Genomic DNA, 72,089 nt, shown 5'->3' with positions numbered 1-72,089 from the left:
CCTTCAGGAGCAGAGGAATGCTATCAGGGTCTTTAGAATCTGCTTATTTAATAAATTGGGTGCACTTCTACCTAGTCTATTGTTAAATGTTTGGCTCTGCTCCTATCTGAGATGATTATAATTCGTCATGAATGCTTTGAAGTTGAGAAGATTTAATAAACCTTAAAGCAATAATGATGATTAGGTATGCTGCTGTGTTACCATCTCTAGCAGGCAATGATTAACGAGATATCTGTCCAAATGGGATATAAGAATTAAACTAATCTAATGCTGAACTTTATGATTTTAAGAAATATTAAACAAACTCAATGGTGAAAACTTTCTATTTACAGTATTGTTCCTCCATAACTATTCTATTACTGTCTGTTCTCTAACAAATTGAAAAAGAAATGTAGCAAAGCAAGAAGAATAATTGTTCTGATTATGTATGTTTACAATTATTATTAACTTTCTTTTAACAATCCTCTGCCATTCTGTTTAACATTTACAGCTTTGTGAATAGTACTGTGAACGCATGGAAAAGGAAGAATTCTGGTGTCAGTATCACCGCATTGCATTTCAGACACTTACTGCCATTCTGGATATTCCAGGGTTGATTTTATGAATGCTCATTACAAAAGAGGAAGCTATCCACTGAGAGTATGAACAGGAAATCCAGAGCAATCTACTTCTCTTAATACAACAGCTTTAAATTGCAATACTGGACAAACCATTTCCAAATCCTCCCAGTTCACAAGCACATAGCCATAAGTTGGCATCACCTGTATAGTATGTTCTGAAATAACAATAAGATGTGAAGAATTTATTCAGTGGTAAGTATGTAGATAAAATGTTCATATTAAGTTAAGGCTATGACAACGACAAAGCTTACAAGCCAAGATAAATAATGATTTGGCCTCAGCAAACAGGGAGCCTGAGTCTATTTAGACTGAAGTCAAGGATGTCAGGAGGATGAAGCTCATTACTGGTAATTATTATGAATTCCTAAAGCAAAGGAAGACATTTATATGAAAGCAAGTGAACAAACTAAAGAGCAAAAATCAAAAAGGGCAAGACATGATTCTAATTGCCCAGTGGCAGTGTGGAATGCTAACAAATGTTCAACAATTAAAAAGTTTGCTGATATGGAAGAAGTCAGATAGAAGTCTTGCACAAATTTTCAAAAAGTAAGAAATCCGTAATCAGGAAACGTTATTGCACCAAATTACTAAAATGTGCCAAGGTTGCAACCAAATATATTCCTGGTGTTACACTCCTGGAGTGACAAGATTGCCTCAAATGATAAGCACATGGACTTGAAATCAATCAAGGATTAAACAGCATTGGTTCATGAACATTAGGAACAGGAATAAGCCATCTAGCACCTATAGCCAGTTCAGCTGCTCAATTCAATTTTCTACCTCAAAACAATTTGACCTTCTTTGCTTCATTTTCCCCAATACCTTTGCCCAACAGAAATCTATCAATCTCACCCTAGAAAATTTCAATTGACTCAGTGTCAACCACATTGTGGATAAGACAGGTGAAAATAGGTAACTGCACCTCCTCCACAGTACCATTCAATATTGGAGCCCCAAAGATGCATCCTCAGCCCCCTACTGTATTCCCTGTACACCCACGACCATGTTGCCAAATTCCAAATGAATACCATCTACACATTTCCTGATGACACCACCATTGTAGGATGAATATCAAACAATGAAAAGTCAAAATACAGAAGGAAGATAGAGGGCTTGGTGACGTGGTCCAATGAGAACATCCTCTCTCTCAAAATCAACAAAACTAAAGACCTTATCATTGACTTCAGAAAGGAAGGAGAACACCCCCCCATCTACATCAATGGAAATGAGGTTAAGGGTGGGAGAACATTAAGTTCCTTGGAGGGACAATAACCAACAAACTGTCCTGGACCTCTCAGGTAGATGCAATGATCAAGGAGGCGCAACAATGTCTCTTCTTCCTCAGGTGGCTCAGTAAATTTGGATGTCCATAAGGGTCCTTACCAACTTCTACAGTTGCATCATTGAAAGCATTCTGTCCGGGTGTATAATGACCTGAAATGGCAATGTCACTGTCCAGGAGTGTAAGAAATGACAGAAGGTGATATGCATGCCCAAACCATCAAGGAAGCCAACCTTCCATCCATGCAGAAAGACTGCCAACATTATCAGAGACCCATCGAACCTCAGTAATGCACTCCTACAACCTCTTCCGTCAGGGAGAAGATACAGAAGACTGAACACACACTCCAGCAGGCTCAGGAACAGCTTCTTCTAGGCCGCTATTAGACTAATGAATGGACTCTCTAGCCTCAATAAGCAATGTAACCTGTATGACTCTAATTTTTTTGAGCTGTACATCTTTGCTTACTATGATCTGTCTGTAGTGCTTGTAACAATGCTTTTCACTGTACTTCGGTACACGTGACAATAAATCAATCAACCAATCAATCAATTTCCAGTACCTTCCCTTCCCTAATTTTAAATTTCTATCTTGTTTGGCTGGATTCCCTTGCTACAGGAAATAGCTCATCGATACTTTTCCTAACAAACCTCTTTGTACTCTTAAATACCTCTATTAGCTCATCCCTCAAAATATTTGGTTCCTCAATGTTTCCAAGAAGGGAAATAGGGATAATCCAGGAAACTACAGCATCACATCAGTGGTTCGGAAGCTATTGGAGAGAACTCCTTGGATAGGATTTACATTAGGAACAAATAAGAGATAGTCGGCATGGCTTTGTGCAAGGCAGGCCATGGCTTACTCACCTGAATTAATTTTTTGATGAGTTTGACGAAGGTGATCAATGAGGGTAGATGTTTACATGGATTTTAGTAAGGCTTTTGACAAGATCCCTCATTGTAGGCTCATTCAGAAGATTAAGATGCATGGGATCCATGGTGACTTGACCACCTGTACTCAGAATTGGCTTGCCCATTGAAGACAGAGGCTAGTGGTAGAAGGGTGCTTTTCAGTCTGGAGGTCGGTAACTAGTGGAGTTCCGCAGGGATCCGTACTGGAACCTCTACTGTTCATGATAGCTATAAATGACATAGATCAAAATGTGGTTGGATGGGTTAGTAAATTTGCAGATGATACAAAGATTGGTGAAGTTTGGATAGTGTAGAAGGTTGTCAAATAATACAGCGGGACATAGATCAGTTACAGATATGGGTGGAAAAATAGCAAATGGAGTTTAATCCAGGTAAGTGTGTGGTTAGGGAATTGACTACAAGAGTCAGGATATCATGTTGCAGCTTTATAGACTTTGGCTCGGCTACACTTAGAGTATTGCATTCAATTCTGGTTGCCACATTACAAGAAGGATGTGGAGGCTTTGGAGAGGGGGCAGAAGAGATTTCCCAGGATGCTGCCTGGGTTAAAGGGTATGAGCTATAAGGAGAGGCTAGAAAAACTTGGGTTGTTTTCTCTGGAATGGCAGAGACTGAGGGGAAACTTGATATAAGTTTATAAAATTATGAGATGCATAGATAAGGTAGACGGTCAGAATCATTTTCCCAGAGATGAAATGTTTAATACGAGGGGCCAAGCATTTAAGGCAGGAGGGGAAAAGTTCAAAGGAGATGGGAGGGGCAAGTCTTTTACACAGAGAGTAGCAGGAGTCTAGATTGTGCTGCCAGGGGTGGTGATGGAGGAAGATACGATAGGGGCATTTAAGAGACTTTTAGATAAGCACATGAATATGCAAGGAATGGAGGGATATGGACCAAGGGCAGGCAGAGGAATTAATTTAATTTGGTGTGATGTTCAGTGCAACATTGTAGGCCGAAGGGCCTGTTCCTGTGTTGTACTGTTCTATATTTTATGTTCTATGTTCTAATGTACTTCTTTATTATTATTCTCTTAACCACACTGTACTAACTCTGATTCCAATGTATCTTTTCTGAACTTCATGCCGAGTACTGAAGACAGGGTGAAATCTGACCAAAGACTCTGTCTAACTGAAATATCTTCTGTTTTTATGATGGAAATGATCAGCAGAATACAGAAGGTTCAGATAGGAAGTGAACAAAAATTGGGAAAAGCAAAGAGAGATTATGAGAAAATATTGGTAGCTAACAACAAGAAATCCAAAGTCTTCTATTGGGCTATTATAGTAAACATGTGATCAAAAGAGGAATAAGATCAATTAGAGACCAAAAGGTGAATTATACATGGAGGCAGAGGACATGGCAGAGATTTAAATGAATACTTTATATCTGCCTTTAGCTTTCGACCACAGTGAGTAAGGAGGGGACCAAATCACCAGAAACATTTGAAATTATGTGTTGGATAAACCGTTGATATTTACAGTTTGATGGTAGAGTCTTGACTTTGAGATAAGTCTCACTGCACTTTGGTCTAGTTCTGCCTATGTCTCTCAGATTCTGTAAGATTCTGCCTTTGACTTCTTCTGGATAGGTTCTCCAAAATTGTACTTTGGAATGCTTTCTTATGCAGTGTATTGGAAGAATTAGCATTGAAGGTGTTTAGTTATCTTTGTAATTAGTTAAATATTAAAGACCAAAAAATAACCTCTGATGTTAAAGAGTTGAGTCACTCCTGAAGGTCGATTAATATGGACTGTTGATGCGACATTAATAAAATACAAGAATTGTGCTTCTAATCTTTACTGTGGATGGCACGGTGGCACAGTGGTTAGCACTGCTGCCTCACCGCGCCAGAGACCCAGGTTCAATTCCCGCCTCAGGTGACTGTGTGGAGTTTGCACATTCTCCCCGTGTCTGTGTGGGTTTCCTCCGGGTGCTCCTGTTTCCTCCCACAGGCCAAAAATGTGCGGGTCAGGTGAATTGGCCATGCTAAATTTCCCATAGTGTTAGGTGCAGAGGTAAATGTAGGGGAATGGGTCTGGGTGGGTTGCGCTTCAGCGGGTCGGTGTGGACTTGTTGGGCTGAAGGGCCTGGTTCCACACTGTAAATAATCTAAATCTAATCTAATCTGTCAAAATGCATAAAATGCTTTTCAGTGATTGGGATATATTCCACCTGACAAAAGCATACAAACTCCATCTATTCAGTTCTTTCAATTTGACATTTCTAGCAGGGCAAAAGTTGAACTACAGAAAATGAATTAGTTCAAGTCAACCACATATTATTAACTGCAATAAATCCAAGGTGAAATTCATTGAGTAAGTGTCCAACAAATTTATTGGAGGTGGTCAAGGAGTTCATGGAGTGGGTGGAGGTATATTGATGCACATTATAGATTATCACTTTCTGAAAGGTTTTATGAGGTCCCTCATTGAGAAACAATTTGAGATTGTTGGATCTAGGGTAAGGCTGTAAATTGTGCACATTTTAGTCATAAGAAACATAGCAGTGAGCAACTGTAATTACTCCACCAGGACTGCAATGGTGAGTGGAGCAGCTTAAAATCCTATTTGTCAATGAGCACAACAAAGTTTTGAAAAGGAGTCTGTAGAATATTGCAAGATATGAATACTTTGCATGTAATCTGTCCTCTCTATTGGGGAGATGTCAATAAAGTTAGTTCACATAGTGAATCCACATAGTGAATTTATCAGTGAAAAAGCACAACAGTAAAATGGCAATGATGTGTTCATTTGAGAAGATAAGGACTGAATAACAATGTGACAGATTTTTGGAACTGTGAAGTTGTTTTTGAGGAGGTATGAAGGACTCGAAAACTTGTTCCATGTGCACCTCATTTTCAGGTAGACAGGCTGTGAGGTGAGTCAGCACTGGACACACCTGAAAACTAAAGGCACTGAATGCATTTGGGGACAATGAGGGAATTCAACTCTTAAAAAAAGGATTGCTGTAATAATGAACAAAGATTACTAATGTTACTGAAAACAAATAAATCAGGAGAAACATAGACTATTGGAGCAGGAGAAGACCATTTACTCTTTGAGTCTGCCCTATTATTCAATATAATCACAACTGATTATTGAACTCTTGTTTAGAGATAGTCAACAGGTCTTTGGGTGTGGGAAATCATGTCTCACTAACTTAGTTGAATTTTTTGAATAAGTAATGAAGAAAAGTGATGAGGACAGAAAGGTGGATGTGGTCTAAATGGACTTCAGTAAGACCATAAGACCATAAGACATAGGAGGGGAAGCAAAGCCATTCGGCCCATCGAGTCCACTCCACCATTTAATCATGACTGATGGGTGTTTCAGTTCCACTTACCCACACTCTCCCTGTAGCCCTTAATTCCTTGCGATCAATAATTTATCAATCTCTGCCTTGAAGACACCCAAGGTCCCCACCCCCCCTGCGCTCCGTGGCAATGAATTCCACAGGCCCACTGCTCTCTGGCTGAAGAAACGTCTCCTCATTTCCGTTTTAAGTTGACCCCCTTCTAATTCTATGCCCACGGGTCCTAGTCTCCCCGCCTGATGAAAACAAATTCTCAGCGTCCACCCTTTCTAAGCCTTGTATTATCTTGTAAGTTTCTATTAGATTTCCCCTCAACCTTCTAAACTCTAATGAATACAATCCCAGGATCCTCAGCTATTCATCGTATGTTAGGCCTACCATTCCAGGGATAGAACATAGAACATAGAAGAATACAGCGCAGTACAGGCCCTTCAGCCCTCGATGTTGCGCCGATCAAAGCCCACCTAACCTACACTAACCCACTATCCTCCATATACCTATCCAATGCCCGCTTAAATACCCATAAAGAGGGAGAGTCCACTACTGCTACTGGCAGGGCATTCCATGAACTTACGACTCGCTGAGTGAAGAACCTACCCCTAACATCAGTCCTATATCTACCCCCCCTTAATTTAAAGCTATGCCCCCTTGTAATAGCTGACTCCATACGTGGAAAAAGGTTCTCACTGTCAACCCTATCTAACCCCCTAATCATCTTGTATACCTCTATCAAATCACCCCTAAACCTTCTTTTCTCCAATGAAAACAACCCCAAGTGCGAATCTCCACTGGACACGCTCCAGTACCAGTACATCCTTCCTGAGGTGTGGGGCCCAAAATTGGGCACAGTATTCTAAATGTGGCCTAACCAGAGCTTTTTAAAGTCTCAGAAGCACATTGCTGCTTTTACATTCCAGCCCTCTTGAGATAAATGCCAACATTACATTTCCTTTCTTAACCATGGACTCAAGCTGCAAGTTAACCTTTAGAGAATCCTGGAGTAGCACTCCCAGATCCCTTTGTACTTTGGCTTTAGGAATTTTCTCACTGCTTAGACAGTAGTCAGTCCCTGTAATCTTTTTAGAACCTGTGTTGTCATTCAGTCCTTGCCATAGTCGCTGGGTATCTGTCTGAGTCTCTAGTTTCGATCGGTATTGGTCCTTGGCTGTCTTAATGGCTCTGTGAAGGTCATACTTGGATTCCTTATATTTGAGTGGGTCTCCTGATTTGAAGGCCTCATGCCTGGTTTTTTGCAGGCTCTGTATGTCCTGGTTCATCCAGAGTTTCTTGTTGGGGAACACTCGGATTGACTCCCTCAGTACGCAGTCCTCCACACACTTGCTGATAAAGTCTGTGACAGTGTTGGTGTACCCGTCCAAGGTACCTGTGGCCTGTTTGGACATGGCCCAATCAGCCGATTCCAGACAGCACCAGAGTTGATCCTCTGCCTCCACCGACCAGCACTGGGCCTGTATCCGCGAGGGGGGGGGGTCTCCTGGTTGAGCTTTTGCCTGTAAGCCGGGAGAAGAAACACGGCATTCTGGTCAGAGTTCCTGAAATGAGGGCGGGGGATGGTGTGGGAGGCATCGTTCACAGTGGGTATAGCATTGGTCTAAAATGTTCAGGCCTCTGGTGGGGCAGGTAATGTTCTGGTGGTACTTGGGCAACACCTTCCTGAGATTGGCTTGATTGAAGTCACCAGTTGCAGTAGATTTGGGAGAGCAGTGACATATGCAAATGGAAGGAGCTACTTAGATAAAAATACAAATGAACTGGACATGTTAATTGAAAGGACTAAATATTAGGAAGTCAATGGCAGCGGGGGTAGGGTACATCAACTCCTGAAGAGTGGATACTGGCTGTTGAAAGCAAGGCAGAGTAAGTTCATTACTTTTCAAAAATGAAATTGACAACAACTGCGGATCAGACAGGGTTACCTTGCCCACAGCTTTAAACAGGTTCCTGGACTGGGATGGAGGGGGTGGGGATATTGAAATATTCCTGGAGCATTGCCACAACCTGTCCCACGCACAGCCTCTGTCTGCTACCAGAAGACTGTGTCTATTCATTGGCCACATTGCCCATCTTTGCAGGGGGCCACCTGTTGAATGCAAAATTCCACCACATGGGAAATGGAGTCTTTTCCACAAGCACCAGCCTTCATGCTCCTCCACAGGCTGCACTATTCATTTCCTTTTAGAAACAGTTGTATTTGACAAGAACATCCACGAGATACTCTGTTCACTGGTGGTAAAATCCTTTGAAAGAGTTGAGTCAGACATAATTAGGTTTCCAACAGCATTCTAAAGTTCATAATTATTTTGCACAAACCTCCCCAAAAGGCAAAGACCGGTAAGACAGACAAATCTGACTAACCTCGTAAACTATGAATATAGTAAAAGGTAAGATCGCCAGTATCTTAGACCGGGGGAAGAGAGCAACTAGTGGTGGTTTAACTTGCGGGTCACCTTGCCTCAGGTGAGTAGGAGAATCCTTCATGGTAGCCTCAGCTGGTGCACCAATCGAACACACGCTATTGGTATCACTTTGCATTACAACCCAATCATCCATCCAACTGAGCTAAACATCTCTCAACTCCATATGGGTCCACTTTGCCCAGTATTTCATTTTTAAGAATTTGTCAAACTTGGAATGTCAAATTTCTTCACTAGGATAAAAAAATCCAAAAGTTTTCAGTTTTTTAAGAAAATATTTTGGCTTCTACTCTAAGTCAATTTGCATGTATCAATACTTACTTTACTCTTTCCAAAGGGATTATAAAGAACTAAGTACAAAGAAAATTACAGCACGGGAACAGGCCCTTCAGCCCTCCAAGCCTGCGCTGATCCAGATCCTCTATCTAAACCTGTCACTTATTTTCTAAGGATCTGTATCCCTCTGTTCCCTGCCCATTCATGTATCTGTCTAGATACATCTCAAATGATGCTATCGTGCCCACCTCTACCACCTCCACTGGTAACGTGTTCCAGGCACCCACCACCCTCTATGTAAAGAACTTTCCACACTGATCTCTCTTAAACTTCTCCCCTCTCATTTTGAACTTGTGACCCCCAGTAATTGGGATCACACTTTGGAAAAAAGCTTCTTGCTATCCCCTCTGTCTGCACCTCTCATGATTTTGTAGACCTCAATCAGGTCCCTCCTCAACCTTTGACTTTCTAATGAAAATAATCCTAATCTATTCAACCTCTCTTCATAGCTAGCTTCCTCTATACCAGGCAACATCCTAGTTAACCTCCTCTGCACCCTCTCCAAAGCATCCACATCCTTTTGGTAATGTGGCAGCCAGAACTGTACACAGTATTCCAAATGTGGAGGAACCAAAATCCTATACAACTGTAACATGACTTGCCCACTCTTGAGCTCAATACCCCATCTGACGAAGGAAAGCATGCCGTCTGCCTTTTTGACCACTCTCTTGATCTGCATGACCACCTTCAGGGTACTAGGAGAAAGTGAGGACTGCAGATGCTGGAGATCAGAGCTGAAAAAATGTGTTGCTGGAAAGGGCTTATGCCCGAAACATAAATTCTCCTGCTCCTTGGATGCTGCCTGACCTGCTGCGCTTTTCCAGCAACACATTTTTCAGCACCTTCAGGGTACAATTGACCTAAACAGCCAGATCTCTCTTTCCCAAGGGCTTTTCCATTTACTGTATAGTTCCCTCTTGAATTGGATCTTCTAAAATGCATCACCTCAAATTGAAGAACAAAATACAAAGAAAATTACAGCACAGGAACAGACCTTTCAGTCCTCCAAACCTGCGATGATCCAGATCCTCAAATTGAATTCCAACTCTCCAACCTATCAATATTTGGCTGTATTCTCTGACAGTCCCCTTCACTATCTGCAATCTTTGTGTCATCTGCAAACTTGCTATTCAGACCACCTATACCTTTCTCCAAATCATTTGTGTATATCACAAACATCAGTGGTCCCAACACGGATTCCTGTGGAACACTATTGATACCAGTTCTTCATTTTAAGAAACTTCCTTCCACCACTACTCTCTGTCTCCTGCTGCCCAGCCAGTTCTCTATCCATCTAGCTAGTACACCCTGGAACCCATGTGTATTAGCTAGATTGATAGAGAACTGATGGGAAAGTTCTCTATCTTTCTCCATCAGCCTATCACGGAGAACCTTATCAAGTGTCTTATTGAAGTCCATGTATATGGCATTGACAGCCCTTCTCTCATCAATGAACTTCGCCAATTGCTCAAAGAATTCTATTAAATTGGTAGGACATAATGTTCTATGCACAAAACCATGTTGTCTATCACTGATAAGTCAATTTTCTTCCAACTGTAAATAGATCCTAGCCCTCAGTATCTTCTCCAGCAGCTTCTCTACCGCTGACGTCAGGCTCACAGGTCTATAATTACCTGGATCATCCCTGCTACCCTTCTTACCCTTAAGGTGATGGAGATTTCTTTTCTCCCTGGTTTGCTATGAGGATTCTTCATTGTAATTGGCTGGTTAGTACACTTCATGATCACACTTTCCCTGGATACCATGTCACTGACATGAAAGTTAAGTTAACTTCAGGACTGGGGAATTATATATCACAAAGGCAGCTAGATATTTTCCGGCAGCTTACTGCAAGGTCAACTTCAAATGTGATCATTTCACTTCTAACCATAAACTTTATACTATACATATCCATAACTTATAAAATCAATCATCTTCTCTTATAGATGCTTTTGAATACATATATTTATATTTAATGTTTTCTTCTGCAAACATCCCCATTTGTGATTCCACACTGTTCTTTTCAATTGACAGAGAGGAACAGAACTCATTATGTTTAGATTGCAAAATTCTCAACAACCTATACCATCTTGTGATTGGCAGACAGATGGTAAATCTATGCCCCTGCCAGATTTTCCTTTAACTGCCAAACAAAAGCTGGCAGCAAGTGGCACTTCAGACAACCTTTAACATTCTGCGTGGAAATTGAAGCTTGTATCAAAGTAATTCATTCCAATTTGGGTCAAAGAACATCATGGACCAGTTAGTTCATGTGGGAAATGAATTCAGAAAAATGTGGAAGCATAATTATGCAGCGAACATCAATCAATATCAACAACAGAAATATTAATAAGGCAGCATTTGGATTGAAATCAAATACCCTGAATCCATTTAAACAAAGGGATATAAGTTCAAAAAATGAGTTAAGTGGTGCAGAATGAAAACTTGTCCCACAGCAACCTGTCGGAGTTCATTGTTAAAAGCCACACAACACCAGGTTATAGTCCAACAGGTTTATTTGGAAGCACTAGCTTTCGGAGCGCTGCTCCTTCATCAATTATGTAAAGAGAGCAGGTGTAATCATGCTTGCTTAAAGCAGCTTTGAAACAGACAGCTCAAAAAAGGTAGAAGAATGTTTTTTTTGCTGCACAATTACATAACAATGAGAAAAAGGAGCAGGACTAAACCACTCAGCCCCTTCAGCCTGTTCCTCCATGTAACAAGTTCAGACAACAAGCCACTATCTTGACTCCACTTTTCTGCATTTCCATATCTCTTAATTCCTTTAAGTCCAAACCCCTGTGAACCTGAGTCTTGAGCAATCTCACTGGTGGATCACCTTGAGCATTCTGTGGTACATAATTCCAAAGATCCATCACCTTCTAAATGCAGAAATGTCTCCTTTTCTCAGTTTGTAATGGCAATCTCCACACACTGAGACTCTTATCACAAAATCAAGATTCTCGAAGGAAAACTGCCACTAACCTGTCAAATGCTCTCAGAATCTGATATGATTCACTCGTCACCTAAAGTCCAGAAGGTACAGGTCCTCTCTACACAATATCTCCGAAAATGATCATTCTCCCTTTTCTGGAATCCACTCAGTGAGCCTTCTTTGGACCCCTTTCAATACATGTTCAACCTGTTCTAGGTATAGAGACCAACACTTTACTTGCCATTATTTTTAAAATTTTAGAAAAAGAAGAGTTTTTATCACTTGTAAAGTGACCAACTTTGGAAAATAAGAAATATGAGTTCATACAACTGTTGACCCTTGGTGTACCAACAGGAAGGTAGTTTAAATTTGGAAGCTATGTGTACACAGACAAAGATGATAAGAACAGATAGACCAAAAGAAGAGAGGAGGATGCTATTTGAGAAGACTCCTAAAAGATATGTATCATATCGGGAAGATTGCGTGGAAACTGCTCTGGGGGATAATTGATTAAGTGCCTGAAAGAAATGGACTAAAATTTATATGTATGAAACTTGGATCATATAGGCAGAGTGGACAACTGCTACCTTTATGAGATAGTCTTTGTTGTGCCTGCTATTCCATGTGTAATTTATAGTTTGCACCAAGCATAACAACTGCATGTTGAATTATCCTGGCCCATCCCTATCAACACTACAGTCAAGAAAGCACACTAATGCTCTTAATTCCTCTTAAGGCTGAGGAAATTCAACATGTCCACAATTACTCTTACCAAATTTTATAGATGCACCACAGAAGGCATACTGCTCTGTCTAAAACCGTAAGAAATTACAGAGAGTTGTGAATGCAGCCCAGTCCATGATGAAAACCAGCCTCCCTTTCATTGCGTCTGGACTTCTTTCTTGGGAAAGCAGCCAGTGTAGTCAAGGATCCCACCCACCCTCGTTACATTCTCTTCCATTGGGCGGAAGATACAAAGGTTTGAAAACACATACCAACAGATTTAAGAGCAGTTTCCTCCCTGCTGTTATCAGACTTATGAACGGCCCTCTCATGTATTTCAGTTGATCTTTCTCTGCACCTTCTCTATGGCTGTAACATTATATTCTGCATTCTGTTCTATTACTGAAAAATGTGTTGCTGGAAAAGCGCAGCAGGTCAGGCAGCATCCAAGGAGCAGGAGAATCGACGTTTCGGGCATAAGCCCTTTTTCAGGAATGAGGAAGGTGTGCCAAGCAGGCTAAGATAAAAGGTAGGGAGGAGGGAACTGGGGGAGGGGTGTTGGGAATGCGATAGGTGGAAGGAGGTTAAGGTGAGGGTGACAGGCTGGAGAGGGGGTGGGGGCGAAGAGGTCAGGAAGCAGATTGCAGGTCAAGAAGGCGGTGCTGAGTCTGAGGGTTGGGACTGAGATAAGGTGGGGGGAGGGGAAATGAGGAAGCTGGAGAAATCTGCATTCATCCCTTGTGGTTGGAGGGTTCCTAAGCGGAAGATGAGGCGCTCTTCATCCAGGCATTGTGTTGCCATGGTCTGGCGATGGAGGAGGCCAAGGACCTGCATGTCCTTGGTGGAGTGGGAGGGGGAGTTAAAGTGTTCAGCCTCGGGGCGGTTGGGTTGGTTGGTGCGGGTGTCCCAGAGGTGTTCTCTGAAACGTAGGCAGCCTGTCTCCCCAATGTAGAGGAGGTCACATCGGGTGCAGCAGATGCAGTAAATGATGTGTGTGGAGGTGCAGGTGAATTTGTGACAAATATGGAAGGATCCCTTGCGGCCTTAGAGGGAAGTGAGGGGGGGAGGTGTGGGCGCAAGTTTTGCATTTCTTGCGGTTGCAGGGGAAGGTGCCGGGAGTGGAGGTTGGGTTGGTGGGGGGGGTGGACCTGATGAGGGAGTTGCGGAGGGAGTGGTCTTTCTGGAATGCTGTTAGGGGAGGGGAGGGAAATATATCCCTGGTGGTGGGGTCTGTTTGAAGGTGGCAGAAATGACAAAGGATGATACGATGTATATGGAGGTTGGTGGGGTGGTAGGTGAGGACCAGAGGCATTCTGTCCTGGTGGCGATTGGAGGGGCGGGGTTCAAGGGCAGAGGAACAGGAAGTGGAGGAGATGTGGTGGAGAGCATCGTCGATCACGTCTGGGGAGAAATTGCAGTCTTTGAAGAAGGAGGCCATCCGGGTTGTTCGGTATTGGAATTGGTCCTCCAGGGAGCAGATGCAGTGGAGGCGAAGGAATTGGGAATATGGGATGGCGTTTTTACAGGGGGCAGGGTGGGAGGAGGTGTAGTCTAGGTAGCTGTGGGAGTCAGTCGGTTTATAGTAAATGTCCGTGTTGAGTCGGTCGCTGCTCGGGCTAATCAGTCCTTGCCTTTCCAAATACATGTACATCCTGCCCCTCAGGATTCCCTCCAACAACTTGTCCACCACCGAGGTCAGGCTCACTGGTCTATAGTTCCCTGGCTTGTCTTTACCACCCTTCTTAAACAGTGGCACCACTTTTGCCAACCTCCAGTCTTCCAGCACCTCACCTGTGACTATCAATGACAAATATATCTCAGCAAGAGGCCCAGCAATCACTTCTCTAGCTTCCCACAGAGTTCTCGGGTACACCTGATCAGGTCCTGGGGATTTATCCACCTTTATGTGTTTCCTCTAATTTATTTATGGATACACTTCCAGTTATTATTGGATTAATTTAAACATCAATGTGTCACATGACCCATTTCACACTTTGGAAGTAGAAAGGAAAATTATGATGTATGATAATGAATATGCTGAACTTGAATGTTTTTGCCAATCTTCCAATCTTCAATAGGAGGAACCCCTGTTGTCTGAATAAAGCTCTTGAATAGAGCTCAAGGAGAATATTTCAATTACTTCTATTCAAAAGTTTAATGACTGTAAAACGCAAAATTGTAATGACTTACAAATATATGTGAAGACATGCTGTTAGACTGAAATCTTTCTCAAATGTTCACCTCTTATAAAACCTTTCTGTGAGATTCATGATAATTCTTACCATAAACCTTCTGCTCCCACTCAGAACATTCTTCAATGCTCTAACCTACTTTAATGTCCATTAGAGAAATCTCTACTGGAGTTTTGTGTAAGTGGCTGATGCGTACACTGCAGTAATGGATGATGACAGGTTTATTTGCTTAGGTTTGTCTTCAATAAAGACAGTTCTTGTAATTAAAGAGACATAATCACCTGAAAACACCCTGAAGCATCTCAGGCAAATAGATTCTTATGAAAGGCAGCGACTTTTCATGATCTAAGTGCCTACGACAAACGTGAGAGTGAAATAAAGGCTGCAATTCCAGCTGCTGCAGATTTTGAATCCATTATTCTTGTCAATACCAGTGTTAGAGTGTTGACTCTTCTTTCTAACCCACAAAGATGTGGATTGGACTTTTTCCATGTTAAATCCAAAGATTTGTTTTGGGGATAAAAACTTTGTATAATACATTTGAAAACTGTACAAATATATTCTACTCCCAATCAAATCTCTCTGCAATAATTCTGTGAGTTTTCTTACATGCTGGAGAAACATGGGAGCATAACATCTTGCTATAGTTTTGGTGTGAGATAAGATTCAATGCAGCTATTCAGCATTAATGTAATCTGTATCTTTTGAACACAGCACATCCTCTGTAATGTTCAGATTTGTTGCCTGTTAAATAGTACCGGAAAAATCAATGTTACATTACTCTTTGAATGGTTAGGAATGATTAAACAAGGAATTTGGCATTGCCTGTCAAATGCTGCAAGACAGTAACATTAAATACAAGACTATGGCTGTTGTCAAGTCCCACTGCAGTTCCTGCTCAGTTTCCAGTCACTGAGAGGGACCCAGTCCATGTTCCTGCATGGAGTTCAATGTGGGTAAGTGTGAGGTGATTCACTTTGGTAGGAGTAACAAAAAGATGGGGTACTGGGCTAATGGTCGGATACTTGGTAGTGTGGATGAGCAGAGGGATCTTGGTGTCCATGTACACAGATCTCTGAAAGTTGCCACCCAGGTAAATAGTGCTGTGAAGAAGGCATATGGTGTACTGGGCTTTATTGGTAGAGGAATTGAGTCCCGGAGTCCTGAGGTCATGTTGCAGTTGTATAAGACTCTGGTGCTGCCGCATCTGGAGTATTGTGTGCAGTTTTGGTCACTGTACTATAGGAAGGATGTGGAGACACTGGAACAGATGCAGAAGAGGTTTACCAGGATGTTGCCTGGCATGGTAGGAAGATCCTATGAGGAAAGGCTGAGGCACTTGGGGTTGTTTTCATTGGAGAAAAGAAGGTTTAGGGGTGACTTGATAGAAGTGTACAAGATGATTAGGGGTTTAGATAGGGTTGACAGTGAGAACCTTTTTCCACGTATGGTGTCAGCTATTATGAGGGGGCATAGCTTTAAATTAAGGGGTGGTAGGTATAGGACAGATGTTAGGGATAGATTCTTTACTCAGTGAGTCGTAAGTTCATGGAATGCCCTGCCAGTAGCAGTAGTGGACTCTCCCTCTTTATGGGCATTTAAACGGGCATTGGATAGGCATATGGAGGATAGTGGGCTAGTGTAGGTTAGGTGGGCTTGGATCGGCGCAACATCGAGGGCCAAAGGGCCTGTACTGCGCTGTATTTTTCTATGTTCTATGTTCTATTTCAGTTTACTGCACTATACACAGGTTGCCAAAGCAATTTGGGAGCGTCAATAGATGGAGGAAGATGCCCAGCACAGACACCGTCCATTAGTCCTGGCTGGATGTTGATGTAACCAATGAGATTTAAGGAGACTGCTACACACTGTGTGAAAAATGGCGAATATATAAAAGGTCATGAAAGGTCATGTTACTGATTGCACAGTGCGGTTAAAATGAATGAGCATTCCTCCTGCTACAAGAATTTCTTGGACCCTCAGTGGTCATGTGAGACTCCAGAGGCTAGACTGTCACCTCCTGACAGAGGTGCAAATCAGTTTGCGAAGCACATAACCTAGTTTTTCCCACCTTTCCTCACTTCATAATTCGATCCGATTTTTGCACTGTTTTCATCAGACAGGCTTAGATATAAGACACGCTTGTACCTCTTCCGAGGTCATGAGAACCAGAGGAACATTGCCTTTCCTCCCATGCACTGAGTGGGACATTGGAAACTCAATGGATTGCTTCCTGGGAGAGCTTGTGGTCATTGCAGAAATACCGCAGTGTTGTTAGGAATATGCTGACAGGTGTAAACTGCTTTTCCACAATTAGCTGTCACTATTTGATGTTGTACTGTAATGTAGCTGTATTGTTAATGCAGTGATTGGTTATAAGACTCTAGCCTGCAAAGGTAAGTTGAAAATTACATTGACCAACTTTGTATCAGTGTTAACATACATTGCAGCACTTTTTCATTGGAAAATTTTAAAAATTCAGAATTATAAGTCAAGCTTATTTATATCTTTTAGGAGTGATATATACCCAAACACTCTCTGCAAACTAAAAGAACACATTCAATCCTTGTATTTTTTTTAATAACCCAGCAGACTGGAGAGCCAATTGTTCTCTGTTGCTTCCTCTACAGTACTGCCTTGACCAAAGAGATTTGAATCACCAGGCAATCAGCAACCTTTTCTGCTGCAAGATAAGTTACTGTGATTGTTGAAAATTTGGCATTCTTGTATGTATGTGTGCAAAATGAAAAACTTTGGGAAATCATCTCTCTTTTCAGCAAAATACAGATTGCCTGTTTTCACAAATTAATGACTACATTGTCTCTTGATAGAATAACTAGCATATTTCTGATGAGAATTTTATTTGATTGCCACAAATTTTAATTTTATAGACTTGCAGTTAAAAGGATTCCTATTCTTATTGCCTGCATCCAGAGAACTGAGTGCAGTGGATACTGAAACAAACAAAAACAGTAATTGCTGGAGAAACTCTGCAGAACTGGCAGTATCAGTAGAGAGAAAACAGCATCAATGCTTCAAGATCAGTGACTCTTTCACAGTTTGGTAATGAAATAGACCTGGGAATGAAGGATGGTGGTAAAGGAATAATCTTAAACAGCGGGTCTTCGATGCATGGAATATTTTATTGATGGAAGCAAAGTCCATATTAGCATTTGCATGGAAGTTGACAAAAATTTAGAAAAGAGCACTTTGAAAGGTATGAGAAAGGGAAGTGTAATGGGCCCAAGTGGATCGCTCTTGGGGAAAGTTAACACGGGTTGAGTGAATAAAACAGCTTCTTCCTGTTCCAATATGATAGGGACCTAGATACATGTTGGGACCTGGGTTCAATTCCAGCCTCGGGTGACTGTCTGTGCGGACCTGTGTCCTGGCTGATCGTATGAGGAAAGGCTGAGGCACTTGGGGCTGTTTTCATTGGAGAAAAGAAGGTTTAGGGGTGACTTGATAGAGGTGTACAAGATGATTCTCCTTGTGTCTGCGTGGGTTTCCTCCGGGTGCTCCGGTTTCCTCCCACAGTCCAAAGAAGTGCAGGTTAGGTGAATTGGCCATGCTAAATTGCCCGTAGAGTGAGGTGCATTAGTTCGGGGGAATGGGTCTGGGTGGGTTACTCTTCGGAGGGTCAGTGTGGACTAGTTGGGCCGAAGGGCCTGTCTCCATACTGTAGGGAATCTAATCTAAATCTAATGTCAGTGGAAATGTTACCACTATCATACCATCCCAAAGAGATAAGACAAGAAACAAATGGGAGATTCAATAGGCTCTCACTCTTTTCCAATTTGTGTTCATTTGCAATTCAATTCTCTCCAATCTATTCAGTTGTTTACAATTAAATATTTCTCAGCTTTATGGATTTCTGACTCCTCTTGTCAACTATCAAAGTGTCCCAGTTATAACAATGTCATTTTTTTGTTGTAATGCTACAGATCAGTATACAATGTAGCAATCATACATTTCACTTTCACTTTATTTCCTCTTTACTAATTTTAAGGAAAACCCCAAATGTGAGCACAGACAAGGGCAAGTTGAAAAATTCCTCAGCACAGTTTCCACTCCTTTGACATCACTATGTCTGAACTGTGTTGATTCCCATAGGTGGACAACCTGTATCTCTCAGGAGTGTGAACGATCAGAGGAATTGGCAGTGTTTCTGGTGGTAAAAACAATGACTGCAGATGCTGGAAACCAGATTCTGGATTAGTGGTGCTGGAAGAGCACAGCAGTTCAGGCAGCATCCAAGGAGCTTCGAAATCGACGTTTCGGGCAAAAGCCCTTCATCAGTGTTTCTGGTGGATACACTGGCTACACAAACAGATAGCTCATTCTGAAAATATGATGGCAGACATGTCCCTCCACACTCACAGGCCTGATTATAACTCACTGGGGACACATTGAGGCTAACAAATTCAAAAACAGGTTCAATTGTTTGCAGCCAATTATGCATACAGTATTTTAAATTCTCCCACTCCGTACCTGCACTGAGTAAATATTGCACAAACTGCTTTTTCTCATTGCACCCCAACTGCATTGAAATATAAATATGTTTCACAAAAATCCCTTGGATCAATTTTCCAGCAATGCTCAATTTGTACTTTATTACATCACTTCAGTGCAGTATCTAGTGATAAATCTTCATTCAAATAAACCACAAGGAACTGCAGGATCATGTTGAGCTCACCTCAGAACTTGTAAGAAATCTCAGCATGTGCCACTGCAGCATTTACACAGCGATCTTTGACACAAAGTGAGCAAATCACATTCTCTCACTAGAGTGAACTCATAGCCCAAATCAACCAATCTAATTTCATTTTATGCTTGGGTCTGTGGGGAAACCATATTATACAGGGGATGTGGAGTGTGAGTGAGTTAGATAAAAGATCAGAGTCTGTAACAAACTTTACAAAAAGAAGTATGATTTCAGAAATGATGTATTTAATGCTCAAACATTTGAACAATCCTTGCTATTCAGATGCTCATCCAGATTGGCCATTGTCTGGAGTGCCTCTCAAAGTCCTCAGACATAACATTGCCAAGACTCCTAGTTCACTCTCTGTATTTGCTGCTTGCCAAGCTATACACTGGTAAAATATAACCCTTTACAACCCTGACTGGCACCAAGAGGTGAACAAGGGGAAAGGGGCCATCACCAGTATCCTCAGGACATTGGGGCATCCTACAACTTGCAAATGTGCTCTTATTGGATGGCCAGCCATGAAACTGCTAAGATTTTTATTCAAATCTAAGCGTTTGATTCAAAGCCATTAAGCTCCTAATATTTCAGATCATTTACAGATCGTGATAAAAGCCAACTTTTGAAAGACCGGGGTCGCCCGTCTCAAGGGTTTGCATGGCCAAACTAAAGCCATTTGGACTGCTGTCTAGCTGATCAGTGAATCCCCAGGTCCACAACTCAGCTCCAGAAGCCTGGTCGGCTTTAGAACTTACAGAAAGGTGTTATCCTTTCTCCTGATGATAAGTAGAATCACCTTTCCAAACATAAGACTGCATGCCATGCAGATACATTACCTGTTGAGGGAAGGAGCCTGCCAGGAGTCTGAAATCTCCAAACAGGGGCACATTAATCCAAAGATACAATGCAACCAATGTCATCTAGGTCCCTCCCTGACCCACTTCTGCATAAGGAGGTGCCAGGGAGAAGGTACCAGCAGGCAATTCTGCTGCGACTTCATGTCTATTTTAAGTTTTGTTTAAGTGTGGTCACTGCTTTATGATTGGAAATATGACCAAACTGTCCACTCCCACATGCTACAAATAGGGAAGTGCAATGATCAAATCATTGTGATATTGTTGAGGAGTTACAATTGATTAGAATAAAGGAGAGATTGTCCAGACAGTGCCATGAAATCATTTCCAGTGAGATAGCAGTTTAACTTCTTACTCCCAAAGAACATAGAACATAGAACAATACAGCACAGAACAGACCCTTCCGCCTTCATTGTTGGGACAACCTGTGAACTAATATAAGCCTATACTCCTACACTATTGCATCATCATCCATGTGCTTATCCAAGGATTGTTTAAATCTCCCTAATGTGACTGAGTTAACTACATTGGCAGGTAGGGAATTCCACGTCCTTACTACTCTGCCTCTGACATCTGTTTTAAATCCATTGCCCCTCAAGAACATCTATCACTGACAGTGCAGAACACCTTCAGTCTGACACCCAGTCTGGTGTACCAATATCTGGATTGAATGTCCACACAGTTATGGACAGAATATCCACATATCTCACTGCAGTGAGCAAACAAATAAGGTTTCCTATGTCACAGAATCACATAATTGCTTTAGCGCAGAGGAGGCCATTCAGCCTATCATGCCTAATGCTTGATCGACTACTCAGCGTCAGTCTCCTACCTTTACCCCGTTACCCTACACACAATTTCTATCGAAATAACAATCATTAAGAATCATAATCTTGAATTATGGCTAATTATTAAATCTCACTGAATTACATTGAAATGCCTTATTTTCTGCGCAGTAAACTATGCATTGTAACATGGATAGTACTGTCAATAGGAAAAGGATCATTTTCTTTCCTTCTCCACAAAGTTCTTGCTGCTGAGCTTCTGACAATAAGTGTTTTACAGAATGGAGCTTTCAGCTAATAATTGGATTTGTTCAATGGAATAAAGTATATGAGGAAAGTGCAAACCTTAAGCTGAGATGAACCTTCTGCCAGATCTTTGTCATTAAAGCAAACAGACATTGTAAAACAGTAATAACATTTCATTTTTAAAATAAATGCAGAAATCTTCGTGAGATTTATAAAAGCAGAATGAACTGCACATATTTAGAAGATTAATTCAAACGCTCTGTCCTTTTGTTGATCAGTCGTTTTGTAGGATTGAGAACTGAGAAAACTTTGAAGGAGAAGTCTGGTTCTCTCTGCTCAATTATTGGCTGGTCAGGACTTTGTAATCTAGATAGAATCTGACATAGTGTAGGAGTACATGTGAATCACTGACCCCTGACAGTACTAACCTGTCCTGAAAGCTCTGTCCTGACTGACATCACCCATAAGCTCACTACAGAACATTAATTTACCTTTATTCATCTGCCCCCATTTATCCAATCCACCCTATCTCCCTCTGAAATGACTGCACTCCGTGTTCTCAGATCCAGCCCTGACTTTGTAATCAAGCCTGCTGACAAGGGTGGTGCTGTTGTTTTCTGGCAGACTGACTTCTACATTGCAGAGTCTGAGTGCCAGCTCTCAGATACCTCCTCCTATCTCCCCCGGACCATGACACACCATGAAAAATCAGCCCAATGTATCAACTACAGTCACTAACCTAATTTCATCGGGTGAACCCCATCTCCTCACCAACCCCACTGCCCCCAAGCTTTCAGTCCCTAATCCAGCAGAACTCGCTTCTACCTCCTTCCCAAAACCTGCAAACAGGACTGTCCAGGAAGACCCATTGTTTCTGCCTGCTCCTGCCCAACAGAACTCGTCTCTTCCTGCCTTGACTTGATTTTCCTCCCCTTGTTCAGCTGCTTCCCACTTACATTCACAATTCTTCCAATGTCAGTTTCAGAATTTCCAGTTTATTGGCTCCAGCCGCCTCCTCTTTACCATGGACATGCAAACCCTTTACACGTCTATCCCCCATCAAGATGGTCTCAGGGCTGTCCAATTCTTCCCACAAAAAGGCCTGAATCATTCCCATTCACCACTACCCTCCTCTGTCTGATTGAGCTTGTTCTCACCCTCAACAACTTCTCCTTTATCTCTTCCCACTTGCTTCAGGTCAGAGGGTTGGCCATGGGTACATGCATGGGCCCCAGTTATACCTGTCTCTTTGTGAGATCTGTGGAACATTCCTTGTTCTAGTCCTACTTGAAGATTATGGTTCTGGCTCACGAGGTAGTGTTCAGGCTCCTGAGCTTGTCCTCTCCAGTCTGGTTGCATCCTTCGCTCCTTCTCCTTCTTTGTTTTTTTTTTCTATTTTTTTCTTCATCGTCTGATGTCGTGTGGAAGCTGGAGCAGTGTTGATAGGTCTTCAGCTGTGGCAGAGGCAATATCCAGAGCAGGGACTCCTTGAGGTACAGGACACCTTGCAGAGACCTTGAAGACCTCTTGAAGAGAAGATGAATGCTTTCTATGTAATTTCTTTTTATTCTTTTTGAAAGTCAAATGGCACTGGATTGTGGTAACAAAACACTTTTCACTGTACCTTTCTGTATGTGTGTGACAATAAATAACTCATAAGTCACTAAGTAACTCATAACAGCTCTTTCTCTAGGACACCAATTACATCAGTGCTGCTTCCCTCTTTCATCTGGAATTCAAAAAGCTTAACTTTTTCGCTTCCAATTTCCAACTTGCTCTCACCTTCACCTGGTCTATCTCTGACTCCTCCCTCCCTTCCTCAACACCTGTTTCCATATCTGGGGATAGGCTAGCTGCTAATATCCACTACAAACCCACTGACTCCCACAGTTACCTTGACTATACATCCTCACTGTGTTTCCTGTGAAGACTCCATTCCATTCTCCCAGTTTCATCATCTCCACCTCCACCTTCTGATGATGACAACTCCTTCCTCCAAGGATTCCCCAGCACCATGGTTGACAGGGCCCTCAGTCATGTCTGACCCATCTCCTGCACTTTGGCTCTCACCCCCTCACTTTCCCCCCACAAGAGTGATAAGGTCTCTGTGGTCTTCATCAACCATCTCATCACCATTCCCCTCATTCACCACTATTCTACCATTCACATCCAAAATATAAAGGAGTGTCAGAGGTAGGTTCTTTACACAGAGAGTTGTGAATGCATGGAATGCGGTGCCAGCGGTGGTGGTGGAAGCAGAGTCACTGGGACATTTAAGTGCCTGCTGGACATACACATGGATAGCAATGAGTTGAGGGATGTGTAGGTTAAGTTACTATATTTTACAGTAGGAGTAACCTTGGCACAACATCATGGGCCAAAGGGCCTGTTCTGTGCTATACTTTTCTATGTTCTATGTTCTAAAATATTGTTACTTGCTATTTCTGCCAATTTTAAAGGGATGCCACTAGCAGACACATAATCCGTCTACTGTCTTGTCAGTTTCCCACAAGGATGATTCCTTCTGGGACAACCTCATTGTCTTCTTCACTCTCAAACACATCCCCACAGCCTCATGGCACCTTCCCCTGCAACTGCAGAAGGTTTAATACTTGCCCATTTACCTCCGCCCTCCTCAGAATCCAGGGCCCCAAACATGCCTTCCAAATGAAGCAGCACTTTACCTGCACTTGTCACAATCCAGTTTGCATTTGCTGCTCACAATATGGTCTCCTCTATATTTGGGAAATGCATGTAGACTGGATGTCCACTTCACAGAACACCTATGTTCTGTCCACAGAAAATAACCTGAGCTTCCAGTTTCCCGCCACTTTGACATGCCACCCGGTTCCCTGGCCAACATCTCTATCTCTGGCTTGCTGCAGTGCTCTGGTGAAACTCAGTACAAGCTAGAAGAACAGCATCTCATTTTCCTTTTGGGAACTCTACAGCCTTTTGGACTCAATATCAAATTCAACAATTTCAGGGCTGAGCACCTTCTCCTACCACCTGTGCCCAGGTCTTGCCATCCCATGGGCTGCTCCCATTGTTAGTCACTAACAGTCCCCATTAGCAGCTACTGATTCTTCCTGGCTGAACTTTACCTTTTCCTTTGTCAGCCCCATCACTGTACACTCTCTCTGGGCTCCATCTCCACCAATTGTTCACTCCCCCCCCCCTCCCTTCACCCCATCTTCAGCATATATACTATCCTTTTCTCAGCTATCATCAGTTCTGAGGAAGGGTCACTGGACCCAAAATGTTAACTCTGATTTCTCTCTACAGATGCTGCCTGACCTGCTGAACTTTACCAACAATTGCTGTTTTTGTTTCTGATTTCCAACTTCCACAGTTCTTTGTGTTTTTTTAAGCAACATTGATTCTAGCCAACAGCGAAGGACCTTGCTTCGCAACTGAAATCTACAAAGATGAGAAAAGACGTATTCAGGCTTCAGTATGATCTGTCGCTGTGTTGTGGGCTTTTTCCTCCAGCAGAGTATTTGTACATGATGAGGTGATACTTACGTTAGTTCCAGTAACAGAAGAACTGGATGTGACTATCGCAGGGGTACTGAAATGTTTAGGAGATGTTTATTACAGCTTCTGGTATAAACATCAATTAAACTCCCAGGCACTTAAGTTATCCCAGACACTAAATTATTCAATTAGAAACAATAACACAATTCCACCCACATATCATGCATCATGTGGCCCATATTACAATAGAGTCTAAGACATTCTCTCCTCAGGTTATAAGCTATGATACAGTGATGCTATTGAGGATGTAGCTTACAATTATACTGCATTCTACCCATGTACCATAGATAACAGTGGTCATGTTTAACCTTCACTGGCTGCCCAGGAGACTATAGACTGTGAATGCTGTTAGCTATATTGTCAGACTCTTTGTGTGTTGTCATTATTAGCATTCCTCTCTCTTTATTATTGACACTTGCCAACTAAGTTTCATTTTGACCTTAATATCATTTGAAATATCGCTGATTTTCTCCCTATTTTCTAAGCTGCTTTAGAGAAAATCTCTTCTTGTAAGTGAAACTTGTCCTCATTCTTCAATCAGAATTTCTTCAGTTCAACTCAGCAACATAATGCTAAATTAGTTGAAACTACTTGTCTCAATGAGCCATCACATTTATAAAGACCTTCCACCTGTTGTGTGTACATGCTTAAGAGTAAAGCATCAAATTATACAATTCAGATTCACATTACTGTAACTTTTCAAGTTGATGAAAGCTATCAAACAGACTTGAAATTCCAAATTCCAATAAGTACCTCCATCACTTCATGAGCTTTAAATGAAAACAATTATTTTAGGATTCTGTCAAACTTGTGATATTTTTTGACTGTTCAGGCATCACACAATCCAACAGAAAAGGAGACTGTGCTAATGCCAACTCTGAAACTGCAAAATAATTAGCCCTATTTGCTACTTTTTCCCCAATGTCTTGCAAATTAATCTAGACTGAACCCAATGTAGCTGCCAACCTTTAGGATGAGACAGTGAAAGAAAGGTCCATCTGTCAGTTCTAACAGTTGAGATAGGTGTTAAAGATCCTTTGGGTTCTTTGATGAAAAGGAGGAGATAGCTCTTCTGGCATGCTGCGCAATCCTCAGCAAACTGCCAAAAACAAATCGATTAATTATTCATTCAATTGTTTCATGTAGGAATTTACAGTGTGCCAAATGGTTCCTAAGGTTTGCAAACAATCCAAAAAGCATTAATTGTCAATGCAGTGAAGTATTCTAAGACCTTTCTAAAATATGTGATAAGGCACTTTGTAAATGCAAGTCTTCCATTTGTTTTAAACATTTACGTCAGCCCCTCTACTATCTGGTTTAGTCTTTTGAAAGACAGAGAAATATGTTCAGCTCCAAAGGGACACTGTGGCATAAATTGCATTTCAATCTCTTCATCTAATAAGGATTACAAGTGGAGAGGTTTGACACCACATAGACATTAACTTCACACTCCAGCAATGTCTCCTGCAGCTTATCCAGAGGATGCATTGTTCCAAAGGATCACCACAGAAGGTCAGCCCACCGAACTGGACAGAAGTCACTGCAGAGGTTAGCACCTCTGGACAGCACAAAAGATACTGCACCCTATATAATAAAACAATAAATGATCCGTTGTACTCTGATGATAGACCATAAGGTGTAGGAGTGGTAGTAGGCAATACAGCCCCATGGAGTCTATTCTGCCATTCAACGAGATCATGGCAGATTTAACAATCCTTAATTCCACTTGCCTGCCATTTCCCCATAACAGAGATAAGGAGAAACTTCTTCAGCCAGAGAATGTGATGAATCTGTGGAATTCAGTGCCACAGAAGGTTGCGGAGGCCAAGTCACTGTGTATAGAACAAAGAACAAAGAAAATTTACAGCACAGGAACAGGCCCTTCAGTCCTCCAAGCCTGAGCCGATCCAAATGTATTGTCTAAACCTGTCACCCAATTCCTAAGCATCTGTATCCCTCTGCTCCCCACCTACTCATGCATCTGTCCAGATGCATCTTAAATGAATCTCCCGTGCCTGCCTCTATCACCTCTGCTGGAAACACATTCCAGATGCTCACCACCCTCTGTGTGAAGTACTTGCCGTCTGTATCCCCCTTAAACTTTCCACCTCTCACCTTGAAAGTGTGACCTCTTGTTATTGAATCCTTCACCCTGGAAAAAAGATTGTCTCTATCTATCCTGTCTATACCTTTCATGATTTTGTAAACCTCAATCAGGCCCCACCTCAATCTTCTTTTTTCAAATGAAAACAAACCTAATCTACTCAACCTCTCTTCATAGCTAGCACCTTCCATACCAGGCAACATCCTTGTAAACCTTCTCTGCACCTTTACCAAAGCATCTATATCTTTTTGGTAATGCGGCGACCAGATCTGTACACTGTATTCTAAATGCTGCTGAACCAATGTCTTGTACAATTTTAACATGACTTGCCAGCTCTTATACTCAATACCCCATCTGATGAAGGCAAGCATACCATATGCCTTCTTGACCACTCTATCCACCTGTGCAGCCACCTTCAGGGTACAATGGACCTGCACTCCCATATCTCTCTGCCCATCAACTTTTCCCAAGGCTCTTCCATTCATTGTATAATTCACTCGAGAATTAGTCTTGCCTAAATGTATCACATCATATTTGTCTGGATTGAAATCTATCTGCCACGTTTCCGCCCAACTCTCCAGCCTATCTATAGTCTCCTGTATTCTTTGACAGTCCCTTATGCTTTCTGCTACTCCACCAATCTTCTGCAAACTTGTTGATCATACCAACAGTGCCCTCTTCCAGATCATTTATGTATATCACAAACAGCAATGACCCCAGCACTGACCCCTGTGGAACACCACTGGTCACCTTTCTCTATTTCGAGAAACTCCCTTCAATTACTACTCTCTGTCTCCTGTTGCTCTATCAGTTTTTTATCCACCTCGCTAGAACACCCTGTACACCATGTGACTGCACTTTCTCCATTAGCCTACCATGGGGAATCTTATCAAACGCCTTACTAATGTACATGTATATGACATCAACAGCCCTTATAATTAAGATGGAGATAGATAAGTTCTTGTAATCAAGGGGACCAAGGGGATCAAGGGTTATGGGGAGAAAGCAGTGAATGAGGTTGAGAATCATCCATGCTTGAGTGGTGGAGTTGACTCGATGGGCTGAATGGCCTCATTTCTGCTCCTATGTCTTATGGTGTTATGGTCTAATTCTCAATTTTGTACCTCATAGAGTCATAGAGATGTACAGCATGGAAACAGAACCTTCAGTCCAACCTGTCATGCCGACCAGATATCCCAACACAATCTCGTCCCACCTGCAAACGCCCAGCCCATATTCTTCCAAACACTTTCTAATCATATACCCATCCAGATGCCTTTTAAATGTTGCAATTTTACCAGCCTCCACCACTTCTTCTGGCAGCTCATTCCATATATGTACCACCCTCTGAGTGAAAAAGTTGCCTTTATGTCTCTTTTCTATCCTTTCCCTCTCACCCTAAACCTAAGCCCTCTAGTTCTGGACTCCCCCACCCCAGGGAAAAGACTTTGTCTATTTATTCTATCCATACCCCTCATAATTTTATAAACTTTTGTAAAGTCACCCTTTAGCCTCTGACGATCCAGGGAAAACAGCCCTAGCCTATTCAACCTCTACCTATAGCTCAAATCCTCCAACTCTGGCAACAGCCTTGTAAATCTTTTCTGAACCCTTTCAAGTTTCACAATATTTTTCCGATAGGAAGGAGACCAGAATTGCACACTGCCTGAGTTAAAATTTGTCCCTCACAACTTTAAAAATACTTAATGATGCAACCTCAATGGCCTACTGTGGTAAAGAATTTCATAGATTCACTGTCCTCTGAGAGAATAACTTATTCCTCAACTCTGTCTTAATAATATCTGAGATAATTTCCTCTGGTCCTCGATTCACCCACAAGGGGAAAACAATCTTGTCAAGCTCTTTACAAATCTTTGGATAATGTAATATTAAAAGATTTAACAAATGTATATCACAGCTCATAGATAGTTATAAATATTACATTATCAGGCACATCAGTGTCCGGGCTACTATTAAGCTGTCTGGCTATAAGCTTCCATCAGTGTCTCATGTTCTAAGTGACCTGAGTTAGGATGGACTCTGAGTCTGTTATACCCATAGCTCATGTGCTGTGACATAGTGATGATATTATGAGCATGTCTCCTGGATGTATACTGACACTCTGACTGTCAGACATTACACAACCTCCCCCTTTTCACTAAGGTAAAAAATATCCCAAGCAAATATAAAATCAAAGTTTACAAAGTTAACAATTCAATCCCCAGTGTAACATTTTGGAGAGGTAACCATTACTCTCTGTTGCACTTGTTTAACAATTTGGTTTTCTTGTTGCTGGTTTATGTCACTCAGCCTTTCACATAATCATCATTGTCTGAGTATTCTTCCTCACTGTGTATGTGACTGGTACATTGGTCTGAGCAGCTTGTCTTCCTGCATAATGTAACACTTTGATCACACAATCTGGAGGCAGTCAGTCCATGTATAATTTTATAAATTCCTACTTTGCAAATAGAACCAGTCTGACTCCAGGCTGGGGGATTCAGAAAGACTCTAATCTCACACTATTAATGCATTGTCTAAGGTGAGATGTTACTTTTTTTTATAATGTCATAAGTTATCTCAGGAATGTGACTTTAAAGAAGTTCTGGGATTTACATATTAATGAATCAAAATCTGCAACCCCATTCTAAGTGATTAAAGACTTAACAACAATCTAGGTTTGTTCAACACATCACATCAGTTGTGTGACACTTTGATCTTTTACTATAGATTCTGTGTCGTATGAACCTGTCCCACTAGCTATCCGACAAAGGAGCAGCGCTCTGAAAGCTCGAACTTCCAAATATTAAAACCTGGCGTTGCGTGATTTTTAACTTGCACAGTTTTGGTAGTTATCTGCTTGCTCATTTGTTATACATTTCTTTCATTCTCTTCAACCTTTGATAAAAAATGCTCTGTGTTTGGGAATGGTTAGGGTATTGGTGGCTGAGCTGCTGTTTGTTGTCTTTGAGCATACATTGTGTTAAGGATGGCGATTCCTTCTCCATTGAGCTTGGATGAAAATGCAGCAATGCAACATGAAAACCCTGTTTTGCTGCATGACACTCCCCACTTGCCTAAATGAGTTTCAGCTCCAACAACATGAAACTTTGACATCATCCTGGTTAAAACAGCCCACTTGGATTAGATTAGAATCCCTACACTATGAAAACAGGTCCTTCAGCCCAACAAGTTCATACCCACCTCTGAAGAGTAACCACCCAGATCCATTCCCCTACCCTATATTTACCCCTGACTAATGCACCTAACACTATGGGCAATTTAGCATGGCCAATTCACCCTAACCTGCACATTTTTGGACTGTGGGAGGAAACTGGAGCAACTTGAGGAAACCCACGCAGACTCTGGGAGAATGTGCAAACTCCACTCAGTCAACCGAGGCGGGAATTGATCCCAGATGCCTGGCACTGTGAGGCAGTAGTGCTAACCACTGAGCCACTGGGCTGTCAATCATAGAGTCATAGCAATGTACAGCACGGAAACAGACCCTTCAGTCGAACTCTTGCATGCAGACCAGATATCCCAACCCAATCTAGTCCCACCTGTTAACACCCGGCCCATATCCCTCCAAACTCTCCCAATTTGTATACCCATCCAGATGCCTTTTAAATGTTGCAATTGTACCACCCTCCACCATTTTCTTTGACAGCTCATTTTATACCCATTTCACCCTCTGCATGAAAAACTTGCCCCTTAGGTCCCTTTTATATCTTTCCCCTCCCACCCTAAACTTACGTCCTCTAGTTCTGGACTCCCCCACCCCATGGAAGAGACTTTGCCTATTTATTCTATCCATGCTCCTCATGATTTTATAAACCTGTATAACGTCACCCCTCAGCCTCCGATGCTCCAGGGAAAACAGCCCCAGCCTGTTCAACCTCTCCCTATAGCTCAAATCCTCCAACCCTGGTAATATCCTTTGTAAGTATTGCACGCAATATTCCAAAAGTGGCCTAACCAATGTCCTGTACAACCGCAACATGACCTCCCAACTCCTGTACTCAATACTCTCACCAACAAAAAAAAGCATACCAAACACCTTCTTCACTATTCTATCTACCTGCGACTCCACTTTCAAGGAGCTATGAACCTGCACTCCAAGGTCTCTTTATTCAGCAACACTCCCCAGTACCTTATCATTAAGTGTATAAATCCTGCTAAGATTTGCTTTCCCAAAGTGCAGCACCTCACATTTATCTAAATTAAACTCCATCTGCCACTTCTCAGCCCATTGGCCCATCTGATCAAGTCTTGACTAGCATCACATCACAAGCATCCACTCCCTCTACCACCAACACTATGTGTTCCATTTACAAGACGCACTGCAGTAATCTACCAAAGATTCTTAGACAGCACTTTCCAAACCCTTGACCACTTCCATCTCGAAGGACAAGGGCAGCAGATGCACGGGAACACCACTCCCTGTAGATTCCTCCTTATGATGGAGGGAAGGGTATTGATGAAGCAGCAAAAGATGGTTGGGCTTTGGACACTACCCTGAGGAATAGGGGCTCCTGTGGCACAGTGATATGCCACTATCTCTGAGCCAGGAGACCTGGGTTGAAGTACCACCTGCTCCATAGGTTATGTAATTACATAAAAACCGAAAGAACTGGAGATGCTGTAAATCAGAAATAAAAATAGAGGTTGCTGAGAAAGCTCAGCAAGTCTGGCAGCATCTGTGCAGAGAAATCAAAGTTCACTGGAGCAGAAATGTTAACTTTGATTCCTCTTCACAGATGCTGCCAGACTTGCTGAGCTTTTCCAGCAACTTTTGGTCTTGTTTATGTAATTATATCCCTGAACAAGTTGATTGGAAATATCCACTCTGAGGAACTCCTGCAGAGATGTCCCGGACCTGAGACAACTGACGTCCAAAAACAACATAGGAATAACTTGGACCAGCATAAAGTGGTTGGGAGAAATATGTGATATGATGCACTTGGGCTGAACAAACAAAGTACTTCCACATATAGTGAATAATAGGACCCTGCAGGATCACAGGGACCTGAGACAGGTAAAAAGGTGTATAGGAAACTTGCCTTTATTAACTGTGGCACAGAGTTTAAGAGCAGAGAGATGAAGCTGGAACTGGTTGGTTGAAATATTGTGTACAGTTTTGGAATCCACATTATAGGAGGGATGTAATTGCACTGGAGATGGTGCGCAGGAGGTTGCCGGGATATTGTCTGGGCTGGAGAGCTTCCATGATGAAGAAAGATTGGACAAACTGGGGTTGTTTTGAAGTAGAGGAGATTGAGAGCAGACATAATTCTGATGTATAAAATTATGAGGGTTACAGACAGGGTAGACGGGAAGAAACATTTAATCTTGGTGGATGGATCAATGACCAGGGGCAGATTTAAGAGAAGATGCAGAAGGTTCACATCTAATCTAGAATGAGTTCAAATCTAGAACTCATTGCCTGCATCCAAGGGAATACAAGGCTTGGGCCAAGTATTGGAAAGTGGGAGTAGAGTAGTGAGATGTCTATTTTGGCCAGACCACACATGATGAACTGAAGGGCCATTTTCTATGTTGTAGATCTCTATAACTCTCTGATCCTGTTACTCTAATTCAGCATCTCATATTTGGTATTTCCTGTGCAGCATGGGATTTCATCCAACTGTGTTTCAGCAGCAACTCGCTCTCCACCAGCCGAACAAAAGTTTGATTGGACACTCCATGACCTTATGATGAATACAATGTTATCAATAATAAGGTTTTTTCTTAGGAAAAATGAAAATTAACCTTCAAATGGAGACAAGCAAGCGGCTAACAGTTGCTCTCGCATCATGTGTAACTGTCTTATGATCTTGAGAAAGTTTGAACAGATAATTGACACAACAGTGATGATCAGCTCCCAGAATATTGTCTATCAATCAGGATAGGTTGGCAGAGAGGGATTCAAAAAGTTCTAGGGAGTCTAACCATGCCATCTCCTCGGGGGAAGACCAGGAGTTCCCTTTGATTATCTCAAGGGAAAACTAAAATCTGCAGAGACCACTAAAAAAGATGTCTAAAGATCACCACAAAAAGACATATGAGCACTGGGATATGGGAGTGTGCTGCCCTGACTCCTCCATTCTACAGAACAGCTCCAATGTCTGTAAAACATTCTCATTGTCACTGGTCATGTATTACCTTCCTTTATCTAATTCATTAGTGCACAATTTCTAAACTGAGGCTTCTAAATAAACAATCAGATAATTGCAATATGTCATCAATTGCCCATATTAGGTAGATGTGATCATGAATCCTTTGAACTAAACACCTCTCGTACAATGCAAATGTTCCTTTCCCTTTGAGTTGATTTTCCTGCAAATTATCCTGATGTGTCCCAGACAAAAAGCTTTGACCAAATGTGTCCTTTTTAAGAACTCACTTTTGTATGGATTAATTTTCATAGCAATAGAAGATTAAGGGGTAACCTAACAGTGGGGTTTAAAATGTTTACAGGATTGCAATGCTGGTTAGGAAAAAAATGACTTTCTCTTGTGGGAGAATCCGGGATGAGTGGGATAATCTCCAAATTAGATAAAGGCCATTCAGAGGCATCCGAAGGAAGTCCTTCTACATACAACAATAATTGGAAATCTGGAACTTTGTACTGCTAAAAGATGCTGGGTCAAATAAAAATTCAGAGCTGACATTGATAGATTTTTATCTGACAAGTATTACAGAACCAAAGCAGGTAACTAGAGTTCAGACTCAGTTTGGTAACACAATTTCTATAAATAAGCTTCCAGATGCTGCTTGACTTCCTTGACACAATATCTAATCAGGTCGAGTTGCTCAACAGTTGTACCAAAATACTGAATTGACAAAAATCTCTCCAATGTTCTATAATTCTTTGAATAGTAGTAAATTAAAAGTTGTATTTGACTACATAGCTTTAGGTATAAGCTAATCAGCCTTATTAATTGTGAAGGTTAAGAAACAGCTGAAAGTTAATATTACTGATATCATTTGATTACTGAATAGTTCCTTATATACATGAAAACCCTAATGAATAGCAAGGGAGGACTTTCAAATTCAGCAAGATAGCAAAGCTGGTAACATTCGTTCAGCTGCTATCATGCACTTTTCCTGATTTTACTTTTCATTAAAGTTAATAAGTTTTTTTCTTCGATCAACATGCTTCCATCTCACTTTCAACATGTGCTTTCCAGATCATAAGGACTTCCTCGAATGTGTGCACCACAATCCCCTTCCCCAGGTGAACTATCAAAGAGTATGTGCTGAGAATATCCATCACAGTCCACAACCTGAATGTTTAAAGAAATAAAAAGCTACAAAAAAAAATTAATGGATGAAAAAACTGTAGAACCTGATCAGCTGACCTTATCATTAGGTTGATGAGAGGACTTTGCCAATTTTACATCAATTTCATCTTATTCCTAACTGAAATCCACCTAGTTGCTGCTAAACCAGGAATCAATCTCATCCTTTCTAACTACTTCAACTGATTCAATATTTACTGCAGAAGGTGGCAGTCAATTTCATAAATCAATGAGAAATCTGGAGAGATTATTATTAAGAATGGGAAAGCAATCAGCCGACACCATGATTAACATTGAGGAATAGTGTCAGGGGTTGTCGCAGGCTACAAGACATTGACAGGATGCAGAGCTGGCTGAGAAGTGGCAGATGGAATTCAACCTGGATAAACGTGAAGGGATTCATTTTGAAAGGTTAAGTTTGAATGCTGAATACAGGGTTAAGGACAGAATTCTTGGCAGTGTGGAGGAACACTGGGATCTTGGGGTCCACATCCATAAAAACCTCAAAGTTGCCACCCAAGTTTGTAGAGTTGTTAAAAAGGTGTATGGTGTTTTGGCATTCATTAACAGGGGGATTAAGTTTAACAGCCACGAGGTTTTGCTGCAGCTCTATAAAACCCTGGTTAGATCACAGTTGAAATATAGTGTCCAGTTCTGGTTGCCTCATTATAGGAAGGATGTAGATGCTTTAGAGAGAGTGCAGAGGAGATTTACCAAGATGGTGCTTGGATTAGAGGGCTTGTCTTATGAAGAGAGGTTGAGTGAGCTAGGGCTTTTCACACTGAACAGAAGAAGGAAGAGAGGTGACTTGATAGAGGTGTACAAGGTAATGAGAGGCCTAGATAGAGTAGATAGCCAGAGACTGTTCCCCAGGCAGAAACGGCTGTCACTAGGGGTCATAATTTTAAGGTGATTGAAGGATGATATGTCAGAGGCAGGGAGTGGTGGGTTTGTGGAACGCATTGCCAGTGGTGGTAGTAGAGTCAGAGACATTAGATACATTTAAGTGACTGCTGGACAAGCACATGGATGGCAGTAAATTGAGGGGTATGTAGGTTAGTTTGATCTTAAGTTAAGATAAATGTGTGGCACAACCTTGTGGGCCGAAGGGCCTGTGCTGTGCTGTCCTGTTCTATTTTCTATGTTTCTATGTTCTTGCCTGGTCTCACCTACATGTGACTCCAGATCCACAGCAATATGGTTGACTCTTAACTGCCTTCTGGGTAATTAGAAAAGGGCAATAAATGCTGGCCCAGCCAGTGACACTCACATCCTGTGAATGAATTAAAAAAAGGTTATCCTGGGTGGGCAGGGTTTATGGAAAAATTAAAGTCAATAGGAATTGGGCAAAAGTTCCCGACTGGCTGTATCTCACGGACTACAAACAAAGATAGTTGTAGCTTTTGGAGATCAATCCTCTCAGCCCAGGATAGTAAAGCAACAGTCTCTCAGGGCAGTTTCCATGGTCCAAATATCCCCAGCTGCTCTATTAATGACCTTCCCTTCACTATTAGGGGATGACTGCCCTGTGTCCAGTACCATTTGCAAATCCTCCGATACCAAGTGACTATGTACAGCATGACCTCAGCAACATTCAGGCTCGATCTGATTAGTGGCAAGTTACCTTTACCCCACAAGAACCAGGCAGTGACCAACTCAATGAAGAGGTAATCTACCATCCTCTCCTTTGAAGGCTGTCATCACATCAGCCACTCACCACTCATACTCTGCCCCCTGCATCACTCTAGATATCTGCTGTTAATCCCCTTCAACACTGGGAATACATCTGCACTGATGTGCCCCTGACAATCTAAGCAAATCTCCTGATCTCCCTTTGTATGACAGAAGATCAGTAGAAACCCTTCGAAAAAAGAAGATAATGACACCATTCTCACTGTGTATTCCTAACCGTCTGCTAGTCTCTCAGTGACATTACACAGGCATCAGGTGAAACCTCACAGGGTTTCAAGGCCCGGGTTTTCATAATAAATCAAATGTTGTACAAGATTACAACTTGGATTTCTTCAGTTCCAGGCTGCACCATTCACCTTGTATTAAAGACTGATTTACTCATTGCATTAGTTTCGATTGAAAGGTCAGAGAAATGAATTTACAGAAACTGTGAGAAAAGTACAATTGGTGGTGAAATGGATAAGTGCAAACTGGGCAGAAACAGTTATTACATTGAAATGGTGCTGCCGGTGCTTTATTACAACTGGAACAAGATTAAACACAAAAAATATTGCACCTGCTCTTTTCTTAAATACACCTACACATCCCGTTTTTAATCTTTCAGTCTAAATCTCTTTATTCCTATCAGGTATAAATGAATTTTGAGGACAATTTTAAACTAAACTGAAATTAATAGCATCAAACACAGAAGGAGCTATTGGCTGGCCAAGGTCTCCTTTTTCAATATGATGCAACTGTGCAGCCTAAAGGCAGGCTTGAGCTCATTACACTTTTAACACAGTGCACACATCCTTGTTCAGAAATCAGCAAGTAATACTTAAAAAGTTTCCATTTAATTTAAAGAAGTGAAATGAAACAAAGGGCTTAGAGTTGGAGTCAGGTGACCAGCAGCAGAAATGGCTGAGACTGGGTAAGAGCTAGATTAGATTCCCTACAGTGTGGAAACAAGCCCTTTGGCCCAACAAGTCCACACCGACCCTCCGAAGAGTTACCAACCCCATTCTGACTAATGCACTGAACACTATGGACAATTTAGCATGGCCAATTCACCTAACCTGCCCATCTTTGAAATGTGGGAGGAAACTGGAGCACCCGGAAGAAACCTACGCAGACATGGGGAGAACGTGTAAACTCCACACAAACAGTCACACGAGGCTGGAATTGAACCCGGGACCCCGGCGCTGTGAGGCAGAAGTGCTAATCACGGAACCACTGTGCCATCCACTAATGAAGCTAGAATGAAGCATGCTGGGAATTTTGGTCAAATCAGTTTAAACTCTGACCTCAGTTAAAATTGCACCAAGATTTGTTGTGACCTGTAGTTCCCTGTGTGACCAGTTAAACAGACCAGCACCATATTACCCTCTATGGAGCATGTAATGTGGCTGATAAATATTTGGGATTTTTGTTTTACCAGTAAAACTACAAAGAGCAGAGGCCCAAGAACAGAGCCCTCTGGGACCCCACTCAACACTGACCTCCAGGCAGAATACTTTCCATCTACAATCACATTCTGCCTTCTGTCAGCCAACCAATTCTGAATCCAGATAGCAAAATCTCCCTGTATCCCATACTTCCTGACTTTATGAATGAGCCTACCATGGGGAATCCTATCAAATGCCTTGCTGTAGTCCATATGCACCACATCCACTGCTCAACCTTCATCTACCTGTCTTGACAGCTCCTTAAAGAACTCAATAAGATTCGTGAGGCATTTGACCTGCATATCACAAAGCCATGCTGACTGCCTTTAATCACTCTATGCTTTCCCAAATAGTCATAAAAGTCATTATTGTTAAGGTTCAGTGTGAATTAAGCAAAATAAGGTGAGTAAAGTTCACTGAAGTTTGTTAAATGAAGTTGCTGTTGTTAGGTAATAAAGAAGTAAATGTTGCAATGAGTGAATGTTCGATGCTGAGTATTGGTACTTAGAGAGTTAAAAAACCAAGGGTTTACTTAACTAAAATCTGAGTCAGCTCCCTGTCTTTGCCACACAAAATGTTTGAGTACTCCTCTTCAGGCAACTAATTACTTCCACTCAAACCTGTGAAAAAATGATGCAGTAGGAATCAGACCAGAAATTGGCTAAATGTTGTTTCTGTCAAGTTTCAGGGAGAGTTTTTCTCTGCTGAGGCCAGGTGAGTTTTCTTGGTCTATCATCTCATAAGCTATACTCGCTTGGAGCCAGCCCTGTTACCCCACTCAGCCCAGGTGGAAGTATTTGCCAGGAAATGCCAGGCATCAGTGTTATCTTTATTAAAAGGCTGCTGTGCACCCAGAGTGCTGGTCAATAGACTTACCCTGTACAGTTCCTGACATTTGCCCTGGACATTGTGGGTGAGGGAAAACAGTTGTCCTGCTTTGTGAATTAGGACCTGTAGGTCCTGCTGTTTAGTTTTTCCCAAGGACCAGCTGAAGACTACCTCTCCTGACTAACAGGAAGACCTTTTAGAATGGAGATAAGGAGAAACTTCTTCAGCCAGAGAGTGTGAATCCATGGAACTCACTGCCACAGAAGGCTGTGGTGGTCAGGTGATTGAATATATTTAAGACTGAGATAGATAGAAGCTTAGAGCTAGGGCAAACAGAGTTGTTATCTCTGGTTTGTTGCCCACGCCACATGCTGGCAAAGAGAGGAATAGAAAGAGAGAGGAGTTGAATACGTGGCTATAGTGATGGTGCAGGAGGGAGGGTTTCAGATACCTGGATAATTGGGGCTCATTCTGGGAAAGGTGGGACCTCTACAAACAGGATGGTCTTCACCTGAGCCATCCTGGAGGTGAAATTGGTTAATGCTGTTCGGGTGGGGTTAAACTAATTCAGCAGGGGGATAGGAACTAAATTGTAGTTTGAGTATAGAGGAGGTTGAGAGTAGGGAGGTCCAAAATAAGGTTTCAGGGTCACAAGAGGGCACCGGCAAGCAGGAAGGTGGCTTAGAGTGTGTCTATGTCAATTCCAGGAGCATCTGGAAAAGGGTGGGTGAACTTGCAGCATGGGTTGGTACCTGTGATTTGGATGTGGTGGCCAGTTCAGAGACATGAGTAGAGCAGGGACAGGAATGGTTGTTGCTGGTTCCAGGATTTAGATGTTTCAGTGAGAACAGAGAAGATGGTAAAAGAGGTGGGGGTGTGGTACTGTTAGTCAAGGACAGTATTATGGTTTCAGAAAGAACGTTTGAGGACTACTCTACTGAGATAGTATGGGCTGAGATTAGAAAAAAGAAAGGAGAGGTTACCCTGTTGGGAGTTTCCTATAGGCCTCTAAATAGTACCAGAATTGTAGAGGAAAGGATTGCAAAGATGATGCTCAATAGGAGCGAGAGTGACAGGGGAGTTTTATGGGGGCTTTAACTTTCCAAATATTGACTGGGAATACTATAGTTCAAGAACTATAGATGGGTCAGTTTTTGTCCAATGTGTGTAGGAGAGTTTCCTGACTCAGTATGTAGACAGGCCAACAAGGGGCGAGGCTATATTGGATTTGGTACTGGGCAATGATCCCAGCCAGGTGTTAGATTTGGAGGTAGGTGATCACTTTGGTGATGGTGACCACAATTCAGCTATGTTTATTTTAGCAATGGAAAGGGATACGTATAAATCGGAGGGCAAGAGCAACAGCTGGGGAGAAGGCAATTACGATGTGATTAGGCAAGATTTAGATGCATACAATAGATAAGGAAACTGCAGGGGATGGGCACAATTGAAATGTGGAGCTTATTCAAGGACCAGCTACTGCGAGTCTTTGATAAGAATATACCTGTCAGGCTGGGAGGACGTTGTTGAGCACAGGAGCTGTAGTTTACTAAGGAAGTTGAATCTCTTTTGAAGAGGAAGAAGAAGACATGTTTGGATGAAATGTGAAGGCTTAGGTAGGGCAATTGAAAGTTACAAGGTAGCCAGGAAAGACCTAAAGAGAGAGCTCAGACAAGTGAGGAGGGGACATGAGAAGTTGTTGGCAGATCGGATCAGGGAAAACCTTAAAGCTTTCTATAAGTATATAAGGGATAAAAGAATGACTGGAGTAAGACTAGGCCCAATCAAGGAGAGTAGTGGGAAGATGTGTATGGAGTCAGAGGAGATAAGGGAAGCACTAAATGAAGATTTTTTTGTCAGTATTCAAAGTGGAAAAAGACAATGTTCTTGAGGAGAATACTGAGAGACAGGTTATGAAACTAGATGGGATTGAGGTTCACAAGGAGGAGGTGTTAGCAATTCTGGAAAGTGTAAAAATAGATAAATCCCCTGGGTTGGATGGGATTTTACAGATTACAGATTACATTACAGTGTGGAAACAGGCCCTTCGGCCCAACAAGTCGCACCGACCTGCCGAAGTGCAAACCACCCATACCCCTATATTTACCCCTTACCTAACACTACGGGCAATTTAGCGTGGCCAGTTCACCTGATCTGCACAGCTTTGGACTGTGGGAGGAAACCGGAGGAAACCCACGCAGACACGGGGAGAACGTGCAAACTCCACACAGTTAGTCGCCTGAGGCGGGAATTGAACCCAGGTCTCTGGCACTGTGAGGCAGCAGTGCTAACCACTGTGTCACCGTGCCACCCTAGGATCTTCTGGGAAGCCAGGGAGGAGATTGTAAACCCTTTGGCTTTGATCTTTATGTTATCATTGTCTACAGGAATTGTGCCAGAAGACTGGAGGATAGCAAAAGTCCCCTTGATTAGATTCCCTTCAGTGTGGAAACAGGCCCTTTGGCCCAACCAGTCCACACTGATCCTCCAAAGAGTAACCCACCCAGACCCATTTCCCTCTGACGAATGCACCTAATGCTATGGGCAATTCAGTATGGCTAATTTACCTGACCTGCACATCTTTGGACTGTGGGAGGAAACCCACACAGACACAGGGAGAATGTGCAAATTCCACACAGACAGTCACTCAAGGCTAGAATTGAACCTGGGACTCTGGCACTGTGAGGCAGCAGTGCTAACCACTGAGCCACCGTGCCACTCTTGTCAAAGAAGGGGAGTAGAGACAATCCTGGTAATTATAGATCTGTGTGCCTTACTTCGGTTGTGGGTAAAGTGTTGGAAAGGGTTATAAGAAATAGGAATTATAATCATCTCGATAGGAATTAGTTGATTAGTCAGCATGGTTTTGTGAAGGGTATTCCGTGCCTCACAAACCTTATTGAATTCTTTGAGAAGGTGACCAAACAGATAGATGAGAGTAAAGCTGTTGATGTGGTGTATTTAGATTTCAGTAAGGCGTTGGATAAGTTTCCTCACAGTAGGCTATTGTACAAAATACAGAGGCATGGGATTGAGAGTGATTTAGTGGTTTGGATCAGAAATTGGTGAGCTGAAAGAAGTCAGAGGGTGATGGTTGATGGGAAATGTTCATCTGGAGCAGTTATTAGTGGTGTACCTCAAGAATCTGTTTTGGGTCCACTTCTGTTTGTCATTTTTATAACCAACTGGATGATGGTGTAGAAGGATGGGTTAGTAAATTTGTGGACAACACTAAGGTCGGTGGAGTTGTGGATAGTGCAGAAGGAAGTTGTAGGTTACAGAGGGGCATAGATAAGCTGCAGATTTGGGTTGAGAGGTGACAAATGGAGTTTAATGCAGAAAAGTGTGAGGTTATTCACTTTGGAAGGAGTAACAGGAATGCAGAATACTGGGCTAATGGTAAGATTCTTCGTAGTCTGGATGAGCAGAGAGATCTCAGTGTCCATGTGCATAGATCCCTGAAAGCTGCCATCCAGGTTGATAGGGTTGTTAAGAAGGCATACAGTGTGTTGGGTTTTATTCGTAGAGGGATCGAGTTTCGGAACCATGATGTCATGCTGCAGCTGTACAAAAGTCTGATGCGGCTGCACTTCTGGTCACCGCATTATAGGAAGAAGGTGGAAGCTTTGGAATGGGTTCAGAGAAGATTTACCAAGATGTTGCCTGGTGTGGAGGGAAAATCTTGCATGGAAAGGTTAAGGGACTTGAGGCTGTTTTCATTCGAGAGAAGAAGGTTGAGAGGTGACTTAATTGAGACATATAAGATAATCAGAGGGTTAGATAGGGTGAACAGGGAAACCCTTTTTCCTCAGATGGTGATGGTGAGCACAAGGGGGCATAGCTTTAAATTGAGGGGTGATAGATGTAGGACAGATGTCAGAAGTAGTTTCCTTACACAGAGAGTAGTTAGGGGGGTGGAACGCACTGCCTGCAACAGTTGTAAACTTGCCAACTTTATAGGCATTTAAGTGGTCATTGAATAGACATATGGACGAGAATGGAACAGTGTAGGTTAAGTGGGCTTTAGATTGGTTTCACAGAGCAGGACAACATTGAGGTCTGAATGGCCTGTACTGCGCTGTAATGTTCTATGTTCTATGTTGTATACGTTCTTGAGGATTAAGGATTACAAGGAGAAAGTGGGAGAATGGGTTGAGAAACATATCAATGGTCGAATGGCCTGATTTCTGCTCCTATGTCTCAGTCTTACAGCCCGACTGGGTGGCAGAGAGCCGGGTATTAGCCTCTTCACCTCGTTAGCAGAGGAGGACTTGTCCCTCATGGCTAAGACAAGGACTGGTCCTCTGCAGATGCTGAAATATCCATGTCACAGCAGCCAAGTCAGACATATTGTCCATTGTTGTACTACTCCTCCATTACCCCCCCCCCCCCGTCCTCTTACTTCTACTCCCACCCCCACTGTGAATGTTAACCTGCCAGAACTTTGACCACTTGTTCATGACGCATTCTCTCCCTTGACTCCTGAAGGCATTAATAGCATTAACAAGCTCCATGACTAAGAGAGTGATCCCACAACATACCCCACCCCCCCCCCCAACTCCGTTCTCTAACTCTGAGAAAGACAGCATGGATACCTCTGAGGGTGGACCAGCAAGGCTGCCTCCTGTGTCCTCCAGCAGCTGAGATACTCACACCATGGTTTGAGTCAGGAGCAGCTGGTGCTGAGCATAACATTACCCTGTCTGTGCAGCTGGCTGAGGGAGTAATGTCCAGGCCACTGGCACATGGAGACTGCTGATAGCCTCACACCTGCTCAGGCCCAGGCCCAGGCCCAGGCCCAGGCAGGAGAGAGGATCCCAGGGTGTCAGTTTTCGTGGATGCATTAAGATGCACAAGAAGATTCAGGAGCAGTAGACAGGTTTGTCCAGGAGACTGAGCAACTTGACACAAAGATTGCTGGACTGTTGTAATGCTTTTGGGATCCTGCTACCTATGGTTTCAAACAACTTTCCATCTCATGGAAGGATTGTTGGCTGCCCTGGAGAGCCAGGTCCAGACGTTTCAGATTCTGCACGGTTTTGACCCAGATCTACTCCCCATTGTCCTAGCCATTGATGCTGACCACCAACAGCAAGGTGACAGAGGGACAAGGGACCTTGTGCTCTTTCCTCACAAGGAGACAGGGAAATGTCCAATCGACACCCAACCAAGTGAGCTGCTATATATAGGACCTCCCGAGTCTTCTTGGAGAACATCCTAGCAGTGGCTGGGCCATCCACCTCCACCTTCAGCACTCTGGGAGTTCAAGCTGAGGAGGATACACCTGCCTCTGTGTAAGACATATTCAACATTGTCTGAGCTCTCCAGACACAAACACTTCTGGTGTCTCCAACAAAAACTCTACCCCAGCTGTCAAACTTGGAAAGGCACTGAGATAAAGTGGAAGGAAAAGAAAGAAGAATATCACCTGAGGGCTCAGAGGTGGCAAGGGTCAGAGTTAATTGTAAGTATGATCAGATCTGTTAATATATGTTCACTTTCCAGCAATAGTGGCATGTGTGAATGTCTGGCTATTCACACCCACAACACTGAAGGTACAGAGCCGAGCCATCCTTAACACTACACAAGGTATTCTGATTCAAGCAGTGAAGTGAGCTTTCCTGACACAATTTGAAGGCTGAGGCAACTTGGAAATTGCTTGTTGCTTTGACATAACAAGAATGAATATTTCCAGGCTCCAATACATTGCTTGTACATCACAGGAACAGGCCTCAGGCCATCTTCATCCTGATTTGCAGTTCCCCCAATCTTTGTGTCATCTGTAAACTTACAAATCAAGTTTCCCACATTCTCCTCCAAATCATTTAGATATATTACAAATAATAGGTGTCCCAGCATTGATCCCTGTGGGATACAATTGGTTATAGATCTCCAGTCATAAAAATACATTTCCACCGCTACTCTCTTTCTTGCAAGTTCTGTATCCATCTCACTAGTTCATCGCAGATCCCTTTTAATTTCTTCTTCTGTAATAGCTTGACATGACAGACCTTGTCAAAGACCTTGCTGAAGTCCATATAGTCAGCATTTCACCGGTCTGCCCTCAATTATCTTTGCCACTTCCTCAAAACTCAATCAAGTTTGTGAGACATGGCTTTCCCTGCACAAAATCATGCTGCCCATCACTAATCAATCCATAGTTTTCCAAATGTGAATAAATCCTGACCCCAATAATTTCCCCATCATTGACGTATGGCTTACCAGGCTGTAATTTTCTGGATTCTGCCTGTTGCCCTTCTTAAACAAAGGAACAACATTGGGTATTCTCCAATCCTCTGGGAAAACTCCCAGGCCAAAGAGGACACAAAGATCTCATACAAGGCCCCAGAAATTTTCTCCTTCACCTCTTTTAGCATTCTAGGATAGATTCCATCAGGTCCTGGGGTCGTTTCTATCTTAATGCTTTTCAAATACCCAACACTGCTTCCTTTTTTATATTGACATGCCCAAGAACTGCCCTCAAATTTAGATTCCACATAGTGGGTTATTCTGTAAGGTTCACATACAACATGAACTGCTTTCATCTCTAGTCTGGGTGTGTCTGGGCAATGTTGGTGTCCTTTGAAAGGATCACTCAATGAGAGCTTTCAGGCATGGCTGATCACAACGATCCTCCAAAGACTTTTCCTCATCTTACTTTGAGATTATTTTCCAATTTTAATCCAATTAATTATTTTAATTGTAGGCCTAATCACCAGAGGGAATGAGTTTTCCTTATTTCTTACTCACAGATCAGAGTCTATAAGTACCAGACCAGTGTTCCTGCCAACATGTGAAGCTTCATTGAAATATTTAAAGGATGATTCGATGGTGTTATTTGGGCTGAGACACAATGTTGGTTTCTCATTGTGAGAATCCCTCTCCTGCAGCCTATGAGAAATCGTCAAGGCTGATTAAAAACACTTGTTGTCCATTTTGTATCCCTGTACTGCATTCCCCACCCAAGCAGGTTTTGTGCTTATAACTTAATGCCTCACTTAACCCAACTCGAAGAGGAATGTTCAGTTTTCTAACCCACCCTGACCAGCAAGTGCAGCAATTGTACTGACAAATATTAAATTTAATTTGGGCATAAGTGTGGGAACATTAACTTTCTGGCAAGATTCATCACCATACCCTCTTGAGGACAACAAAACTGAAAAATCAGCCTCAGTCAACTCAATGTTTGGAGCTGTTATACAAATCATTCACATTAACCTTTAAATAAGTGTCACTCCATAGTTACAAATCTCTCTCCCACTGATACTTCCATCTGGGATCTGGTCTCCTACTCACATAGACTGAACTCCTGTTTTTCCAGGCTCATTTCTGTGCTCCATTTCAAACCCTCTGGATCCTGGTGTCTAATTCCCAAAGTGGATGTGGAGCAGCAACAGAACACACGACACTTTAAAATCAAATTCCCTGCTTCCTCTGGACTCACCCCATAAGTCACCACAATTTCCCAGAAAGCAGGAAATTTGAATTTAATGAGCATTGACTGTCTTGTCTGCTGTCACTGCTTCACTTTAACACAATTAGATTGCACTGGGAACCAGATTAGTCTGATCGAGTGGAGAGGTGAAGAACAAAGCAATAGGAACACGCCATCCAAGCAGCAGAGTCTGTTTGTATAAAATAGTATTTTTATTGGTATTTTACATTTGCAGTCCAAAGGATGAATTGCAGTGTGACTTTCATCATTAAATGGACTCATAGGTGGAGTAATCGAGTTAAAAGCTTTCAAGACAATGTGACAGTCATATAATTAAAATTGGCAGACAAAGCCAATTGGATACAGAACTGGCTCAAAGGTTGAAGATAGACGGTGGTGGTGGAGGGTTGTTTTTCAGACTGGAGGCCTGTGACCAGTGGAGTGCCACAAGGATCGGTGCCGGGTCCATTACTTTTCGTCATTTATATAAATGATTTGGATGATAACATAGGAGGTATAGGTAGTAAGTTTGCAGATGACACCAAAATTGGATGTGGAGTAGACAGTGAGGAAGGTTACCTCAGATTACAACAGGATCTTGATCAAATGGGCTAATGGACTGAGGAGTGGCAGATGGAGTTTAATTTAGATAAATGTGAGCTGCTGCATTTTGGAAAGAAAAATCAGAGCAGGATTTATACAGTTAATGGTAAGGTCCTGGGGAGTGTTGCTGAACAAAGAGACCTTGGAGTGCAGGTTCATAGCTCCTTGGAAGTGGAGTTACATGTAGATAGGATGTAAAGAATATGTTCAGTATGCTTTCTTTTATTGGTCAGAGCATTGAGTACAGGAGTCAGGAGGTCATGTTGCAGTTGTACAGGACATTGGTTAGGCCACTGTTGGAATATTCCGTGCAATTCTGGTCTCCTTGTTATTGGAAAGACGTTGTGAAACTTGAAAAGGTTTCAGAAAAGATCTACAAGGATGTTGCCAGGGTTGGAGGATTTAGACTATAGGGAAAGGTTGAACAGGCTGGGGCTGTTTTCTCTGGAGCATTCAAGACTAAGGGGTAACCTTATAGAGGTTTATAAAATCATGAGGGGCATGGATAGGATAAATAAACAAAGTCTTTTCCAGGGGTCGGATAGTCCAGAACTAGAGGGCATAGGTTTAGGGTGAGAGGGGAAAGATATAAAAAGGACCTAAGGGGCAACTTTTTCACACAGAGGGTGGTACATGTATGAATGAGCTGCCAGAGGAAGTGGTGGAGGCTGGTACAATTGCAACATTTAAAAGGCATTTGGATGGGTATATGAATAGGAAGGGTTTGGAGGGATATGGGCCAAGTGCTGGCCAATGGGACTCAATTACGTTAGGATGTCTGGTCAGCATGGACCGAAGGGTCTGTTTCCGTGCTGTACATCTCTATGAGTCTTTGAGGTAACTCAGAAACATGAGACACTGAATAACAATGGGCCACAGGTCCCACAGTGACAAGCAACCTTCCCCTAATTCTTATTCCTGTGCTCCATGGAATAGGAACATCTGCAGACGGACTCCAATGTGTCAGCATTCTGACTGCATTACCTCCAGATATAAATAACTCAAACGAAATGATGTGATAGAAAAGAGAATTCTGTGGATTTTCATTTCACCAAGAAAGAATCCCACAAAACTGGACTCATTGGAAATTGAGTAAAAGCTCACAATGTGGTGCTGGAAAAGCACAGCAGGTCATGGCAGCATCCGAGGAGTAGGAGAATCAATATTTCAGGCAAAAGCCCTTTATCAGGAAAGAAACTGGTGGGACGGGGGACTGAGAGGTAAATGGGAGGGAATGGGGTTGGGGAGGAAGGTAGCTGAAATTGCAATAGGTAGATGAAGGTGGGGTAGATGAAGGTGATAGGTCGGAGAGGAGGCTGGAGCGGATGGGGGTGGGAATGAAGGTGGACAGGTAGTACAGTTCAAGAAGGCAGTGCCGAGTTGGAAGGTTGGGATTGGGATAAGGTGGGGGATGGGGAATGGGGAAGCTGGTGAAACCCACATTGATCCTGTGTGGTTGGAGGGTCCCAAGGCGGAAGATGAGGTGTCCCTCCACCAGGCATTGGGTGGTTAGGGTTTGGTGATGGAGGAGGCCCAGGACCTGTATATCCTTGGCAGAGTGGGAGGGGGAGTTAAAGTGTTCAACCACGGGGCAGACGGGTTGGTTAGTGCAGACGGTTGAGAGATGTTCTCTGAAACGATTTGCAAGATGGCATCCTGTCTCCCCGATGCAGAGGAGACCACGTCCAGTGCAACAACACAGTAGATGACATGTGTGGAGATACTGGTAAATTTCTGTTGGATGTGGAGCAATCCTTTGCAACCCTGGACGGAAGTGAGGGGGGAGGTGTCTGTGCAGGTTTTGCAATTCCTGTCATGGCAGGGAAGGTATTGGGAGCGGGGGTTTGCATGGTGGCGGAGGGAGTGGGGGGCGTGGATCTGGTGAGGGAGATGCAAAGAAAATGTCTCTCCGGAATGCTCATAGGACTGGGGTGGGAAATATATCCCTAGTAGTGGGGTCTGTTTGCAGGTGGAGGAAGTGGCAGAGGATGATGCGATGTATCCGGTGGTTGGTGGGGTGGAAGGTGAGGACCAGGGAGGTTTTGTCCTTGTTGCGATTGGACGGGTGGGGTTCAAGGGCAGAGGTGCGGGAAATGGAGGAGATGTGCTGGAGAGCATCATCGACCATGTAGGAGTGGAAATTGTGGTCTTTGAAGAAGGAGGATATCTGGGATGTTCTATGGTGGAATTTGTCAGCCTGGTAACAGATGTGACAGATGCGGAGGAATTGGGAATAAGGGATAACATTTTACAGGAGGCAGGGTGGGAGAAGCTGTGGGCCATGTAGCTGTGGGAGTTGGTAGATTTGCAGTAAATGTCCGTGATTGTTTGGTCACCAGAGATGGAGGTGGAGAGGTCCAGAAAGGGGAGGTAGATGTCCGAGATGATCCAGGTGAATTTGAGGTCAGGGTGGAAGGTGTTAGTGAGGTTGATCAATTGTTCAACCTCCGCATTAAACCACGAGGTGGCGCTGATACAGTCATCGATGGAGCGGAGGAAAAGGTTGGGCATGGTGCCAGTGTAGCTGCGGAAGATGGATTGTTCCATGTACCCGACAAAGAGCAGGCATAGCTGAGTCCCATGTGGGTGCCTATGGCTACCCCTTTGGTTTGGAGGAAGTGGGAGGATTGGAAGGAGAAGTTGTTGAGGGTGAGGACCAGTTCAGTCAGGCGGATGAGGGTGTCGGTGGAAGGGTACTAGTTAGGTCAGTGTGAGAGGAAGAAATGGAGGGCTTGGAGACCTTTGTCATGGTGGATCAATGTGTACAGGGACTGGATGTCAATAGTGAAGATGAGGAATTGGGGGCCGGGGAAACTAAAGTCTTGGAGGAGGTGAAGGGCATGTTTGGTGTCCTGAATGTAGTGGGGAATTCCTGGACTAAGGGGGACAAGACAGTGTCAAGGTATGCAGAGATGAGTTTAGTGGACAGGAGTAGTCTGAGACAATGGGTCTGCCGGGGCAGTCAGCTTTGTGAATCTTGGAGAGGAGGTAGAACTGGGTGGTGCAGGGCTCCTGGACTAGAAGGTTGGAGGCTGTGGATGGGAGATCCCCAGAGATGATGAGGTTGTGGATGTCCTGGGACTTTTGGCCTGCTGTGTTTTTCCAGGACCACACTCTCGACTCTGATCTCCAGCATCTGTAGTCCCTACTTTCTCCGAAAAGCTCACTCTGGTTAGAATCATATAGTACAAAGGAAGATGCTTGTGGTTGGAGACCAATCATCCCAGTTTAGAGTCATAGAGATGTACAGCATGGAAGCAGACCCTTCGGTCCAACTCGTCCATGCTGACCAGATATCCCAACCCAATCTAATCTCATTTGCCAGCACCCGGCACATATCCATCCAAACCCTTCCTATTCATATACCCATACAGGTGCCTTTTAAATGCTGTAATTGTAGCAGCCTCCACCACTTCCTCTGGTAGCTCATTCCATACACATACCACCCTCTGTGTGAAAACGTTGCCCCTTAAGTTACTTTTAAAACTTTCCTCTCTGACCCTAAACCTATGCCCTCTAGTTCTGGGCTCCTCCACCCCAGGGGAAAAGACCTTTTCTATTTACACTATCCATGCCCCTCATGATTTTATAAACTTCTACAATGTCACCCTCAGCCTCCAATGCTTCAGGGAAAACAGCCCCAGACTTTTCAGCCTCTCCCAATAGCTCAAACCCTCCAACCCTGGCAACATCCTTGTAAATCATTTCTGAACCCTGTCAATGAACAGCTGCAACATGACCTCCTAACTCCTGTACGCAATGCTGTGACCAGTAAAGGAAAGTATACCAACGCCTTCTTCACTATCCTATCTACCTGCAACTCCACTTCCAAGGAGCTATGAACCTGTGCTCCAAAGTCTCTTAGTTTAGCAACACCCCCCAAGAACTTACCATTAAATGCATAATTCCTGCTAAGATTTGCTTTCCCAAAAAGCAGCACCTTGCATTTATCTAACTTAAACTCCATCTGCTACTCCTCAGCCCATCAGCCCATCAGCCCATCAGCCCATCTGATCAAATCCCGTTGTAATCTGAAGTAACCTTCTTCGCTACCCACTACATCTCAAATTTTGGTGTTACCTTACTTACTAACTATACCTCCTGTGTTCACATCCAATCATTTATATAAACAAACATTTCTCCTCGGTTTTCACTCAGGAAAAGGAGAAGAATGAGGTAAAAGATATTGGACTAGAAAGGATCGAGGTTACTTATGATGAGGTGTTATCAATTCAAGAAGGAGTGAAAGTAGAAAAGTCCCCTGGGCTGGATGGGATTTATCCGAGGGTTCTCTGGGAAGCTAGGGAGGAGATAGCAGAGTCTTTGGCTTTGATATTTGAGTTATCATTGTCTATAGGTTAAGTACCAGGGGACTGGAGGATTGCAAATGTTGCGCCCTTGTTCAAGAAGAGCAGGAGAGATGACCCAGGTAATTATAGACCAGTGAGCCTTACTTCTATTGTAGGAAAGGTTTTGGAAAGGATTATAAGAGTTAAGATTTATAATCATTTAGTAAGCAACAATTTGGTTGGAGATAATCAACATGGTTTCATCAAGGGCAGGTAGTGTCTCACAAACCTCACTGAGCTTTTTAAGAAGGTGACCAGCATGTAGATGAGGGTAGGGCAGTTGACGTGGTATACATGGACTTCAGTAAAGTTTTTGATAAGGTTCCACATGGTAGGCTGTTGGAGAAAATGCAGAGGCATGGAATTGAGGGTGATTTAGCAGTTTGGATTAGAAACTGGCTTTTTGAAAGAAGGCAGCGAGTGGTGGTTGATGGAAAATATTCAGCCTGGAGTCCGGTTACTAGTGGTGTGCCACAAGGATCTGTTTTGGGACCACTGCTGTTTGTCATTTTTATAAATGACTTAGATGCAGGCATAGTTGGATGGATTAGTAAGTTTGCAGATGACATTAATACCGGTGGAATAGTGGACAGTTTGGAAGAATGTTACAGGTTGCAGGGGGACTTGGATAAACTGCAGAATTGGGCTGAGAGGTGGCAAATGGAGTTCAATGCAGCTAAATGTGAGGTGATTCACTTTGGGAAGAATAACAGGAAGGCAGAGTACTGGGTCAATGGAAAGATTCTTGGTACTGTGGATATGCAGAGGGATCTTGTAGTCCATGTACATAGATCCCTGAAAGTTGCCACGCAGTTTGATAGTGCTGTTCAGGAGGCATATGGTGGGTTAGGTTTCATTCGTAGAGGGATTGAGTTCTGGAGCCGCAATATCATGCTGCAACTATACAAAACGCTGGTGCGGCCTCACTTGGAATATTGTGTACAGTTCTGGTCACCATATTTCAGGAAGGATGTGGAAGCATTGGAAAAGGTGCAGAGGATATTTACCAGGATGTTGCCTGGTCTGGAGGGAAGGTCTTATGAGGAAAGGCTGTGAGACTTGGGTCTGTTCTCATTGGAAAGAAGAAGGCTAAGAGGGGATTTGATAGAGACATCCAAGATGATCAGAGGATTAGATAGTGAAGACAGTGAAAGTCTTTTTCCTAAGATGATGTCAGCATGTACAAAGGGACATAACTACAAATTGAGGGGTGATAGATTTAAGACAGATGTCAGAGGCAGGTTCTTTACTCAGAGAATGGTAAGGGCATGGAATCTCCTACCTGCTAATGTAGTCAACTCAGCCACATTAAGGAGATTTAAACAATCCTTGGATAGGCACACGGATGATTTTGGGATAGTGTAGGAAAACGACCTGAGAATAGTTCACAGGTCGGTGCAACATCGAGGGCCGAAGGGCCTGTTCTGTGCTGTATTGTTCTATGTTTTTTGTAAATGACAAAAAGCAGTGGACCCAGCGCTGATCCTTATGGCACTCCACTGGTCACAGGCCTCTAATCTGAAAAGCAAACCTCCACCACCATCCTTCATCTACATTTGAGCCAGTTCTGTATCCAGATGGCTAGTTCTCCATGTATTTCATGAGATCTAACCTTGCTAATCAGTCTCCCATGGGGAACCTTGTTGAATGCCTTCCTGAAGTCCATGCAGATCACACCTACCGCCCTGCCCTCATCAATCCTCTTTGTTACTTCAAAAAACTCAATCAAGTTTGTGAGACATGATTGACTATCCCTAATCAGTCCTCACCTTTCCAAATCCTGTCCTTCAGGATTCCCTCCAACAATTTGCCCATGGACATCCCTGCAGCAGTTTCTTTGGGTAATGTCCAAGGCCAAATCATCGCGAGGTCAGAGGTGAAGATATTCCTCGATGATTACACAATGTTTGGCACCATCTTAAACTGCTCAGGTACTGAAGCAGTCAAAATGAAACAAGTGCTGGATAATATCCAGGTTGAGCTCGGCAGTGCAAATCCTCCAGGATCAAGGTCAACATTCCATTCATCATTTGGTGCCGGATCAACTGCTTTCATTCCATGGTGTATATGAACATCCATATCCTGTTGCTTCTCTATAGTCCAAACTCATCCTATAGATCGTAAAACCATAAGAAATAGGAACAGGACTGGCTATCCAGTCCCTCGGGTCTGTTCCACCATTCAGTAGGATCATGGCTAATCTGACACTCCTCACGTCCACTTTCCTGCCTTTTTTCTATGACCCTTGGTTCCTCAACTGATCAATAATCTGTCTCAGCCTTGAATATACACAAGAACTCTACCCACCACAACTTTCTGTGGCAAGGAGTTCCAAAGACTCAGAGGAGTTCCAAATTCCTCCTCATCTCGAACTTAAATTCATCCCCCTTTATCCTGAGGCTAAGCCCTCTGGTCCCAAACTCTCCCATGAGCAGAAACATCCTCTCAGCAATTTTTTTTTGTCAAATCCCTTAAAAATCCTAAAAATAAAATGTTCCAATTTGATATCTGAAATCCAAAGTCAATGACCTCACACTTGCTCACATTAAGATTGGGGGAATGTGATTGGGAGACTGACAGTGAAAGAGCTGTGAATGAGAAAAGAGATACAGAGTGATTGATTGATTGACTGAGTGCTGCCAGAGAATGTAGAATGGGCAAACAGGATGGAGTCAGATAATGCCAGTGTAAGTCCACTCCTCAAAGTTAACTACAGTCATAGTAGTGACTCGTGTAAGTCACCCACTGACCCCAACTGCCAATGCCCTAAATTTGTCTTGCATGTATGAGTATACATTTCTACTCTATTCTCTCTAACCTCTTGTTTCTCAGTTCATTGTCTCTGACTCGTGGTCTCCTTTTTGGTCTGAAGACATTTTGTGAGCTACTTTAAGCATTGAAATCTCTGATACATAGAATTCCTATGGTGTGGAAACAGGCCCTTCAGCCCAACAAGTCCACACCAACCCTCCAAAGATTAACTCACCCAGACCCCATTCCCCGACCTATATTTACCCCGGACCCATGCACCTAGCACTATGGGCAATTTAGCATGGCCAATTCATCTAATCTGCACATCTTTGGACTGTGGGAGGAAACCGGAGCACCCGAAGGAAACCCACGTAGACACGGGGAGAATGTGCAAACTCCACACAAAATTGCCCAAGGCTGGAATCAAAACAGGGTCCCTGGTGCTGTGAGGCAGCAGTGCTAACCACTGAGCTACCGTGCCGCCCAATACTTTCACAATATTTTGTGTTAATGTTCTGCGGTGTAGAAATTATCTCAAAATATCTTATCTGCCTCTTGCAGCCCAGCAGACCCAAATGGTTTCTTTAGGGTAGCAATTCAATTGGAATGAAACTTGTGGAAATTTAATTTTTCAAATGTATGTTTCTGTTCCATTTACTGTTCAGCCTCAGTTTCGTAGAAAGTAATTATAGAGTCCTTATATAACTGGAAGTTCAGCAAGTTTGGAAGTTCATTATCCATCATATTGTCCTGAACAACACATCTCCTGGGTAATCATAGATTAATATATTTATTTTCAAATTGATTTTAATTATGCCATATCCATGAGTCAGGTGAAGTACCCTTGTGCAACTGTTTTCTAGCACTTAGCAATTTTGCATTTTGGAGTTCTTTAGCTGGAAGCATTGTTCACATTATACACTGGAGAATTATCTTTAATGTTTCCCTAATTGCTGCAATTCAAACTGTAAGATTATTGAGGTTTGTTCAAAAAATTTGTCGTTTACTTGTCCTTATGAAATCTTTAACTTTATCTTTAGTGGATGCTATGTCCAGATTTGATGTATTTTATTATTGTCTGTGGTCAAGGCATTTTTATGTCTGAATTTACTGTGTTTCCTTACCTTCAAAGTGGTTTGTCTCAATGTGTATGATTTTAGCAGCAAACTTTTTTGACCTTAAAAAGAAGATTGTTTATTATTCCAGATTTTGTGCTCAAGTTCAGAACATGAGCTCACACACCTATTATATACCCAGAAGACTAGATACAAATGAACGAAAAATCAAAACAATTAGTTTGGGATTATTCCAATCTTTTCCATAGCAGGGCTGCAGTTTCTTAGATGAATCAATGCTTTAGCTGGAATGGATATCTTTTAAAAACAGAGGACTCTCAGTTAGTTGTGAGGCCAAGAGGTCAGCTTTCTGGTGGAATTAGAATTTGAGTAGTGTGGAGGTTAGTGGATTGGGGGAAAAGTCCTAAATTTAGTCATTTTACCTTTGTTCTCTAGATTACGGGCTGATTGGATAAAGAAGAACAATACGATTCGGCACAGGAACAGGCCCCTCAGCCCTCCAAGCCTGCACTGACAGATTTTGCCCTTCCATACTAAAACTGTTTTCACTTATAGGATCCCTATCTCTCTATTCCCTTCCTATTCATGTATCCATCCAGGCGCTCCTTGAATGTTGCTATTGTGTCTACTTTCACCAGCTCCTCTGGCAGCACATTCCAGGCACTGTCCGCTCTTTGCCTCATGCATCTCCCCTTTTAAACTTTCCCCCTTGCACCTAGAACCTGTGTCCCCTAGTATCTGACACCTCCACCCTGGGAAAAAGCCTCATACTTCCCACTCTATCCATACCATTCACAATCTGATAAACTTCTATCAGGTCATCCCTCAACACCCTGTATTCCAGTGAAAACAAACTCAGTCTATCCAACCTTTCTCCATCGCTAAAATCCCCCAGACCAGGCAAACATCCTGGTAAACCTTTTCTGTACGCTCTCCAAAGTACCCACATCCTTCTGGATCTGTGGTGACCTGAACTGTACGCAATATTCTTAATGTGACCAAACTAAAATTCTATAAAGCTGCAGAATAACTTGTCTATCCTTATACTTACTAACAATTCCAATGAAAGCAAACATGCCATAGGCCTTTTTTTAAACTCCCTTATCTACCTGTGCTGCCACCTTCAGTGAGCTGTGGGCCTGCACACCCAGATCCCTCTGCATATCAGTGCTCCTAGGGGTTCTGTCATTCACAGTATAATTTCCACCTGGACTTGACCTTCCAAAATGCATTACATCACATTTGTCTAGATTAAACTCCAAAAGGTAATTGAGTCATGGAGAGATACAGAACGGAAATAGACCCTATGTCCAACTCGTGCATGCCAACCAGATATCCTAACCTAATCTAGTCCCACCTGCCAGCACTTACCCCAGATCCCTCTAAACCCTTCCTATTCATATACCCATCCAGATGCCTTTTAAAAGCTGCAATTGTACCACCTCCACCACTTCCTCTGGCAGCTCATTCCCTATTTGCACCACTCTCTGCATGAAACAGTTGCCTCCTAGGTCTGTTTTATATTTTTCCCCTCTCACCCTAAACATTCCCACTAGCTTTGGACTGCCCCATCCCAGGGAAAAGACCTTGCCTATTTACCCTATCCATGCCGCCCATAATTTTATAAACCTCTATAATGTCACCCCCCCACCCCCTCCCCAGCCTCCAAATCTGCAGGGTAAATAGCCCCAGCCTAATTAGCCTTGCCCTATTGTTCAAATCATCCAACCTTGGTAACATTCTTGTAAATCTTTTCTGAACCCTCTCATGTTTCACAACATCTGTTGTGCTTGGGAAATCAGGTCTCACAAACTTTATTGAGTTTTTTGAGGAAGTAACAAAGAGGATTGATGAGGGCAGAGCAGTAGATGTGATCTATATGGACTTCAGTAAGGCGTTCGACAAGGTTCCTCGTGGGAGACTGATTAGCAAGGTTAGATCTCATGGAATACAGGGAGAACTAGCCATTTGGATGCAGAACTGGCTCAAAGATAGAAGACAGAGGGTGGTGGTGGAGGGTTGTTTTTCAGACTGGAAGCCTGTGACCAGTGAAGTGCCACAAGGATCGGTGCTGGGTCCTCTACTTTTTGTCATTTACATAAATGATTTGGATGCGAGCATAAGAGGTACTGTTAGTAAGTTTTCAGATGACACCAGAATTAGAGGTGTGGTGGACAGTGAAGAGGGTTACCTCAGATTACAACAAGATCTTGACCAGATGGGCCAATGGGCTGAGAAGTGGCAGATGGAGTTTAATTCAGATAAATGTAAGGTGCTGCATTTTGGGAAAGCAAATCTTAGCAGGACTTATACACTTAATGGTAAGGTCCCAGGGAGTGTTGCTGAACACAGAGACCTTGGAATGCATGTTCATAGCTCCTTGAAAGTGGAGTCGCAGGTAGATAGGATAGTGAAGAAGGCATTGGGTATGCTTTCCTTTATTGGTCAGAGTATTGAGTACAGGAGTTGGGAGGTCATGTTGCAGCTGTACAGGACATTGGTTAGGCCACTGTTGGAATATTGCATGCAATTCTGGTCTCCTTCCTATCGGAAAGATGTTGTGAAACTTGAAAGGGTTCAGAAAAGATTTACAAGGATGTTGCCAGGGTTGGAGGATTTGATCTATAGGGAGAGGCTGAACAGGCTGGGGCTGTTTTCACTGGAGCGTCAGAGGCTGAGGGGTGACCTTATAGAGGTTTACAAAATTATGAGGGGCATGGATCGGGTAAATAGGCAAAGTCTTTTCCCTGGGGTCGAGGAGCCCAGAACTAGTGAGCATAGGTTTAGAGTGAGAGGGGAAAGATATAAAAGAGACCTAGGGGGCAACTTTTTCATGCAGAGGGTGGTACGTGTATGGAATGAGCTGCCAGAGGATCTGGTGGAGGCTGGTACAATTGCAACATTTAAAGGGCATTTGGATGGGTATATGATTAGGAAGGGTTTGGAGAGATATGTGTCGAGTGCTGGCAGGTGGGACTAGATTGAGTTGGAATATCTGATCGGCATGGACGGGTTGGACCGAAGGGTGTGTTTCCATACTGTACATTTTTATGACTCTATCTGCCATTTTTCTGCCCATGCCACCAAATGATTTATACGCTGCTGTATTCCCTGACAATTTGCAATTCCACTCACCTTTGTATCATCTGTAAACTTCCTAATTAAACTATTACATCTTCCTCCAGATCATTTCTGTAGATTACAAACAGCAGAGATCCCAGCACTGATCGCTGTGGAACACCACTGGTCACAACCCTCCATTCTGATATTTTTCTGTTGTTTTATTTTCAGCTGGTATCTGTACCAGAACAGCATCTGCCATTATTTTTAACTACAATTAATGACCAATGTTGATTTACTCATATGATCCCTACCAGTACAAAAACCTTTTACAAATAAGATGATGCATTAAACTGGTCCATATCCTGTGTTATAAGTTTTTAAAGTCTGAGATGGTGAAAGTCTTTATGTTTGGGATGAACAGCCAATATAACACAATGAAATCAGTAGCTGGTCTGTGAAATTATCCTATAACCCACAGTTTAGGTTGGGTTAGTTTGGTTTGTTTAATTCATATTGGTTAGTTTGGTTTGGTTAGTTCAGTTTGGACGGCTGGTTTGTGATGTAGATACTGCCAAAAGTGTGAAATCAATTCCTGCACTAGCTCAGGTTACTGTAAAAGTCCCACCTTCTCAACCTCATCCCTTGCCTGAGGCACGGTGACCCTCAGGTTAGACCACTGCCCAGTCATCTCTCATTAATGAGAGGACAATCCTTTAACATTATAATATTTACTTAATCAATATTTTGAATAAATCAATATGAGAATATCTCAAGCTCTCAGCTTTAAACCTATCACTTGGATGATATCTTAAGTCATAACATGTCCTGCCAAATGTTATCACTTACTATTCATGATGATATGCTTCAATTATGAAACTATTTTTCTGTAAGAACACTCCAGAATTGGTGACAGTATTAATTTTAGGAAGTTATCCAGGTTAATAGATTTCTTTTTAGGTCAAAACTTTTTGTTCTAACTTGTATTTTGCCTCTGTTTGTCTTTGGTTCTGGTTTTTGGCAAAACCTTTAACGAAACTAACTTCATTCTGATCAAATATATTGAACATAACGGAATGATATCTGGGTATATTCTGAAGCAAAACTGCAACTTTGGCAATCCACTGACAATTTTGTAAAGCATTGTGATTCAACTACGCTGTTAAAGCTCTGATACAGTGAAAGATGACAATGAGCAACTCAGAGTTGTTAATAACCAGACATGTGAGCACAAGCATTCTATTATTACCAACTCACACTTCCCTTTATCATCGTTTATAATTGTTGATATTTATTTCAGAATGTGTACGTTTTTGTGATTGTGCCATTTTTAAGTGAAACTCATATACCAACACCGGATTTTATACACTAGCCAATTTCATGCTCATCTTCATAGAGATTTGTGAGGAATTGAAAGTTTGAGAGTAATCCTTTTTGTTGACACATTGACATTTATTGTATTCTTTGAACAAATAAACATTCTGTGATTTTTGAAGCAATGAGGCAAGGAACTATTGGCACCAGAATAGTGCAACATCTTATATCTTGAATTCTAATTTCATTTACTGAAAGACGAGAGAAGGAACCAGGTCCAAGGATTTTACAGATTGCAGTATTTAATAATGATACCAAGAGTAGTTCCAAGACTTCTTAATGCAGTATCAGTATGTATTTGTGACACATTGTTTCAAGTTGAGGGACTCATTTGAATGAACACTGTATTCTATAGAAATGTTAATTTTAATAAAATTTTCAAAATCCATCTTCAGCTGCTTTATCAATGACCTGCTCTCCATAGGGTGAGAGGGGAAAGATATAAAAGAGACCTAAGGGACAATGTTTTCACACAGAGGGTGGTACATGTATGGAATGAGCTGCCAGAGGATCTGGTGGAGGCTGGTACAATTGCAACATTTGAGAGGCATTTGGATGAGTATATGAATAGGAAGGGTTTGGAGGGATATGGGCCGGGTGCTGGCAGGTGGGACTAGATTGGGGTGGGAGATCTGGTCGGCATGGACGGGTTGGACTGAAGGGTCTGTTTCCATGCTGTACATCTTTATGACTCTATAACTTCTTTATAAATTGAAAATAAGTGGAACAGTTTTTGTACCATAGCCAAATCACCACCTATTCAATGCTCACAACAGAACTTCTGTATCTTGATTTAAGTCACTTGCAACTTCACCTTTTAGCCTGCATCCAGCAAAAAAAGCTATTACACACCTGCTTAAATGTAATCAACTTTAAGTACCATTTTCAGGGCTTTATTCCAAGACCTCTGGAAGGCACTAGCACAACCTTCCCACTCTCAGGTAATCTAAGTAACTAGCTATCCTACCTTTCTCAGGACTATGGTCCACACAGTCATTGTGTTCCAAGAACTTCATATGACTGCTTGAGTCTCAAACTAAAAACAGAAGCCAACATTTAGATAAGTTACGTGAATAAGGATTGTTTGGAGGGGTATGGACCAAGTGTAAGCAGGTAGGATTAGTTTAGTGTGGGATTATGGTCAGTATGGACTGGTTGGACCGAAGGGTCTGTTTCTGAGCTGTATGACTCTATGCTTTGTCACCATCTCTATGCCATGAAGTCTCTAACAAACCTAGAGACTCATTATTGACTGTGCCGGATGACAAAGCAATCAAAAATAAACAGGAGCTCATTAGAATTGCACAAAACCCATTGTCTCTAAAGTCAAGATTCAAAAATTGTTTTAAAAGAAATGCACGTGACTTTAAATAATACTTATAAGTTAATTATTAATTTCAGATGCACAGAAAACTCATTGGTTATGAACTCAAAACTCAGAAATTCAAAGTTACAGTCAAAATATTATATGCATTTCACAGTTTACAATACCATGAGCACATTGTCCTGACAATCTTGCTCTTTTGATCAGGACATCGGGTAAAAATCTATAAAAAGAAAGTTACAGAGCTTCCTCTCATTGATCAAACACAAACAAAAACTGAAATTGCTGTAAAAACTCAGCATGTGTGCAGAGAAAGCTGAGTTAACATTTCAGATCCTTTGACCCATGTTCGGAACTGCTGCAGAAGGGTCACTGAACCCAAAACTTTAACTCTGATTTTCTCTCCATTGATGTTGTCAGACCTGGTGAGTTTCAATAGCAATTTCTGTTTATGTTTCTGATTTCCAGCCACTGCAGTTAAATCAAATCAAATCAAAATCAAAATGGAGTTGGATGCAAAAAAAGTTTTCTCTTGGAGTTTTTGTTTATCCTTTATCCCATTTGGCTCCATGTACAGACAAAACCAGACCAGGAAACTGGAACCTTATTCTGCAATCAAGACACCTTGGAATATGATTTCCATTTTGTTTTGTAAGCAATTAATATGCTTTGCTGTTTTACCAGATGAATTTTTGCAATTGTTTCTGGCTGTAAATTGTTAATAATGGCCTGGGGACAGTCACCCACACCTCCCATTGTGTGAATACATGTTGAAAAGCAAAGGGTGAATCCCTCTGTCTCACATTTGAATAAAAGTATCAAAATACATTTTTTCTCAGAAGTTCCATGATTCCTGAAGCTCTTGAGTCCAATCTCTAACTTCTTAATCATGAACATTCTTTGCTGAGGAATGAACCAGTAAGGTTTATGCCTTGGAAAATTAGATTTATGAGAAAGGAAGGTATATTTTTAACTATTTAAAAGGATTGATTTCACAGTCTTCAATGAGGAGTATTTTTTTAATCCATCAGATGTAGCTTTATGAAAATATATTTTATTTTTACTATCAATTTTTCACCAGCGGAAATGTGGATATAATTTGCTGTGATATAAATCGACAATAATGACTTTGAAATCAAGTTCTGACCTGACCGAAGGAAGCAGTGTGACTGTGTGAGAGCTCATGGAGGAGGATATCTTTGAGCTAATGTGACAGGAAACATCATAATGTTCTGGTATGAAGTCTGCTTTGAACTGTGCTCGGAATGCACTGGTCTCCTCGGATACATTATTAATATAGACAAAGCTTATTTAAATGCCATGGAAGTGTGAATGTTCCACTTTAATCTTGTAATATGATAGCTCTGTCCACATGTGTACAATCATTGGAAGAATCCTCTCCTAACACTAAGAACATAAAGAATAGACAGTCAGTTGGGAACCAATACAGTGGCTTCAAGTTTACATCCTTAGAACTGAACAAAAACAAAATACAAGTGCAATGCTAATGACAATACATTTCAGATTCTAGATTTGTGTAGTGTGTTTTCGAATTCATTTGTGTGATGTGGGCATTGCTGGCTGGTCAGCCTTTATTACCTGTCCCCAGGTGTCCCTTGAAAAGGTGGGGGTGAGCTGCCTTCTTGAACTGCTGCAGTCCATGTGCTGTGGTTTGATCCACAGTGTCCTGAAGGAGGGAATTCCAGGAGTTTGACCCAGCGACAATAAAGGAACGGTGATATAGTTCCAAGTCAGGATGGTAAGTGGCTCGCAGGGGATCTTGAGGTGATGGGGTTACCATATATCTGCTGCCCTTGTCCTTCTCGATGGAAATGGTTGTGGGTTTAGAAAGTGCTGTCTGAGGATGTTTGGTGAATTTCTGCAGTGGATGCTTTTAGATGGTACACATAGCTGCTAATGAACACCAGTGGGGAATGGAATGGATGTTTGTGGATATATTGCTGATCAAATGGGCTGTTTTATCTGGATGGTGTCATGCTTCTTGAGTATTGTTGGAACTGCACCCATCCAGGCAAGTGGGGAATATTCATTCACACTCCTGACCTTTGCAATATAGATGGTGGATAGGCTTTGGGAAGTCAGAAGGTGGTTTACTTGCCACAGTATTCCTCGCCTCTGACCTGTTCTTGCAGCTATTGTGTTTAAGTGGTCAATCCAGTTGAGATGGAAGGGGCAGGTTTTTTTACACACAGAATGGTAGGATTCTGGAACGGGCTGCCAGGGATTGTGGTGGAGGAAGTTACGATAGGGGCGTATAAGGGGCTTTTAGATAAGCACATGAACATGCAAGGAATGGAGGGATATGAACCAAAGGCAGGCAGAAGGAATTAGTTTAATTTGGTGTTATTTTCAGCACAACATTGTGGGCTGAAGGGCCTGTTCCTGTGGAGTACTGTTCTATACTTTATGTTCTATGACTGCTGATGACACCTTCCATCACTTTACTGGTGCAGTGGTAATTGGCTGGATTTGACCGGTCTTTTGTGTACAAGACATACCTGGGCAATGTTTCACATTGTTGGGTGGATGCCAGTGTTGTAACTGTATTGGAACAGCTTAGCTAGGGGAGCAGCAAGTTCTGGAGTACAAGTGTTTAACATATTGTCAGAATGTTGTCAGGGCACCGAGCCTTTGCAGAATCCTGTGCCTCCAACAAGTTTCTTGATTTCAAGTGGAGTGAATTGATTGGGCTATAAGACTGTTATCTGAAATGGTGGGGACCACTGGAGGAGACTGAGAAAAATCATCCACTCTACACTTCGGGCTGATAACTGCTGTGAATGTTTCAGCTTTCTCTGTTGCACTGATGTGCTGGGCTCTTCCATCACTGAGGATAGGGATATTTGTGGAGCCTTCTCCTCCAGTGAATTGTTTAATTGTCCATCACCATTCACAATTGGAGGTGGCAGGACTGCAGAATTTAGATCTGATGTGGTTGTGGGATCGCTTAGCTTTGTACTATTTATTTTTAGCTAGTATAAAAATGTGTTTGACATCGAGAACATAGAACAGTACATCACAGTACAGGACCTTTGGCCCTCGATGTTGTATCAGCCTTCTATCCTACTCTAAGATCAGACTAACTTACATACCCTTCATTGCACTGACTGGTATGTGCCTATCCAAGAGTCACTTAAATGTCCCTAATGTATCTGACTCTCTTCCCACTGTCAGCAGTGCATTCCACATACCTACCAGTCTCTGGGTAAAGAACCGATCTCTGACATCTCCTCTAAACCTTCCTCCAATCACCTTAAAATGATGCCCCCTTGTGATAGCCATATCTCTCCTAGGAAAAGAGTCTCTGGCTATCCACTCTATCTATGCCTTTCATCATCTTGGACAAAGGATTCTGCCTAATCCAAGATGGAGGATGGGAAGAATTTCTGGCTGTAAGAGCGGCTCCTTTTTTTGAGGTATTTTAGGTGCTGGAAGTGATTTCCTTCAATTCCAGGAGCAGCAATTATCGTTTTATATGCTGTTGCATTGTTTTGGAACTTTGGAAAAAAATGTCAAAACAACCTCAGTTTTCAAAGGGAGAAGAGCAGACAAAGGAAGCACATGGTGGGGACAGTGCAGGAGAGAGAGCGAGAGAGAGAGAACCTGCACAGTTACTGCCGTTGCTGTTTGAATTCATGTATCACTGGACATCGGAGTGTGTCTGGGAAAATTAACAAACAGTGAAATTCACAACTAATCTTGGAGGAACCTGTTTGGCGAAGTTCACAACACAGAATCAGATAAGTTAATTGTTGTTTTAAGTCTATCCAAGAGAAAGGCTGCAGTAGTGAGTATAGTGGATTCTTTCTTGATTATATGTTTTTTGGAGATAAGTCTCTTGATTAAACTTAAAATATAAGCCATAGCTATTAATTTAACCTGGGGCAGTGTTTGTAGAGGAATAAGACGGTGTTATTTTCTGGGTCTGTAGATTGTGAAGGAGCAAAAATGGCCTTTGCAGTGATATATACTTCTTGTCAGATGTGGGAGGTTAAAGAAAATTTAAGGGTTACTGTGGACTATATCTGCCACAAATGCTGTTGGATGCGAATCTTATCAGATCGAGTGGATCGGTTGGAGAGACAGATAGAAGCGATGAGGAAATTGCAACAGCAACAGTATGTGACAGATGGCAGTTATAGGAAGGGGGAAAAGTCTCAGATACAGTCACATAGATGGGTTAACTCCAGGAAGGGTGAGAGAGGTGGGCAGCTAGTGCAGGAGTCTTTTGCGGATATACCCATTTCAAACAGGTATGCGGTTTTGGAAAATGTAGGGGTGATGGATTCTCAGGGGAATGTAGCATGAACAGACAAGTTTCTGGTATTGAGACTAGCTCTAATGCAACGAGGGGTACGTCAGCTTCCAAGAGATCAATTGTGTTAAGGGATTCTGTAGTCAGAGGTACAGTCAGACGTTTCTGTGGCCAGCAGAGAAAAAGTAGAATGGTGTGTTGTTTCCCTGGTGCCAGGATCAAGGATGTCTCAGAGAGGGTGCAGAATGTTCTCAAGGGGGAGAGGGGCCAGCAGGAGGTCATTGTCCACATCAGAACCAACGACATTGGAAGGGAAAAGGTTGGTTTCTGAAGGCAGATTACAGAGAGTTAGGCAGAAATTTAAAAAAGAGGTCTCAAGAGTAGTAATATCTGGATTACTCCCAGTGCTATCAGCTAGTGAGGACAGGAATAGGAGGATAGAGCAGATGAATGCATGGCTGAGGAGCTGGTGTATGGGAGAAGGATTCACATTTTTGGATCATTGGAATCTCCTTTGGGGTAGAAGTGACCTGAACAAGAAGGATGGATTGCACCTAAATTGGAAGGGGACTAATATACTGGCAGGGAAATTTGCTAGAACTGCTTGGGAAGATTTAAACTAGTAAGGTGGGGGACCCAGGGAGATAGTGAGGAAAGGGATCGATCTGAGATGGGTACAGCTGAGAACAGAAGTGAGTCAAACAGTCAGGGCAGGCAGGGACAAGGTAGGACTAATAAATTAAACTGCATTTATTTCAATGCAAGGGGCCTAATAGAGAAGGCAGATGAACTCATGGCATGGTTAGGAACATGAGACTGGGATATCATAGCAATTACGGAAACATGGCTCAGGGATGGGCAGGACTGGCAGCTTAATGTTCCAGGATACGAATGCTTCAGAAAGGATAGAAAGGGAGGCAAGAGAGGAAAAGGAGTGGCATTTTTGATAAAGGATATCATTACAGCTGTGCTGAGGGAGGATATTCCTGGAAATACATCCAGGGAGGTTATTTGGGTGGAACTGAGAAATAAGAAAGGGATGATCACCTTATTGGGATTGTATTATAGACCCCCCAATAGTCAGAGGGAAATTGAGAAACAAACTTGTAAGGAGATCTCAGCTATCTGTAAGAATAATAGGGTAGTTATGGAAGGGGATTTTAACTTTCCAAACATCGACTGGAACTGCCATAGTGTTAAAGGTTTAGATGGAGAGGAATTTCTTAAGTGTGTACAAGACAATTTTCTGATTCAGTATGTGGATGTACCTACTAGAGAAAGTGCAAAACGTTACCTACTCTTGGGGAAATAAGGCAGGGCAGGTGACTGAGGTGTCAGTGGGGGAGCACTTTGGGGCCAGTGACCATCATTCTATTCATTTTAAAATAGTGATGGAAAAGGATAGACCAGATCGAAAAGTTGGAGTTCTAAATTGGAGAAAGGCCAATTTTGACGGTATTAGGCAAGATTAGGCAGATGTTCGCAGATAAAAGGATGGCTGGAAAATGGGAAGCTTCAGAAATGAGATAACGAGAATCCAGAGAAAGTATATTCCTGTCAGGGTGAAAGGGAAGGCTAGTAGGTATAGGGAATGCTTGATGACTAAAGAAATTGAGGGTCTGGTTAAGAAAAAGAAGGAAGCATATGTCAGGTATAGACAGGATAGATCGAGTGAATCCTTAGAAGAGTATAAAGGCAGTAGGAGTATATTTAAGATGGAAATCAGGAGGGCAAAACGGGGACATGGGAGAGCTTTGACAAATAGAATTAAGGAGAATCCAAAGGGGTTTTACAAATATATTAAGGACCAAAGGTTAACTAGGGAGAGAATAGGGCCCCTCAAAGATCAGCAAGGCAGCCTTTGTGTGGAGCCACAGAAAATGAGGGAAATGCTAAATGAATATTTTGCATCAGTCTTTACTGTGGAAAAGGATATGGAAGAAATAGACTGTAGGGAAATAGATGGTGACATTTTGCAAAATGTCCAGATTACAGAGGAGGAAGTGCTGGATGTCTTGAAACGGTTAAAGATGGATAAATCCCCAGGACCTGATCAGGTGTACCCGAGAACTCTGTGGGAAATGAGAGAAGTGATTGCTGGGCCTCTTGCTGAGATATTTGTATTATCGATAGTCACAGGTGAGGTGCCAGAAGACTGGAGGTTGGGAAACGTGGTACCACTGTTTAAGAAGGGCGGTAAAGACAAGCCAGGGACCATAAACCGGTGAGCCTGACCTCAGTGGTGGGCAAGTTGTTGGAGGGAATCCTGAGGGACAGGATGTACATATATTTGGAAAGGCAAGGACTGATTTGGGATAGTCAACATGGCTTTGTGCGTGGGAAATCATGTCTCACAAAATTGATTGAGTTTTTTGAAGACGTAACAAAGAGGATTGATGAGGGCAGAGCATGAGATGTGATCTATATGGACTTCAGTAAGGTGTTCGACAAGGTTCCCCATGGGAGACTGATTAGCAAGGTTAGATCTCATGGAATATAGGGAGAACTAGCCATTTGGATACAGAACTACCTCAAAAGTAGAAGACAGAGGGTGGTGGTGGAGGGTTGTTTTTCAGACTGGAGGCCTGTGACCAGTGGAGTGCCACAAGGATCAGTGCTGGGTCCTCTACTTTTTGTCATTTACATAAATGATTTGGATGCAAGCATAAGAGGTACAGTTAGTAAGTTTTCAGATGGCACCAAAACTGGAGGTGTGGTGGACAGCGAAGAGGGTTACCTCAGATTACAACAGGATCTTGACCACATGGGCCAATGGGCTGAGAAGTGACAGATGGAGTTTAATTCAGATAAATGCGAGGTGCTGCATTTTGGGAAAGCAAATCTTAGCAGGACTTATACACTTAATGGTAAGGTCCTAGGGAGTGTTGCTGAACAAAGAGACCTTGACTGCAGGTTCATAGCTCCTTGAAAGTGGAATCGCAGGTAGATAGGATAGTGAAGGTGGCGTTTGGTATGCTTTCCTTTATTCGTCAGAGTATTGAGTACAGGAGTTGGGAGGTCATGTTGCAGCTGTACAGGACATTGGTTAGGCCACTGTTGGAATATTGCATGCAATTCTGGTCTCCTTCCTATCGGAAAGATGTTGTGAAACTTGAAAGGGTTCAGAAAAGATTTACAAGGATGTTGCCAGGGTTGGAGGATCTGAGCTACAGGGAGAGGCTGAACAGGCTGGGGCTGTTTTCTCTGGAGCGTGAGGGGTGAGGGGTGACCTTGTAGAGGTTTACAAAGTTATGAGGGGCATGGATAGGATAAATAGACAAAGTATTTTCCTTGGGATCGGGGAGTCCAGAACTAGAGGGCATAGGTTTAGGGTGAGAGGGGAAAAAATATAAAAGAGACCTAGGGGGCAACTTTTTCATGCAGAGGGTGGTACGTGTATGGAATGAGCTGCCAGAGGATGTGGTGGAGGCTGGTACAATTGTAACATTTAAAAGGCATTTGGATAAGTATATGAATAGGAAGGGTTTGGAGGGATATGGGCTGGGTGCTAGCAGGTGGGACTAGATTGGGTTGGGATATCTGGTTGACATGGATGGGTTGGACTGAAGGGTCTGTTTCCGTGCTGTACATCTCTATGACTCTATGACCTCTATCAATTTAATTTTCATCCTTCTTCTTTCCAATGAGAAAAGCCCTTGCTCTCTCAACCTTCCTTCATGAGACATGCCCTCCAATCTAAGCAGCATCCTGTAAATCTCCTCTGCACCCTCTTTAAAGCTTCCACATCCTTCCTCTGATGAGGCAACCAGAACTGATTGTGATATTCCAAGTGTGGTCTAATCAGGTCTCTATGGAGCTGCAGCATAACCTCACAACTCTTAAACCCAATCTATCGGTAATGAAAACAGCACACCATATGCCTTCTTAACAATCCTATCACTTTGGGTGGCAACTTTGTGGGATGTATGGACATGGACTCCCAAGATCCCACTGTTCCTCCATATTGCTGAGAATCCTGCCTTTAACCCTGTATTCTGCATTCAAATTTGATCTTCCAATGTGAATCACTTCACCTTTTTCCAGTTTGAACTCCATCTGTTACTTATCAGCCCAGTTCTGCACCCTGTCAATGTCCCATTGCAACCTACAGCAGCCCTGTACAATATCCACAACTCTAGCAACCTTCATGTCATTGGCAAACTTATTAACCACCTCTTTCACTTCCTCATCGAAGTCATTTATAAAAATTACAAAGAGCAGAGGTCTCAGAACAGATCCCTGTGGAACACTGCTGGTCACCGAGTTCCAGGCTGAATACTTTCCTTCTACCACCACCCTGTGTCTTCCATGGCCTGTCAATTCGATATCCAGACAGCCAGATTTCCTTGCATTCCATGCCTCCTTATTTACTGAATCAGCCTACCATGGGGAACCTTACCAAATGCCTTGCTAAAGCCCATGTTCACCACATGCACTACACTACCTATCTTCAAAATGTTTTGTCACATCTTCAAAGAATTCAATAAGGCATGACCTGCCCCTCACAAAACCATGCAAACTATCTCTAATCAAACTATGGTTTTCCAAATTATCATAAATGCTGCCTCTCAGAATTCTCTCTAATACTTTGCCCACCACTGACATAGAAACCGACGGGTCTGTAATTCCTAGGATTATCCCTATTCCTTTTCTTGAACAAAGGAATAACATTTGCCACCCTTCAATAATCAGGCACTACTCAAGTGGACAGTGAGGACACAAAGATCATTATCGAAGGCTCAGCAATCTCTTCCCTCACTTCCTGTCTTAACCTTGGTTTTATCCCGTCTGGCCCAGGGGATTTATCTATCGTTGTGTTTTTCAAAATTTGCAGCACACCCCTCCTTCCTAACATCAACCTGTTCTAGCATAACAATCTGTTTCATGCTGTCCTCAGAAGTGTCAAGGTCCCTCTCACTGGTGAACCCTGAAGTAAAGCATACATTAAAGACGTCCCCTACTTCCTCCAGCTCCAGATGCAAGTTCCCTCCACTATCCCTGATCAGCCCTACCCTCACTCTGGCCATCCTCTTGGTTCTCACATACGTGTATAACTCCTTAGGGTTTTCCTTAATCCTACCCACTAAAGCTTTTTCATGTCCCCTTCTAATGCACAAAGCATTAAGAACCACAAAACTAAATCATGAATGTTGCTTCTAAACACTTAACATGTTAATATGAAATCCCTTTGCCTGTTATTTGAATAAAAGCAATAATTTATTTGTTTTAATCAGATAGAAAGTAAAAGTAAAGTCACTTTGGTCCCAGGGGGTATTGGGTGTTGGTAAACAGAAACAACCTGATAGTGAGTGGAACCTGAGGGTCACCCTGCCTCAAGTGAGGGGAGGGGTTGAGAAGGTGGCATCTTCATGGTAACCTCAGCCAATGCAGGAATTCAACCCATGTTGTTGGCATCGCATTTTATAAAATTAGATAGCAATTCTCTCAAACATAGAAGAATGAAAAGGTCCATATAAATACGTTGTATGCTCTTGTACTCAGGCACAAAGAGCTCAATTTTAAGATGGTTTGAGAATTGAAAGTTCAACAAATGAAACACCTTGAAAACAAAGCAAATGAACTTCAGGGCAGAATTAGTTAAAATGAACTTGAAATATCACAGAAACAAGTGACAACCAATGGATTATATAAGGTCTTGCACAGAAATATGATCAGAAATATGAAAGGTGCTGAAGTTAAATCTTGAATTTTGCATGAAAATGACAAGTAATGATTAAATTATTTTAATAAGGTCTCTCTTAAATGCCTTAACTTCATCTTCTGTATTTCTGATTTATTAGTGCCTCCAGTTCTGTGCCAATTCACAGAAGCAGCAAGTCTTTTACTGTGAATCCCCACAGTAAGTGCCAATAGGTTATTCTGCCACAGTCAAGCCCATTCATGTCCAGTAGCCAGTAGAGAAACAATCACTTCAAACTGAAGCTGGTCTGTATAATGTAAATGCATCATAAGACTTAATTAACCTTTTGCAATATAACAGATGAAACACCTTGCCACCACATCTCTGACAAAGTTATATTAGTTAGTATCTCAGTGGGTACCCCCTCCCAATTCTGATTTCAAAAACTGGGGTTCAAGTCACAAAAGCACATCTGGTGCTACATCATCCGAGGAGCTGTCTTTTAGGTAAGGTGTTAACTAACTAATGTACTGAGGTATTAGCTAAATAATGAACATACTGAGGTATTAATGAACTAAGACACCTCTGTACTCTCAAGTGAATGTTAAAGATGTAATGGTATTATTTTGAAGAAAGTAGGAATGTTATTTCATGTCCAGGTGAAAGTTATCTCTCAATAAATGAAGCATGAGAAACCTGATGTTTGCGAAATCTTGCTATGTATAAATTAGGTGCTATTTTTCCCACCTTACAACAGTGAATATGCTTTAAAAGTACTTAATTAGTTGTGAAACTCTTTGGGGTAAATTGCAGATATGAAAACTCCTTAATAAATGCATACCATTCTCTAAACATTTTCATCCTTCTTTAAGCCTGTCCTTAACACCTGACTCACCAAGATTTGAGGGGCAAGTGAGGACTGCAGATGCTGGAGATCAGAGCTGAAAATGTGTTGCTGGAAAAGCGCAGCAGGTCAGGCAGCATCCAAGGAGCAGGAGAATCAATGCTGCCTGACCTGCTGCGCCTTTCCAGCAACACATTTTCACCAAGATTTGAATATGTTTTTCTTTTACATTGGGCTTCCTCTTGTTTTATAATGCTTCTGCTGTCGGCAATTTTATTGCATTAAAAATGTTATATAAATGCAAGTTGTGTGTATCAGTTAATCAATTAACAAACATTGATATTTGAGGGAAGGAATATGTTTCCATACAAAAGAAAGCAAAAGTAAAATCTGTCACTTTTGAAACAAGAAGGTAAAATAAAGCTGCTATCTCTAATAAGTTTATAAAAAGCCAAACAAAGTTGTTTAAAATAAACAACACAAGAACTTCCTTGCTCGAAAGTGAACAGCTAACAGTCCTGTGAAGGAAAGCAGAAAGCATAAAGAAATGTGCTAGAATAGAGAAGCAAAAAATTAATGAAACAGGTCACCTCACAGCTAGAAGCAAACATAATAAAGAAAACGTTAAAGAAATTTTCTTATCATCTTGCATTTCAGGTGAAAGTATTATGATTTTTTGGCATCTGATGATGACATCTCCAGAGATATCAGGAATTTCTTAGTAAAGAAAGTGACTCCTTTCTCAAGAACCTTGCACGAGGCAAAGGGAATTCACAAAGAAAAGTCTGAGTGCACATCTGTACGAGGATTGTGAGTCAGAGTCACCTCTGTGCTCAAGTATCTACTTCTGTTATAACCACTGAATCCCAAAGTAAACAAAGAACAAATAAAATTACAACACAGAAACAGGCCCTTTGGCCCTCCAATTCTGTGCCAATCCAGATCCTTTATCTAAATCGGTCGCCTGTCTTCTAAGGGTCTGTATCCCACTGCTCCCTGCCCATTCATGTGTCTGTCTAGATAAATGATGCTATTGTGCCCACCTTTATCACCTCTGCTGGTAGCACATTCCAGGCACCTGCCACCCTCTGCGTAAGGACCTTTCAT

The sequence above is a fragment of the Chiloscyllium punctatum genome, chromosome 38 (assembly GCF_047496795.1).
Source record: "Chiloscyllium punctatum isolate Juve2018m chromosome 38, sChiPun1.3, whole genome shotgun sequence".
Classification (NCBI taxonomy): Eukaryota; Metazoa; Chordata; class Chondrichthyes; order Orectolobiformes; family Hemiscylliidae; genus Chiloscyllium; species Chiloscyllium punctatum.
The sequence above is the reverse complement of the archived record's forward strand: the minus strand, read 5'-3'. Positions refer to the sequence as shown.